The sequence below is a fragment of the Aythya marila genome (genome assembly GCF_965140915.1).
Source record: "Aythya marila genome assembly, chromosome: 2".
Taxonomy (NCBI): Eukaryota; Metazoa; Chordata; class Aves; order Anseriformes; family Anatidae; genus Aythya; species Aythya marila.
In genome coordinates this window covers 138,302,126-138,374,214 of record NC_139043.1, presented here as the reverse complement: position 1 = coordinate 138,374,214, position 72,089 = coordinate 138,302,126, and the positions used below count along the sequence as shown (strand labels likewise).

General features: G+C 36.1%; 1 long non-coding RNA gene across 1 annotated transcript; it reads right to left on the bottom strand.

Annotated features, from left to right (window-relative positions):
• Nucleotides 1-24,297: 24,297 nt before the first annotated feature.
• On the bottom strand, nt 24,298-71,241 carry LOC309874563. Its single transcript, XR_014316859.1, has 4 exons — nt 71,106-71,241; nt 27,183-27,305; nt 25,563-25,753; nt 24,298-25,463 (listed from the first exon to the last, which is right to left on the bottom strand). It is a non-coding gene; the product is annotated as an uncharacterized lncRNA (long non-coding RNA).
• Between the last annotated feature and the right edge of the window lie 848 nt (nt 71,242-72,089).

The following is a 72,089-nucleotide window of genomic DNA, read 5'->3' as shown; positions in this document are numbered from 1 at the left end:
GGGATGTGCATATCGCTGCAGGTATATTATTGAGTGTTCAATAGGGTTAGTGAGGAATCAGATGAAGAATAACCCAAATCATTAGGGTTCTTGAGACCTGGGAAATTTTATTTTAAAAACAGCATTGCCATTACATAATTCATTGATAGATTTATCTGGAATACTGTATATGAAAATGGCCACCCTGTTGTAAAAGAAAAAAAAAAAAAGAATAATTCATAACAGAGAGTGGACCACAAATGTCTGATGAAATCACAAAACATTTGTCTATAAAAATGTTTATCAATAGAACATTAAAAGTCTATTTTGCTTACCATAGCCAGTCATGGTAACAGATAAAATAATCTAAAAAATGATACAAAAATATGTTTGTAGCTTCTTTTATCCCAGGTCTTAAAAATGCAAGCTATTTATAAAACAAACAAACAAACAAACAACAACAACAGTGTAACAAATTAAAATGCATGAAAGGTAATACTTTTCCACAAAATTCTTTGTTTTTTATTTTTATTTTATTTTATTTTTTTTCTTCACACAGAATGTTCCTAGCAACAACCCAGGAAAAGGAAGAGGAAAGTCAAGAAAATAAAATAAGACATTTGTATTAGAAGGATGTAATGTATTTAAAACAGTTCTAAAATGGGTAATAAGTATTAGGTCTCAATGATTGTCTGTTTCTACTACTAAACTCCCACTTACTCACTTTTTAATTTATTTTTTAAATTTATTTTTTATTTATTTTTATTTTTTTATTAATGTGAATTGTCTGACAATGGTACTGTTGAAAATAAATCTGATATAACGTAGAAATGTCTATGTTTTATACCACTGATAAGTATTTGGTAAACAATTATTGCTACAGATGGTGAAAAGAAAAATAAGAGATTGCTTTGGCAATGATGCTGGGTCAAATATTTCTCAATACAGATCCATCTGCTAAACCCATCTTAATAATGGATATGCAGTTTATGGTTAGCGATAAAGAAAGTGGACAAAACTGACACAGTAGGTTAATTTGAATATTTGGTGCAATATTCATAATTTTACCACCTCTTTTGTATTTTACATGCCAGTTTTGTCTTGCCCTAACTGAAACTGCAAACACATTGGGATGTCTTCATATATCACCTAGCACAATAATTGATCCTGATTGCCAAAATATAAACAGAAGTATTTGGAGAACTGAAGCATATCTGAATAATAATATTGACTTTGTCTCATATTATTGTATGTTAAAAGCAAAACTGAACTTTATCTATTACTAATACCATGATCAGATAAGGAATTTCCCCAGGCCCCTTAGCTATATCTGCAGATCCCATTGAGAGGGCAAGAAGAAAAACACCCCTAAATTATTTCTCACTGTTTAATAAAACTCTGAGCCAAATCTACTCATGTATGTTTCCAGGGGATACAAGTCTGCCAAGTCTTTTTACTTAAGTAAATTGTTCTGAAATGCTTGGTCTGTAAATAATCAAAGTGATGCTATAGTCCTGTCAGTCACTCTCAGTGAAACAAATGGGGTATTTTAATTACTACACATAACATTTTTTGTAACAACAAATCCCATCTTCCCTGCTCCCCTTCTGAGTTCTTCTCAGACCAGTTCAAACAAAACAAACAAACAAACAAAAAGGGATTTCCTACAGTTCTTTATTTGAAAGAAATAAAGGATATCAATCCAATAAACCTGTTATGCTACATTCCAGATGTGTAGCATTTAATGCACGATGGGATTGTGTAATGCAATTAAGGGAATTTGGTTGAGAGACCAGAAAAACAAAAAATTCAAAGTTAATGGTTTGACAATGTCCTTCTTTCTCCAAGTCATGCAAAATTCTGCTTCCCTCCACCCTTTCCTACAGGAGACAACTAAATAAGTGGGTAATTACCATAGGATAGCTACAGCAGGAATGAAATGGTGATGAGTTTTAAAGCCTTGATCAAGAATAGAAAACTCTTCTAGAGTTTTGGGTGGTTTTGGGGTGTTTGTAACAGAAGGAGAGGGAAAGGGAGAGGAAAGAGGAGGGAGAGGGAGGAGGGTGAGAGTGAAAAGGGAGAGGGAGGGGGGAGAGGGAGGGTGAGGGTAAGAGAAGGGGGAAGGGAAGGGGAAGGGGAGGGGAGGAGAGGGGAGGGCAGGGCAGGTCAGGTCAGGTCAGGGCAGGGCAGGGCAGGGCAGGGCAGGGAAGGGAAGGGAAGGGAAGGAGCTGCATATAGACTTGAAATCATCTCTCAAATAAACCTGAGGCATCACTTAATATTTACATGCAAGAAGTCATTTTGGTGTTCATTGTGTTACCACAACAAAAGATCCTGAATTTAGTCTATGAAAATACTTCAGCTTGTTTCTCAGTTCAGTGTTTAACTTTTTAATCTCTTAAGTCTTTTGAACATCTTCTTAGAATAGGACAGATGATACTAGTATACAGAACACAGTCTCCTGAGGTTCTATATTTTAGCCATAAGAGAACTGACAAATGGAGTTAAATCTTTGCACAAAAATATATTTCTACCTAGTGGTTATAAAAATGACTAGTATGCCACTGGGGCAAAATTTCATTGAAATTGATCAGACCATTAACTTTTGAAGTCATTTGAGCTAACAGTGTAGGTAAGGTGGCTGGGATTTGGTGACTTTATTACTTCAATGATGTCATCAATTATTACTTTGAAGAAGAGAGGGAACATAGCTTTTGTAAACTCCCAGGAGTGGAAATAAAACCCATTTTTATTGTAGGAGACACTAATGGCTTTTCATGGGCCAATTAATCTTTTTTATGGAAGTAGAACACTAAAGTCAAAATAATGACAAGACTTAAACATAATGCCATTCCTTATGACTCTTCAAATGGATTGTTAATACTTGAAGATACAGTCTGAAATCAACAAAGTAAAATGTATCAAAAAAGGGGATGTGTCTGTGAAGAAAAAACATGATCACTATCAAGTTATTTCTTTTTTTTTTTTTTCTTCTGTTTATGACAGAAATTGGTTTGCTTATTCAAATGGATAACAAAATAAATATAAGTTTATGAGGCAGCAAAATAGCTGAGCAAATCTCATTCCAGGATGAAGACTCGTTCTTATATCTAGGAAGTAACGAGTAAGTTGTTTTCAGGATTTGTGATGTTTTACCTAGATGGCTGTCTTCAACTGCATGCCACATTTCTAGAAAGATACAGATCAGGTGGGAAAAAAGAAAAAAAAAAAAAAAAGTAAAGGACAAGAATAAAAGCAGGTTTTGAAAACATGAACTGCCAGGAAAAGTTGAATGACTAGGGTATGTTTCATCTAAGAATCAGAAGATTGAGGAAGGAAGGCATAAGAGTCTTCCAGCACACAAATTTAGGTGCAAAAATGTAATCACTTGCCTACTGTTTGGCACTACATTCATGACAATGAATTTGCTTTCAACTGATATGTCAAACAGACATACTCTTTATATATTTTTTATTATTTTCATATATATTCATTATTCATCATTCTGTTTTGTTTGTTTGTTTTAGAACAATGAAAGTCACATGATCTGAGAAATTTATCTGTAATTTCAAAATCTTAATTTTCTTAGCTGTATTGCAAGGGCAAGACCACAAAACTTTCAATGTTGTTAAGAAGATATCTAACTTCCTCAAACATACAAGACATTCAGAAGTTGTAAAGTGAACTGTTTGTACATATAAACTTCCAAGGTTTTTAGCTCTGTATAAGATAAAGTCATTTTTCATCTCACTTTAAAGAGTGCTGACTTTGTGCTTAAGTTCACTTACTGTGAATATTTTCTAAATATTTATCATTATACATAATTCATGTAGGTTTTTAATTCATGTAGGTTGTTGCCTTTTCAGAATCTTCTGTTTGATTTCTGTTTGATTCTGCAATTTTATTTATTTATTTATTTATTTCTGAATGGAAAATTAAGGGAGATTTTAAATTCTGCTGAAAAAGGATGTTTTCGGTCTACACTAAAAGAAGGAAGACAGAATACTTCGAAATGCAAGCTGGTCTATTACCGTTGAAAAAATTCTCAGTTGGTGAACGAAATTTCTTGTAATAAATTCAATATCACAATACTTTATTTTAGGAAACAATTTTAAAAAGAGATACAACTTTAAGTGTTTTTTAGTTTAAAATAATGATTTTTGTATATTATTTATAATTTTATTTATTGAGAATAAGTATGCACATGTAATTTAGGGGGATTATTTTTTATTTATGATAAAATTCTGAATATACAGAGATTTTTTGGGGGGGCTGTTTGATGTTACAAATGAAATATAATTTCTATTTTGGATCAAAGATAAATTCATTATATCATGATAAAATTAATCATTTATATTTTGAAATAATATATCTATTCTTTATTGTGTAGCTGATATCTCATTTTAGTATATTTTTGCATTTGAGAAAGGCTGTAAGAGAAATGAATTACTATCAGAGGAGTAATACTGAATTGTCAGAGGAAACTGAGCTTTGCAGCTGAAAGTTCCTCCTGTGACTGGGATGGGAATACAGGAAGAGAACAAGGTGCCATAAATCACTGCACTCAGGTGGTGAGCAAGGAAGCAGTAAAGAGACTTGGCTATGCAAAACTTAATTGTCGCTCTTCATTGTGGAATCTTATCTCTGACTCCACAGCAAGTTTGGATGGCTTTAATTTTTCAAAACTAGCAGCAGACTAAGACCCTGTTAAAGCAAGAGTTGAAAATTCTTGTGCAACTCAACAACACGTTTGTATTCTGCTAGTATAACTGCAAAATGCAATGGACTGTATGTGAAAACTGCAGTATATTTGGACAAAGTAGTGAGACTGTGTAATTAGCTCCCAAAGGAAAAGAAGACTGATTTATGCAGTAAGAGACCGTTGACAGAATATATGCATTATGAAACATATCTTCTGAAATATCACTGAGCAGGAAGAGGGGATACAATGATAAAAATGCAGGTTAAATCTTAGCTCCTTGAACTGATGCAGTTCCACCATATATAACATCACATTTAATACCAGTAAAGACCTGTCTCTGTTGTATGAGAAATCTTTCTGTCCCTGCATATCCCCTGTATTTCTGCACTGTAGAAAGCAGAGTGACAAAAAAGTTCTGTGTAAAGCACCAAAACACAATATCTATTTTCATTTGTGAAAATGAAAGCTAACAATTTTTATTTTGTCTTTATAATCTTATTTTTGCTTTGCCTTCACTTAGCAATTTTCAAGTTAATACCACTTGTCTGAGTCAATTTCAATAGTAAAATCAAGATTTTAAGAGGAAAGTTGGATAGCAAACAATGGAGATTTTAGTAAAAGTAGATTAATATTAGCACAGAGTTTAAACTGTTATGGAAAATGATTTAGAAAAACTTGCAAAATTTTGAGTGTTTGTTGGAAACTTCTTTGGCCTGCTCTATTTTGAGAAATCACTCTGGTAGTCTTGAAACTATACTTATTCTCCTGGGAATTTTGATTAGGACAGAAGCACTCTGTCTTTGTTTCTCTATCTCTTCTGCTTCTAATCCCAACTGGAATCAGAGAGGACATAGCCTGAAAAACATGATAAGTATTTTTAATTTCAGCTTGGTGAGGATGCTTGAGTTAGATCTGTTCTTACTTTATCTTTAATGATCTGCTCGCCTGTTCTGAACTTTCTGAGAAACAAACAGGAATCTCTTTTGTGGTAAGCTTGTGGCCACTGAAGTGAATAAAGGAAAATTCTTTAGAAAGCAATGGTCTGCTGCTATTTCTGACAGGTCCCTATAAGGATCCTTTTCTCCTTCACTTTTGACAGTGCTTGCATTGTCTGTCATATCAATACAGGCTGTTTGAATTGATCTGAACTGTTGCCAAGGAAAGTTGTTGCAAAATAATGTGAACTCTCCATGTGGACAAGCCTAAACAAGCTTCTTCCTAAAGTGTACTAAGTTGAACTGTACAAAGGATCTCTTGTCAGGAATAAGATTTTCCATATTATTTAATTCCATGCTATTTCCCTGCGGTCTGCCTGGATGGCTTGCCCTTGCTACTTTCACTTCCACAAGGCTGAATCATCCCTAGCTAAATCTGTCTGTCTCTCATAGTTGTTCTGTACAATCTTCGCAGATTTATGAAAAGATTTTTTTTTCTTATCCAAATACTTTTTCTTTACTGAAAGGGTTGTGAGGCATTGGAACAGGCTGCCCAGGGAAGTGGTGGAGTCACCATCCCTGGAAGTCTTCAAAAGACGTTTAGATGTAGAGCTTAGGGATATGGTTTAGTGGGGACTGCTAGCGTTAGGTCAGAGGTTGGACTCGATGATCTTGAGGTCTCTTCCAACCTAGAAATTCTGTGATTCTGTGAAATATAGAAATATTAATGATTTCTGCCCAGTATTATTAGATCGCCCTGAGGATTTTAAAGTGGCTTACTAAAATTACTGCTTGAGATATTCTTCAAACATACATGTTAAACTTTGCAGAGTTATACAGTTGAGCTTGTGGTTTTTTAGATGTCTTAGGTCTTCTTCCAATGGCTGTCATTTACCCACTGGGCTCTTTTAGCAACTGCATCTTTGGGGACCAATTGGCTGTAAAGCAGCCTGGCAGAAAAGGACCTGAGGCCCTCCTGATATACACAAGCTTGAACATGAGCCAGCAGTGTGCCCTGGCTGCAAAGAAAGCTAATGGTATACTGGGGTGTGTAAGGCAAGCTATTGCCAGCAGGCCAAAGGAGGTGCTCAGCATTGGTGATGCCGCATCTGGAGTGCTGTGTCCAGTGCTGGGCTCTCCGGTACAAGCGACGCATGAGGCCACTGGAGAGAGTCCAATAAAGGGCCACAAAGGTGATTAATGGACTCTTCATAGGAACATCTGTCCTATGGGAAAGGCTGAGAGATCTGGGACTTCTTTGACCTAAAGAAGAGAAGGGTCATGGGGGAATCTCATCAATGTCTATAAATACCTGAAGGGAACGTGCAAAGAGTATGAAGCTAGGCTCTTTGCAGTGGTGCCCAGTGCCAGGACAAGAGGCACTGTACACAAAGTGGCACTAACTGGCACACAGGAGGCTCACTTCTAACACCAGGAGCACTTCTGTGCTGTTTGGTTAATGGAGCCCTGGCACAGACTGCCCAGGGACTGTGGGCTTCTGAATGTCCTTGGAGACATTCAGAAACCACCTGGATGTGGTGCTGGGCACCCTGCTCTAGGTGTCCCTGCTTGGGCAAGGGTGGCACCAGAAGGCTCCCAGAGGCCCCTGCCAGCCTCAGCTATTCTGTGATTCTCATATATCTAAATGTCACTTGAAATGGAGTTGTGTGAGACTATAAATGTCATGATACATAATTTAAACTTGATTTGGAGGGGAATATAAACTTTCGTATTGAGTGCCTTGGGTATTGCAAACCTAGTTGTTTTTGAATGTAGGACTAGATATATTGTAAAATTTTATTTGAACTAATAATGTGATAAGAACCTTCTGTTCACAGTTTGTTACAGTTCCTGGATGAAGAATATGAGATAGATACCTGAAAAGATAATAAAATGAAATTTATAATAGTTGGCTCAGCTTTTAATGATTGACATGATTTGGGCTCAGCTTGGTTTTAGAAAGTTCAGGTTTGCTCTGGAACTTGCTCTATTGCCTGTCCATACTTCATAGCATATGAAAACGATAACACACCATATGGTAGAACTTTATTTTATAACTATTTTTGACCTTTTTTTCAACTCCCAGTGTTTGCTTCAGGACAATTCCACCACTCTTTACCAAGACAGCAAGTACTGCAAGTTGGAACTGCACATTGCATGATGGTTGTTTCACCTTAGCGTGCATAAACTATTTACAGTGTGTTTATATAGAGATTATGGAAGCTCTGTGATATAGACCATTCACACATTATGAGCAGATTCTGATGTGTTTCAACCCCAGCAGTTCCTCAGTAGAAACAATACTACTAAAATCAGTGGGGCTCCTTTTGGAGTAGTTAAGTATGACTTAACATGAGGAAAGGCATTGGGATCTGGCCCTGTGTTTTCCATAGTATAGCTAACCATTATCTTTACAGATTCCTTTGTTCACTTTTTAGAAGTGATAGTGATCTCAGTACAACCATAACTGCAGTATAATGTGCAAGTAATGCTTCTTCCTAGCAACATTTTTTTTTGTTCATGTCAGGATCTAGACATTGCCCCTCCCTGAACCAAGCACAGAACAAGCTGCTCCTATTTTTTTCAGTGGAAAAATTAAAATTTCCATCACTTCAGCAGAAATGAATGAAGCACTGGGAGAGCAAAATCTTAATTGCATTTGCAGTTATTTATATTGTACTTTGGCCAATTTTTTATTAGTAATAAATATATATTAATTAATATGTATATATTAATTAATTCTATCATTTCAATTTCCCTCGATATCAGTACCTTAAAAATTTACTTTCCTCCCTTTCAAATTCAATTCTGAACAAATCCATTAAGATTTTAAATATGACAGTACTATTTGATGTTGTGTCTTTCCTTCTGAGTGGTTATTTCGTTAATATTTTAGTCAAAAATTAATAACTACTGATACCTACAACTACAGTCTGTGATGTGCTCTCAGTCTTCAGGGGGATTTGAGGAGGTATAAAACCTGGAGAACTTCCAACTCTAAAGCACACTCATTTATCAATCTGTTGTCTCACGCAGACAGAGATTTTGCCTGTTATCCAATTTAAACATTCATTTAGAATGAATCTAATTTTTTATGCCTTGCTAACCTCAGTACAGAGCTTGTGGTTAACTCCAGTAAGACAGCTGAAGCCAAGAAAGGGTATTCAACAAGAGAGAGCCAAAAACTTAATTAGATACCATCGTAGAAATGACCATGGCAAATTTCAAACACAAAACAAATGTACTGCTTTTTGTTGCCATGACACCAAGTTTTGTAGTAATGTGTTAAGGATGTCAATATTGCCTTTTAATGGAGTTTGGGGAATTCAAACAAAATGAAAGGCTAAAGGCTATTTTGTGTTTTTAATTTACCAATAGGAATAATGATTTGGCAAACAACTGTACTGTAAAATGAAAAATAGTCATATTAGGACAAATACCACATTGCAATGTCAGACCAATGCTGTTTTGTCATTAAATTAAGATAAATGCTGTACTTCAATGCCAAACTAACATTCACCACTTTTTCACCATAAGTAGGAAAGGCAACTGACCTTTGAGGTAAAAGTGACACATTATTCTCACCAAAGAAAAATAAAACATTGTCATTGTCACACCAAAATTGTTGGAGGAATAGAGCTAGAATGGTTACAAAATCTAGATAAAACAATAATTGTTGTTCAGTATTAGAATTTCTGCACATAACAAAATGACATTACCAAATTTGTAATTATTTTTTAATGAAAAAGCATTTATATATATATTTTTTTCCAGTAACCCTTTTAAAATATTATAAATATTATTTATTATTTATTTTAAGAATCTATTCATCTGCTTTGACCTTCATTTAATTTGACAGACACTCACTCCATGATGTACCATAATACCCTGCATTCCTAATATGTAGCAAAAATTATATAAATTTTTTGAGTCAAATGTGATTTTTTTTTTTTTTTTTTAACTCACAGCAGATTTTTAACAATCCCAGTCTGTGTTCTTAGATTTGAAAGGGAGATTCAGTCAAGACACAGAAATACAGCTTAGGTCCTGAAATGACACTGTAAATAGAAGCAAAAATGGAGCATATACAGAGTACCACTAAAAAAATCCTAAACCCACTGTACCAGCACTTCCCCTTGTCCCTGGCACTCCACTGATTGTAATAGATTTGCACTTTCAGAAACACCAGCAGTGAATTTAAATATGGTAGACTTTCATCTGCATAAAAAGGAAGGAAAAACTGTTTACTGAAGTGTTGGTGATTTTGTTTTCTGTGAAGTGCCTGTATATGTCTCTGTGAGACAAATTACTGGAAATACATAAAATCCTATGAAAAAACCCTGCAAGAGCTTGTATCCATGAATAAACATGTGCACTGTGAGGCATCTAATCTATTGAACATACAGATTTTGAAGGTACTAATCCTAGCACGCAAAGCTCAGTAAATATGCGTCTCTGAAGGATTATATCTGCTGTACTGATTTCCTCTTCTCCTTGTTTCAGTACTGTTATACCTTCCTTTTGACAAATGCAAGCTGGACCCCTCTTTCGAACTCTCCTTATAGATGAATAAACTCAGCCTGTTAACAGATATCTAACAAAATCTTATAATGTTTATAAGAAATTGATACCAGTGCCATTTACTAAAACAATTTATACTATGTCTTCTCTGCATGGTCTAGTATTTCTAGTCTAAGGAAAAGGAATATAAAATGGAAACAGAAGTGTCCATACAACAAAGGATAGTGCCATAAAACACAAGTTCGAAGTATTGGTGGAGCAGCTCTGAATTTCACTTGCTCATTCCTTAAAAATCCATGGAAGAGGCCAGCAGAGTAACCAATTCATCTCTCAACTTGAGAGATACATAAAATGTGTAAATATCAAACAGGTGTCTCTGTTGTGAAGATTTCAGTTTTCCTTGTTTTTAATGTCAATAAAATTATAGAAATAGCCTGGGTACTGAAAATGAAACAAGTGAAACACTTTATTAGGATTTTATGTTTTGGACTTCAGGTAGTCAGATGCAAAAATATTTTTATGAATGCTTCTTTACAAGTTCTTTGAGTATGTATAAACACAAATGTCTTTACATTTGAAAAGTGAACAAACAATCATTTAAAACATGAAAAAATACCCATGAGTATGACATAGATTTGCAGAAACACAGTTCTTAGTATCTAAAGAGAGTAAAACAATATAAAAAATAATTTATGTAGACAATTTTGAATTCAGTTTTCTTATAAAAACAAACAAACAAACAAACAAAAAACAAACAAACAAAAAAACACTATGCTAAGGAAAAAGATTTTGACAGGTTTTGCTGTTTGACAACACTTGTACTTTCTAATTGTCATGAGTGCTAACATAATGAAACTTTTTATTATTTATTTAGTATTTTTAATATGCTCTCATAAACAAAGAAATAAATGACACTTGAATGCATATATCAAGCCTAGAGCAGCTTCACCTTAAGGGGATACTAAAGTTTCCATGGTTGTATGAATTGTGTATGTTCATGACATTTTTTAGACAGGGTTATACATTAAGTAATAGTGAACTCTAGCTTTTCAGAGTTAAGTGGAATTTAATCACCCAACCTCTGGATTTTTGGGGAGTTAAGCAATTAAATTCTCTGAACCTCTGAAAATTTGGGGTTAAAAGGGTCTGACAAACATAAAATAAGGAAATTCATAATGATTGTTGACCCCAAAAGACTTGCAATTTGGGTAAGCTATGGACAAGTGTCTCAAAGTTCAGATGTTTATCATATCCTCTGGAGCCTATGTAGTTGGGCTAAGAGTCTTGCAGGAGGATGATTACTTTTAAGATTTCTAGCACTTTTGCTTCTGGTCATTGCTCAATATAGTATTTTTTTCTTCATATTTTCCTCCTATTTGTTTCTGGAAAAGTGGTTTGAAGGGACTATATTTTACAGCAATTTTCATCTTTTCCATCTTAATCAGTAATTTCTCACGTAAAACTGCAGAAAATGGGAAACAGTAAGTAACTTAAGGTTATTATTTAAGCCAAGGAAAATGGGAATTAGTAGTACAGTGTGTTCTGACTTGTCAAAGAGCAGACTTCAAGGTATCATGCTTACAGGGGACTTTGGCTGAGCTCTTCAAGGACTGGCTTGGAATTAATCATGTTAAAAGTTTCAGTTATTGACCTGAACACAGGGAGGTAGAGGTCTCCTACTAGATCATGTCACAAAACTGGCATTTTTGGTACAAATGAGAATGAGAATCATTCAGGGAGAAAATGCGTCTGTCTGAAGTGATAGGTTGAGAGGAAATATAATTTATATCTATAAATCCAATGTGCTATTTAAACTAAAGAAGAATGCTGGCACAAGTAAAAATTAGTATAAATTTGGAATGGAAATTAGAAAAATGTTCTTAAACATCAGAACAGTGAAAGTCTTGTAACAATGCTCCCATATGAACAGTGGAGGCAAGAAATACAATTGCTTTCAAGACAGAGCTAGAATAAATATTTTAGGAGATTACAAATTGTGATTGCCTGTGATTACAGATAACAGGAGTCATTGATCCAGAAAATGGAGTTTCATCCAAGTTTTTAAAATATTCCTGTGAATTTGTAGAACATATGCATATGTTTTAAAATTTCAAAACTGTTACTAATGCTAAAGCTCATATATAGTGGACAGATGGAAGTGGAAAATCAAACAAATAATTTAAACACACTGACATTTTCTCCTGATGTTTGCCAAAAAAAAAATAATAAAAAAAAATAAACTGTTAATGGCATTTACTGTAATATTAGTAATTGTTCTGAAAAATCATTAATAATTAAATAAGATACAAACATAATCTGCCTCATCTTAAATGTCAGCCTTTCTTAATTGACAGTTGTTAAAATTTTTCAAATGTCCTGTGGGAGTTGATTTTCCTCCTCAGAGGTCCAACTCTCCAAAATACAGAGCACAACAGACCTAATCTAGTACAGCATTTAAACTCAATTTTCAAAACATGATTGAAATCAAGCTGTAGCTGACATCATAAAGTCTGTGTGCTTAGGTCTATGTTAATTAGGGCAACATTTTCATATGGGATGAGGAAGAGAACATTTTGATTTTTCTGTTTCCTTTTTTTGTGTTCTATATTTTATTTTATTTTATTTATTTATTTTTTTTTCAGGTAGCTTATGTTTTAGATGATCAATGCATTTTAAAGCATTTCAAAATGCAACTTCAGGTAGAATAACTATCCTTCCACTAATTTTTGTGTGTGTTATCTAAAGGTAAATTTCTCTCCTTGTTACCTGGATGCTCTATAAATAAAGAGAAAATAATGAAATGTTTTTATTTATAGTAATGTTACCTGATTAGAGAAAAGTATGAGGCAAAATTTTCAAACAGTATTGCATCTCTGTCTTTATTAATTAATACTATGCTCTATGGAAGAAATACACTAGCAAAAACAAACTTAAAAATTCCGATTTTTTAGTGATTTGAATCAGACATATCTACACAACAAACATTGATTTAGTGAAAATAGACTTTCTGTTTTTCTTGCATGCATTTGTTTTCCTTAAGCTATGAGATAAAAATAAACAATTGCCATCAGCACTAGCTCACTAGCACAGAGCTAGTGAGCTAAATTTGGTTAGAAGATTAGAAGGCTGGTAACGTTCTACAACAGGGTTTCAGTATTGGTGGATAGGGGAAGAGCAACTAACATCATCTCCCTGGACTTGTGCAAAGCATCTGACACTGTCCCCAGTGATATTATTGTCTCTAAATTGGAAAGACATGGATTTGATGGATGGACCACTTGGAGGGTAAGGAGTTTGATGGATTGTCACACTCAAAGTGTTACAGTCGACTGCTCAATGTCCAGGTGGAGATCAATAATGAGTGGTGTCTCTTGGGGGTCAGTACTGGGAATGGCATTGTTTAACATATTTTTTGGTGACATGGACAGATTGAGTACACCCTCAACAAGTTTGCTGATGACACTATCCTGTGTGGTGTGGTTAACACACTGGAAGGAGGGGATACCATCCAGAGGGACCTGAGCAGGTTTGAAAGGTGAGCCTATGTAAACTTCGTGAACTTATTGTCACGAGACCAAGTGCAAGGTCCTGCATCTGGGCTGGGGCAATCCCAAGCACAAATACAGGCTGGGCAGAGAGTGGAATGAGAGCAGCCCTGAGGAGAAGGCCGGGGGGTCTTGGTTGATGAGAAGCTCAATATGAGCGGGCAATGTGCACTTGCAGCCCAGAAAGCCAACCATATCCCGGACTGAATCAAAAGTAGCCTGGCCAGCAGGTTGAGGGAGGTGATTCTCCCCCTCTATGCTGGTCTTGTGAGACCCCACCTGAAGCCCTGCATTCAACTCAGGGGCTTCCAGCACAAGAAGGCATGGAGGTATTAGAACGACTCCAGAGGAGGGCCATGAAGATGATCAAGGGTCTGGAGCACCTCTTCTACAAAGATAGGCTGAGGGAGTTTGGCCCAAAACTGGAGAAGAGAAGGCTCTGGGGATATCTTATAGTGTCCTTTCAGTGTCTAAAGGAAAGGTGGGGAGGGACAGTTTGTCAGGGAATATAGTGATAGGACAAGGAATAATGATTTAAAACCAAAAGAGTGTAGGTTTAGATAAGGTATTTGAAATAAATTCTTTACTCAGAGTGTGGTGAAGCATTGGAAAAGGTTGCCCAGAGAAGCTGTGGATGCCCCACCCCTGGAAGAGATGAAGACCAGGCTGGATGGGGCTTTGAGCAACCTGGTCTAGTGGAAGGTATCCATCCCTGCCCATGGCAGGGGGCTTGGAATTAAATGATCTCTCAGGTCCCTTACAAACCAAACCAATCTATGACTTTATGATTCTATGAAAGCCTGAGCCAAGGGAAATTAATTTAGTAAAACGTTGTTGGTTTATGTTTGTTGCACTGTGTTTCACATAATCATTTTTCAGTAAGCCAGACTGGTGTGCAGAATGGAAAACAAGATGGACAGACAAGAAGCATTAAAGAAGCAAATATTTGAAACTACAAAAGACAAATTAGAATATTATTTGTAGAACAGCATTTTCTGACATGATTCAAGTTTTTGATTTAATAAGTTTTACATTACAGTGCAAATATTATGCAAGTTATTTAGTTGGCAACATAACAATACTTAGGTTTTGACTGCATCACCTTCCCCTGACCAAGAAATATATGGCAAGTTGTCTTTCAAATAGTGTTTAAAACCCCAAAACATTTTATTCTGAGGAAAAATTTTGGATTGATATTTTTTCTAGATTTTTAACTGACTCATAAACACAGCCATTCAAAACATATGATATTTGAAAATGGTAGTAAAGTCTGTTAGAGGCAAAAAATATATGACCTCTAATGCATAGTTTCTGATAGAAAGAAAATGCCATTTAATTCTAAACGACTTACATAAATAAATAAAAATTAATGAAGGTACATAGTTTATAGTCCTAAGAGTCCTATAGTCCTAATAATCAATCTTAACTAAAAAATTCAATTATAATCTAGATTCATCAAGACAAATATACTGTTTGGAGAAATACTATAGTTCCGGATTATTTCTTTTTTAGTGATTATCCTTTAGTAAATATAATTGTCATTATTCTCTATGCTATTTTTGAACACCTATAGGAGAAATACCATTATTTTTCATCTGAGTTGGGAGTGTGAGTGAATAAATAAGCTTGTAGATTTGAACATTAACTTAAAATTGTAATTGCCTCTATTTTTCAGGTACAAATAGCACTATCTTCCAAAACACTTACCTGGGTCTCCTTTCACTCTTTCCCCTTGTATACATATAGATAAGGATGACTTAGTATAGGTAAGAAGATTGAATGTTCTGAGGTTATATGAAAACTGAGCAAGTATTAGAATACTCATAAGAAAAAGCCATCTTTCTCTCATCAGAGTTTTAAGCATATTTCTGGATTGCCAGCATTCAGATGAGCCTTACATACACAAGCTCTTTGCCTGTATGAACCTCTGGGACACTTTTGGCATTTCACTTGTGAATAACCTGTACAAGAGATCATGGAATACAGTTTTTGGTAGATGACAGAACCCGAGTGAATTGAGTTCATATTTGAGGCTGTCAGAAAGCTGCCTTATCCATATGGGCTTTACATTCTGGAAGAGGAGAAAATAGAATCTTTTGGCAATATTTTATTGCATTTGTGCCAGACATATGATATTTACATTAAATCGATGTTTATATGTTTTTGCAGAGGAAGATTCATTCTTTTGTGTTAAAGCTCTCTCAGACACCAGTCTGGAAAGGTTTAAACACATGACTAAGTTTATGCATTTTTGCATAGTCACATTGAATCAATGCAATAACTTGTTGGGTGCCAAAATATTTCTTAAGTCCTTACAACATTGTGGCCAAAAGTACAGTATAGTTTTAGTAGTTCTATGCATCAAAATATATCAATTTTACAAGAAAAAACAAAAACAACACAAAAACAACAACAAAAACACAAACAAAAAATGTCTGCTAGGCAATTCTTATTTCTCAACAGGTTGCACAAAAGTAACCTCAAGAGGATTAAATACAATGTCATATTCAGGATTTTCCCTTATAGACTGTAAATGTGTCCTGAGATCCATATTTTGTTACATTAAAAGCAGAACTGAATTAAGGAAAAAATGCATAACATATGCCCAGTCTGTGGAATCAAAGATTATCTCTGTTCACCTATGGGATGAAATCTTCCTCAGACAGATTCAGGCATTTCACGATTAATCCATTTGCAGAATAATGGCAGTAAAAGGAAGTCTTAACATTTTAACTGTCCATGAGGGAACAAGCTAAATTCCAGTGTTGCAGTTTCTTTATTGTTTTATTTGATTAATCTGAAGTGAGAAAAACATTAAAAAATAAATAAAAAATAAAAAAGAGCTAAACCAGCAAACTGAATCATTTCCTCTTTTATGTCCACATCTGTTAAACTATTAGGAATGTTTGCAATGTGACATGTTAGTTGGGATTCACTAAGTTATTTGGAATCCTTTAATAGTGGAAAACTAAGGTTTTTAATTGGCTTGCACAATGAATTTTATAGTTCAGATCCACTCCATTAGCAGATTGCTGGATTTTTTTCTTGGCACCATGCAAAATGTGAATTAAGCTTATAAGTGGAGTGGATTTGAAGACAGGCTCTTGCTTTCCTCCCAGATGTTTATAATCTTAATTTTGTCTGTCTACCAGTGGTTTGTGTAAAAAAAAAAGGGGGGGGCGGGGCGAATTTAATCATAATAAGCACTGTTTCATGAAATAAGCTTTTTATTTTCTCTCTAATTCTGGCTAGAAAAAAATGTGTACACTCGATTCAAGAAATCTTCTGTCAAATACTGTCTAAAGTGATGCATTTTAACAAAATATTTCAGTTTTAACAAAATTACGTATTTAAATGCAAACATGTTTTCTCACGTCCTGCCACGAGCTCTGCTAGTGAAAAATATCAGTTTAAAAATATTGTCTTGAAATATCACAACCTTCCAAAAGTTTTTTCAGTTCTATGTGTGTTGTTCTTCCATTTGCCATTAGAATCGGATAAAGAAATAAATAGCTTACATTACAAAGAAGGTCCTTGTTGTGGTTTATCAGTCTTGGAACAGGGAGTACTAGAAATATTGTGAGATAGTCGATTCTCAAGATTGCCAGCTCAATTCTGCAGGCCCAAGAGGGATCTCATTGCTTAGATAAACCTTTTAAGGCTTGTCCAGAACCAGACTTGGGTCACTTAAGAGTTCAGGAGAAAACTTCTGTTACATGAGCAGTTATTGCTGTACTCCTGCAATCTTATCTTCTGTACAGAGATTTGGTTAAAGTGCTCAAAGGTTTCAATATAATTTCTAATGATAAAATTTGTACCATTACTCTACAAAGTCACTATCTGTCACTATCTTACAGCTAAAGTACCCAATTAAAAAAAAAAAAAAAAAAAAGGCAAAACAAAAATGTAATCCCCCCTCCCTCAAACAAACAAACTGGGAACCTAAAAGGCATAAAGGGGCTAAAAGTTTCTGTTATATGATAGACAGACAAAATCAGTCATTACAAAAGCCTCATTGTTAATTTGCTTTCATATGTGTCTGGGCAACACCTGATATAACCTCTTGTTTATGCAGATACTTCATTGCTATGTTGTATGTTTGAAGGCTGTATATCTGACCCTTTAAGGCAGAAAGTAGGCATTAGTGAAATACACTTTCATTATCTTTTGAGAAATGAGGAGGGGAGATTAGGAAATACCTCTGGTATGGCTTATATTTTGATCAGGTGCATTTGCAGACACATCTCTTATCCCTCCCCAAAATTACAGGAGGATTTACAAGTCTTACTGTGAAAGTGGTGTCAAAGACAGCTCTAAGACCTGACTCAAAAAAGACATTCTTCAGAGCTTCAATCCATCTGTTGAGAGCTTTCTTGGCAGGCAGCTCTCATCACAACAAGGTGTTCAAAGAGAGGGATTTACTCTGAACTGGCGAGTTGCAATGATGATCCACAGGCATCATATGAATTGTATTAAAGTGTCTCAGGATTTAAATGAAACTGCATTGTTCTCCCTTGTAATTGACAATTTTAGGGAATATGCTATTGTTGAAATATGTTGAGATAGATGTCGACAGAAGAGACTTCTTTGAACTGTACTGAATATAATAGTTTTTGAATGAACTTGAGCTTACTGAAGAACAGCTTATTTTAACCTACCTGTCTACTACGTCATCTTACCATGATGATTTGGTTTCATTACTTCAAGGGATTCTTAGTTAGACCAAGTATATAATATATTTTTTTGCTGCTCTTACTGTTACTGTTATATAATGGAGAAGTATGTGAAATACAGTAACTGAATTAGTCAGTGGATGTTCATCTTCAGATCTTGTGGTGTTGGTATTGTGGTTTTACCCAGCAAGCAGCTCAAAAGCACACAGCCTCTCACTCACTCCTCCACAGGGGGGTGAGAGAATCAAAAAAAGGTAAAACTAATGAGTTGAGATAACAATAGTTTAATAGGACAGGAAAAGAAGAGATAATAATAATAATAATAATAATAATAATAATAATAATAATAATAATAATAATAATAATAATAATAATAATAATAATAATAATAATAATAAAAGAATATACAAAGCAAGTGATGCACAATGCCATTGTTCATCACCCATGGATCATCCCATCATCACCCATAGATCATCCCATCCCTGAGCAAACACAACACCCAGATGAACCTCCCAGTTTTATTGTTCAGCATGATGCCGTATGGTATGGAATATCCCTTTGGCCAGTCTGGGTCAGCTGTCCTGGTTCTATCCTCTGCCAGCTTCTTGTGTACCCCCCAGCCTCCTCACTGATAGGACAGCATAAAACTGAAAAGTTCTTGTCTTACCCTAAGCACTGCTCAACAACAACTAAAACATTAGTGTGCAATCAGCATTATTTTTCTCTTAAATCCCAAACGTGGCACCATACCAGCCACTATGAAGAAAATTTACTCTTATCTCAGCTAAAGCCAGGACAGCTGGATATTGAAGGGTAAGGAAATGTCTGAGGGATTTATAATGGGAATTGTTGCAGTGTTTCAGCTAATTTCTCCAGGATGCAGGAATCCTGGTAGCATCAGCTCCTGATGCTTTTGAGAGAGGTATAAAGACAGCCAAATGAGCAAAATTGTGTCTGGGTAAAACTGCTTTCCTTCTCATTTCACCAGTTGATTTAGTACTAAACCTTCACAAGCTTTTATCCTGCAAGAATTATTGAGATACAAAAAGTAGAGAATACTCAAACGTCATGCTAGGTGAGTGCCAGCATGAATTACATGTATCATCAGTTTGTCATGATTGTCCAAGACCCACCAAGCTCCAGCCCTAGGTCTGATGTTACCACTTCGTATGTATAACTTGATTTTGCACCAAGCTCCCCAGCCAAAATGGAGGGCACAGCTGCCACAGAGGGGTTGGCTTGCCTGCAGAAAACATATCCAAACTATGATGAGGCCTGCAAAAATGTGTAGTTAACCAGAAGTGAAGTGACAGGTGTCTTGAATTCTTGCCAGTGTTACCCAGACATCTCAAGATTTGCCCACATAATTCAGGAGCATTGTATTTCACCATCTACATCTATTGCATATCTTCAGATTTTTTTTTATTTTTATTTTTACTTTTTTATTTTTATTTTTATTTTTATTTTTATTTTTATTTTTATTTTTATTTTTTAACATTACTCTCTGGAACACTGTTTTTTTACAAACTAAGTGCTGAAATTTACTGTCATATCTCATCCTCCTGACCTACTTTTCACAAGTCTAACATACAACAGGAAGCATTTTGTCATAATCATGGTGGTCTAATGGCATAAGGAAATAGAAAATTGTAGAAGGGTGGTACTAGCTGGAAAACAGATGTATTTTCAGGCCGGATTTTTCACCCATTCTCTGAAGTTAAACATGTATATTGAAGCTCTGCAGAGGTTGGGTATATTCATGGAAAATTTGAAAAACTCATCATCTGGACAATTTTCAGAGGATAACATTATCCAAAAATTTTTGGAAACACTTTTGACATTTTAACACAGAAAGCCAACTAAAATGGCTTACTGAATAACTATGGATTAGGGAATTAGATTTTAACTTAAAAATATTTTAAAAGGTTGAATATACATTTTTTAATTGTCCACACAAAATACCTTTATAACAGAACTTCTTGGTTACACTTATATGTTTTCTTTAATTTATTTAGGCTGGATTTATGTAAGCTTTAAATCAATGTAATAGACCAGAATTTATTTCTTACAGATGAAGATCATGGGGTTAGTCAAATTACTTAAAGGTACACTTTTATATAATTTACAGAATAAGATTTGCTATCTTGCCCCTCTCAAAATAGCTCTTTTGCTGACACGTCAGCAAAAACAAAGTGTTCAGCAAAGCAGAAATATTTTACAGTAAAATATCACGTCTGGTTCCAATGAACAAAAATCCCCCCCAAACCTACTGCACAGAGATAAGGCTGTGCCTCTTTATTTTAGATAAAGTGTTAATGGGATGTTCCTGAGAAGGATGAGTTGGTTAGAAAATCTGTAGGAAAAGGGTTTTTTTTTGGTATTAAATAAAGTTACAGTATTCAATCCTAAATACATTCAAGAATGTATTGGTTTAAAAATGTTTTACCAGGTGTAGTTGTTTAGGTCTGACTTCCTTTTCTGGAAGGATAAAAGATGTAAAATGCTTTGTTGCAAATTAAGTCCTTTGTTGTGTAACAGTGTCTGAAAGGCTTAGTTTTTGTACACATACGAAGCAAAAACATATTTCAAAGCCTTGAAATTTATAACAAAAGTTAATAAAAATAAATTTATAATTTATTTTGTTGATCTATAAAGGAAAGCTTACCTAATGGATTTCTACAGAGGATAGTTTCCATATTCCTGTTCTCTTTCCTGAAAATGCTGGAATTTGTTAACTTCTCATTAATTATTTTATAAACAGTATAGAAACAAATTGAAGATTTGCATTAATCTGTGGAGAATAATGGTTGATAAGTGTCAAGAGTCCAGTTCAGAACCTGCAGTCAGTCTGTTACAAAAAAGCACTGATATTTGTTCTCTACTGCCTCCCTTGAAGGTGCAGTCAATGTAAGTTTTTGTATAATTATATAATACGGTATGCACTATATTTATAGTGGTATGGAAATTCTATTTATTCTGCCTAACAAGGAAGTTTTATATATATATACACATATATATTTATATATATACATTTGAATTTTTGTTCTGGTTAGCCAGTTAGGTGTTTTTGTTTGTTTGTTTGTGTTTTTTTGTTTGTTTGTTTTTTTTTTCTTTGTAAACTGCAGCAGCACAAATTTTCAGTCTCCGTATATTCTTCTCTGCTCACAGGTATGTTGCAGTTAATAGCTTTTTATATCTTTGAGACAATGCTCAATTTTATGGTGTTTTGTTGTTCTGGCTACTTTTTCGGTAAATTACCTTCATTTGTTCCATTGTCATTGCTCTGTGTTTCATCCATACACTTTTCCTGAGCTCTCTGTCTTTAATCATCATTCTTTTTTAACAGTGTTAATCTTATTTGAGGGGCTTTATTTTACTTTTGCATTTGAAGCAGTTTGTTTACTTGCATAAGGGGAGAAGTAAGAATCCTGTTTTTCAACTTCATAAATAAAAAGAAACCTAGAAATCCAGTGGAGGTCTTAAGTCACTTAAACTAGGTAACTAGGTTATAAAGAATTTTCTCCCAGCCAGGGAATCTGTTTTCTTCTTTCTAAGTTTTCACCACACCTGCAAGCTGACAGCTTGTGACTATTACAAGACACAGCATCTATCTATCAATCACTGTTTGTTTTGTTAATTAAGAACAGATGGCAAGTGCTAAAAATAAATAAATAAATAAATAAATAAAATAAAATGTATGTGGCTGTTGATTAAGAATAAAAAATAAAAAATCCTTCTTGAACAAGTTATCCAGTGCATGTACGCACAAAAGATGTAAGGACTAGAACTTTCTGGAAAATATTCAGTTTTGTTTATTTTCAGTTAATGAAATTGTTTTCTGTCCCCAAAACATGCAAAAATGGTTTTGGTTGAAACTGAAAAGACTTCATTAGGTCAGCTGAAAGAAAGAAAAAAAAAAATAGCTTAAGCCTGAGTGGGTTCAGTAAATTGGACGAGCCCATTTAACGCTGAACAGAGTCCACCTGTGTCAGGTCAGACGTCTTGGTCAGATAACACCGGTCGCATACCACCTGTTCTCCATTTCTTTGAAGTGTACTATACAAGTCAGAATGTTATGGTGCATTTGGCTGATAATGTCTGATCTTTAAGATATTAAGGAATTTTCAGATATCCTTGGATTTGATTGATACAAATTATTCAAATTGCAGCTTTCTTCGTTCTGGTCAGAACACTTGATTGAAAGAGATAAATCTCTCAAATGTAGTATTACTTCTACAAAGAAAGATGAGTGTCCCTGATTACATCAACAAATTAACCAAATTAACCAAATTTATCAATAAATTAAATTAAATTAAAAACATCAACAAATTAACCAAATTAACCAACCAAAGTTGTGAAAAATGTATTTGCTAAATCTAGGCATGTAACCATAAATCAAATATTATCTTAATTTTTCAGATGACATCTGTCTTTATTATTATTTTTATTGTCATTATTATTATTTTATGCACTGCTCTGAGACTTAAATGCATTTAGAAGGCTCATGTGCACAAGAAATTCTTATTTTTAGATAGAATTAGAACTGAGTCATCTGCATTTCAAAAAGTCTGCTCTCAGAAGAGCTTCTCCAAGTTCCAAAGTTAACCTTTATCTTCTCTTACTTGAACCCAAACTTTAAAGTAGTTGCTAACCTATAAATATAATTGTATGAACTACATGAGCTTAGGTTTTAACAGCTATGATTCAAGACTGTATTTTCTGATTTTGTGCACTGTACTCTTTTATATCCTAGTTCATGAAGAAAAATAAAATACAAGAATTTATACTATAGAAAGCCAGAAGTTCATGAAGCATGAAAACTTTTCTAGGAATGCCATTGTCGTATTATTTTAAAAGCAAAAGTATGTTAAAATAAGCGGGAAAAGAAAAGATTATGATGATTAAGGAACACAAGGTAGAATTTTGCAACAAGAATTTCGTAAGAAGAACTGTTTGTTTGCTTGCTTATAATATATATATATACTATATCATATATATATATATATATACACCATATATAATAATATATATACTATAATATATATGGTATATTATTCCTAACTGAAATTTGAAAAAGTAAGCTAATATTTAAATTGCCCTAAAGGGATGAGAAAATATCTTAAATAGATTAACACAACTTAATGTTATGGTCCCATTTTATTTGTGACTGCTGAGACTGGGACACAGTAGTAACTTTCTTCTGCCTGTCAGGAAGTATGCATGAAGATATATTGAGAAAGATATAGAACTCAAACTCTGTTTTGAGTCTGGTTCATGTTCTTCAGTCACAGGAGGCAGTACAAATAAATAAATAAATAAAATAATTATCGAATTCTGAAAACTAAGTTTTGAAAACTCCAAATGTATCAAAACCCCAGCAATAACTGAGGTTTCACAAGAAAGAATTCCCGCTGAGAATGTTCATTTTTGTGTCACAAATGTAACACAGCAGTGATGTCCAAACTCCACTACTTCTTTAAATTGTGATAAACCAGGGAATATGGATATTATATTTTCTGGAAGCATCCCCCACCTGAAACTTCAGAAATCTAGAAAAATCTGGATCTTTTGTTTATATAAATCATTGTCCATACAGCAGTTCTTACAAGGCAAAAAGTTAAACAAACAAGCAAACAAAAATAGTTTTTCTTTCTCTATGGACTTGATTTGAAAGCAGATGAAACAATAATGGTTCTAGCTGCTGCCCGGCTATGGGAAATTAGCTACTCTACCTGTTAGCTTGAACCCCTGGGAGCCAAGTACCCGTTTTGTTTCTCCTGTGCACACATTCACACTGACTTGCACACATAGAAACATATATTTTATTTGCCTGTTTGTTAGTTGTTCCTTTTAATGAAATAAGTCTTTCAGATTTATTTATTTATTTATTTATTTTATTCTTCTTTCAGTGTGGGAAAAATGAAGAAAGAAAAAAGAAAAAACACAACTTGCAAAACAATTTTGAAGTGCTGTCTGCCATGGATATAAGCCAGAATAGGCAGCTGGGCTTTATTTTTGCTTTGAAGGGTCCAAGGATGCACACAAACTACTGCACTCCCTCTTTTTCATGTATCCACCAAGTCCCATGGAGTTCTGGGCTGCATCTGAACTGTCTTGCTGACCCTTCCACTCAGTCCCCAGATTAGTGCTCCTAGCAGCCCTGCGATTATACTGCTCAATACTGATTACTTTACAAAGAGTAAGGAGTGGGAGTATAGCTGAATTTCAAGTAAAAGACTTCCCTGCAAAACTTTGATTTGCAGATACCAGTGAACTTTGTGGGAAGAAGAACATCAGCTCTGACAGAAGGGGACAAGGCTGGAATTTTCCCGTGCATGGCCGCCTGCAAGCATGACCAGCTGGCTCCCCACTCTGAGCCACCATGGTTTGAAGCCTCTGTCTGAAGACACCACACAGACACGGATGAATGCCAGGAACAATGGAGTCAACAGCTTTTTGATTTTCACTCCAGTGTTATTGCGAGTTTCCTGGGTACTTATGAAATCTCAAACTTTTTCAGGATGAGAAAAGGGCTATGAAGCTGGTGAAAGGCCTGGAACACAAGTCCTGTGAGGAGTGGCTGAGGGCACTGGGGTTGTTTAGTCTGGAGAAGAGGAGGCTCAGGGGAGATGTTATTGCTCTCTACAACTACCTGAAAGGAAGGTGTGGTGAGCTGGGGGTCTGCCTCTTCTCACAGATAACTAGTGATAGGACAAGAGGGAATGTCCTCAAGTTGCATCGGGGGAGATTTAAGTTAGAAATTAGGAGACATTTATTCTCAGAAAGAGTAGCGAGGCATTGGAATAGGTTGCACAGGGTGGTGGTGGAGTTACCATCCCTGGGGGTGTTTAAGCAAAGGTTGGACTTGGTGCTTAGGGACATGGGACGTGGTTTAGTGGGTGACTTTAGTGGTAGGGTGATGGTTGGACCAGATGATCTTGGAGGTGTTTTCTAACCCTAATGATTCTGTGATTTCAGGCTGAAGTTCTTTATGCAGATTCATAAAGATTGCTTTAAGGAACTCCATACTTTGAGGGCTGGATTTGAAGACATGCATCTGTTGTTACAGAAGACTTGCTCCTGAGCTCTCTATCCAGTCACTTGGTCACTGTAGAGCATACAACAATGAATCACAGTTACAAAAAATATTTTGGTATAAATAATAAACAGAAAGAACTTTAAAATAAACTTCTTTCAATTTATTTACCATGTGATATGAGATGAACACTCTGTTATGTGGACAAAATTTGAAGCCTCTGAGTCAAAAAGTGTGTTAAGCTGTCCTCTGTCTACTGGGGGAAAACAATTCCGTTCTCTTTCAACATGAATCTCATGCTTCATACTGTGTTGGAATATGTGCTCAGCATTTCAGACTAAAGTCCTTCCAGTCTGTGACTACTGCAGGAATGAAAAAAGTTACTGTTATTCAAATGCTAACTAAATTTTGTTCAAGTGAAAAAACTACTTTTTTCCATTTTCTCTAAAACCGTGTGCTAAGGTGCTTATGCATAATACTTTTTCTCCTTACATGAGCTCCACAGGCTGAAATCACTCAGGCCCACCAGTGGGTGATAGTTTTTGCATATAATGTGATTTCACACCCTATTAATCCATGTGCAACATGTTTATCCTAGGAATTGCTCTTTTGTATATACTTGTCCACTTCTACTTTCCAAAAAACAACCAGAAAGACTTGTCTTCGACCTCTTATAGAGGCAATGTGGGTAGTTAGGGTCTGGCGGCCAGAAGATGTCGTGCTGTACGGAAAGATAGAGCCCCTCCCTTAATGGGCAGTAGTACGTGGTCTGTGACGTAAGCAAGAGGAAGTGACGTTGTGGGCCTAGGCTATATAACACCATGTGACTCGACAATAAATGCCATTTGCCATCCACCACATTGGTGTCTGTGAGCTGCTGGACCGAGCGGCCTGGGGTTGGTCACCGTGCCGTTCCTGAACCAGGTCGCCACTGCCCCCTGAAGGCAACAAGGCAAAAAGAGTGGAGAAATGGGTTGTTAACCTCAGGCTACCACATGACATCCTAGCAGGCTTACTGTGTAATAAAATGTAAGGTTTAGGAAGAAATGTGTGATATCTTATCCCCAAGATGAAGCTCAATCTTTATAAGGCATGGCCACATAGGCATAAGTTGCTAAGCCAGAAAGTGGTGGCTGTCCAGGATGTCCAGTGAAGTTCCCACTGACTGGAAAAGGAGAAACATAACCCCCATTAAAAAAAAAAAAAAAAAAAAAAAAAGTTCAGGAAACTACAGGCCAGCCAGTGTCACCTCTGTGCCTGGCAAGATCATGGAACAGAACCTTTCAGAAACTGTACTAAGGTACATGGCGGACATAGAGGCAATTGGTGACAGCCAACATAGCTTCACTTATCATGCCTAAGATCACACAAATCATACCTAAGAATTTTAGTGGCCTTTTAAAACTGGGTTACAGCATTAGTGGATAAGGGAAGAACAACTGATGTCATCTACCTGGATTACTGCAAAGCCTTTGACTCTGTCTGGCATGACATACTTGTCTCCAAATTGGAGAGCCATGGATTTGATGGATGGACCATGTGGTGGTTAATGAATTGGCTGGATGGTCATCTACAAAAAGTTGCAGTCAATGGCTCAATGTCCAGATGTAGACCAGTGATGAGTGGTGTGGCACCCCTCAAGGGTCTGTTCTGGGGCATACAACATAACTGTAGGATTGCTTGAAGAGGACGAAGTGAGACAACAAATCTTAATTTCTCTCTAAGGTTGAAAGGGATGTTTCTAGTAACAAATTATTTTTATCAAAGTTGCTGAAGAGCAGCCATACTTACAATTAATTACTGCAAGGTGTCACCAAGACTGCGGGTCTATCATGTGAATGGGTTCTTGAAACCATAACCTCCCATGATGCAGTGCTAGGTGGTCTCAGCTCAGCTCTTCCTGATGTCACTGCCCTGTGGAAAATATAGTGGGAGATGTTAGCCACAGTCCCTTCTAGCAGCTTAGAAACAGCTGCCAAATTCGCCGAATTCACAGCCATGTTCTTCTCACTGAGTTGCAGGAGCATGCAAGCTCTTTATCAGGCTAACAAGTACACCCCACAGTGATAATATGTAACATATTCAGTACTTTCAAAGTTTTGTGTGGTTTGCAATATGTATGGTTTGTTATGAGATCAGGTCTTTGATCATTTGCTATTGCCCATGCATTGAGGCATTCCATTTATAATTATGCCACCATTAAAACTCTTCAGCCTGGAAAGGTTTACCACCATAAGAGTATATTTTGCTGACAGTCAGCTGTCCAGTACTTAATAGCAACGGTGAACCCTCTGTGCCAGGATGTTCTATGGTTCACATTATATTAACATTTATGAAGTACTGCTAGATTTATTCAGCTGTGAAGTAAATGCTATTCCCAAAGTAAGGAACTTCACATACACAAGGCAATTTATCTGTATGGGGGAGAATTAGAGCCTTGGAACCAGAGAAATTTTCAATATATAGCCTCTTTATTAGCATTATGTATGAAAAACGGATTTCTGGATTTTTACCAGAATTTCGAGAAGCCATCTGCTCAATGGCTGTATTTTAATACTTCTACAAAGGAGGCTGAATGTGATGGCAAAATAACTGCTCTTCCTCTAATGTGAACATCAAGAGGCTGAGTTTTTGTTTCAGAAGAAAACTGAAATGACAGGAGCCAATTTGAAGATACAAGCCATTTTCAAGGTGGATTAGAGCTTGCCCAGTGAGCAGTAAAAACGATTTTCAGAAGGTGCATCAGAAAAATAGAGGTTGTTCAAATGGATGGAACAGTCCCTCCATCCATCAGACTATCCATGGTCAGGCTTGGCAGGGAGCAGAATAATCAGCAGATGAAGCATGACTGCAGGATCCTTCCTTGTTTCCACCACAAAATGAGATAGTTGTCTAAAAATGACACTTTTGTAAACTGAAAATAATTTTTTTATTATTGTTTTCCTTTATAGGTCCTTGAAAGTGCTCCTAATTAATTAATTAATTAATTAATTATTTTAGTGAGACAAACTAAGCTAAATCTGTTTACATTCTTTGTCCACTGGTCCATCAGTCATTTCAATTACTTTTTGTTCTCATCTTAGGCCTTCCTGTTTCTTCATTTTGTGTGTGTTTGCAGGTGTACGTGTATGTGTGTGTGCATGTGTGTGTGCATGTGGTGTGTTCACATTTGTGCCAAGAAGACTAGGTCTGACAGCATGTCTTCCTGGGGCTAAAAGGGCTTGAGCATGGGCTTGAAAAGAAGGCTGTATACCTCAGAATAAGGGCTTTATAGACTTCACAAGATATGCCTACACAAAGAAAAGTCTGAAGCATCATATTCCTGCAGCTTTCAGCATTTAATTCCACTGTGCTATTTTCATTCATCTGTTCCAGCTACCTTTGCCTGAAATTCAACTCTTTTTACTATATATATCACAGAGACTTTATTTCTACTGCTTAAACTCAATGTTGTCCAGGATATTAAAAATAAATATTATTTTAGAAATTGTAAAGATTTCCAAGATCTCATTGCAAACCACAGTCATTTGTGAATATGCATGGTTTGGGTGATTGATTATACTTGCCTATAATAAGTCAAAAATCACTGAATTTTTAAGTAACAAGTATCCATGATGTATTGATTTTAAGAATACATATATACATTTTAGCAAAATTAAAAATACAAATATTTTAAAAATAAATAAACAATACTTTTGTACAAGATAAAAGGTCACCTGGAAAGCTATTCTCTATGTGAACTTTTTATAGCAAGATATTGGCTGCTTTTTATTGTTTAAGTCAGAGCAAGCATTGGCAATGATACTAAGTGATATAAAATGATATGGTAAATGTGATGCTAAAGTAAGTTATTGGGAAGAATGAACACCAGTATTTGCTCAGTTTTTAAATCCTTTAACATCAAACCAAAAAGGAAATTTGGCTATCCAATGCCAAAATGACGAGCTTGTTCAAAATTCATAAAATCATTTGGTTGATCTTACTATGGGAAAAACATGCAGATGAGTAAAATGACCTGCCTAAAGTGCCTTTCAAAGATCTGTCATGAAAATAGTGAAAACTCCAACATTAAAAACAAACTAAGGATTATGAAAATCCTGAAGGCTGCAATCATGTGTGCATGAGTCATGGTGGCCTTGACTGTGTGGAGCACAATTTGTACAAAGGGCTTTGTCCAAACTCACATTCTGCTGTGCAAGTTGCAGCTATTCAGTTGTAGCCCAGAGGACTGTAACAGTACTTTCTGAGCTGGAAATACTAGTGTCCTTTTCTCATAGGTAGAGATTTGGGGAGATATAGAGATTTGAGCAGCCATAAGTGGAAAAATAGAGAGCTTCCAAGGTTTGGACTGATGTCAAAGCAGCCTTTTGCAGAAAATACACAGAAATTTGTAAACATGGCTTATCAGTTAATTATGTGTTCAGGGGTCTAACCTGGAACATTCATTTTCTGAAGCCTTGATCTTAGAGTTCTATTCAGTCATGTTTAAAGCCATCAGTTCAATATATATTTGACTCCTTTGCAGACTAATATGCCTCACTGTGAGAAGGCTTTTTTAAACCTTTTATTCTTAGCTCCATCTTCTGATTCCCTAAACAGTTCTTTTTTTCATTGTTCATGCCCTTAACTGTCAACTATCTGTGGAGTGTTACCATGCCTCACCCCTCCTTGCTCTTTCTCCAAGATAAATACATTTAGGCTCTATTATTAATTTATATATGTGTCATGTTTAATATTCTTCTTTCAACAACCTCTAATTGCCATAATGTTCTAGAAGACTTACTGCTGCCCAACTGCCTACAGAAGACCCGTCTCATCTTTGGTACCTTTCCCAGGTACAAGCCAAAGTATGCTAGTTCTTTCATTCAGCTTCTGTACTGCATAGTACTTTATAGGATTATGTCTGTTTTGTTATATATATATATAGAGAGAGAGAGAGAGAGATAAAGCTTATATGCTACATTAATATCCCTAGATTTCTTCCTTCTTCTGTACTACATATAATTCAGTTCCATTCCTTCTCTCTCCCCCCCCCATCCCCCTCAAGATTTATGACATTACAGTTATTCAAAAAAAAAATTGCTTCCCTTAGCACTTCACTTTCCAGCTGGTACTAACACCTCTTCTAATTCTGTGCTGTCTCAGAATTTCATCCATACTTGCTATACTATAACTTCCACATGGAGACATTCAGTAAGGCCAACTGCCAATCTAACTAGCTGTCTCTTCCAATATGATATTTCTTTTTTATTATAATCCTTTATTTGCTCTCTTTGCCAGTTCTGAATCTACATTTATACCTTTAATAATGTAAAATGGCTTGGATAAATATGTCAAGCTAACTTTTCTGACCTAGAATATCAAATTGTTTATTAAAATTCTGTTCTAACATATAACATTCATATGATTCTGTGATCTTTCAATACATGAATAACAAATTATCAAGACTTTTTTTCTTCATAACTGACTATTTGTAGCCCATTCTCTTTTTCCTCTCATTAGTTTTCACATTATTTTACTCCCTTTCAATTTATTAGCTTATAAGAATTTTTCTCTTTTCATTTTTGAAAGCAATACACTTATTTTTCTCAGTATACTTGCGGCCTACTTTGTTTCCAATATCACATACAAATAGAATTCTTGGTACTTCAATGGTTTGTTTATTGTCTGCCTTTCAGTACTACAGAAAACAAATCTGCCATAAGTGCATCTTATAAAATTATATGACTTTTATATATATTTATATTCAATAATACTTTATTAAAAGAAGATACACTAGAAGAATGAGTGGGAAGGGAAGGAGGTAGTGGCTATGCCCAGTGATGAGACAAGTTATCCAATTTTCTGCATCCAACCCATGTGAAGATGCTATTTGTATCTTCAGAGCACTATAGCCAATGTTAATGATCTTTGAGATACAACAGAGTGACACCCTGTAGCAGCTATACTGCTTCTGTTTTTAGAGCAGCCATTTTCTCTATTAGTTTCAGAGTCTTTGAAACACAATTAATTACATGGTCAGTATGCCCAAAATGTGGTGGTTTTCATTACTGGTGTTTCCAAAGGTTCAGAACAACCTGAAGACAAAAAAGTGAGGAAAGAGAGACAAGCACTCAAAAAAGTATAGTATGACACAAGAGTGTATTCAGACATATTTATTTTTGCAGTGTCTGAATCAACTTCCCATTTTCAGGGAAGTTTCATTTTCCCATCATCAGGATAGATAATTAATATAACCTGATAAGGTTTTAATGTACTTAGCAGAACTAGCCATTTTGAAAAGACGAGACTTCATTATCTTCACTTATGGATGTGTTTAATAAGCAAACAAACAAACCAACCAAAAACAAAACTACAAAAAAGCAGAGTACAACAAAACATACAAACAACTTCCCTAAAAAAAAATCAAGAAAAAAAGCAACCCCTGAAACATAGAAAAGGATACGAAAGCAAGGAGAATGGAACATATTGAAGAAAGTGCTTCTTTAACAGAATTGTCTAAACCAGGTCTGGGGTAAGAATTGACTGGGACTTTACCTAGTTCCTACCACTTAGAGCTGCCACAGAAAACTGTATTACACTGACTGCAGGGACAGTGAGTAAATGCCTGTAAGCAAATGGTGTCAACACAGTCAGCTAAAATCAATTCATCACTTCCAAGACAGTCAGTGTGAGGAACATGTGCTTTCATGAGAAAAGACAAAGATGGGAAACAATGTCATTTTAGCACTTGCAACTCTCTGTATACCTTTAAATACACAGAGTTCTGCCTACTGAATGCCTGTAGGAATTAGTTTAAATTTGCAGTGTTGACTATTTCATGTTTCCATTCTTCTAGACTAGAAGTACATTTGTGTGCTAAAATCAAAACAATACAATTTTACATGGGATAAAGAAGGTGTGACATGAATAACATCATAGTCATAAAAATAGTAGTTGCATACTGCATTAAAAACAGTCTGGAAGACAAACCCTGTTTATCAGCAAGTTTCAAGGTTTGAAATTTTGGTTCTATTTTGGGACAGATCCTAAACCTACTGAAAACATAAACAAAACAAAAGGATGAAGAAGTATTAGCTTTTGGCTTAAAACTAGAAATGGTTTAATTTGAGAGGAGTCTTTGTCTTCCCTATCTGTGTTCATATTTGTTTCTCTCTCTTGCAATCTGGGATGGCTATTTTATCGCCTGAGTCAGACTAAGAATTTGAACATACATTTCTGTTATCTGGTCATATGAACCAATGAAATGTGAGGACGAATCTTGATCGTTCTTCTCTTTGCTTGTTGGACAACTCAGAAGGTTTTGGATCTGAAAAAATGCTCTTGATACAGATATATTTCTGGAAGACATATGCTTCAACAAAATTTAATTTATTTCAGAATATTTGTTCAGTTTTAATCATTGTCTCTTCCTCCTCTTCTATTACTATGGCTATGTGCAATTTTTAAAGAGATCTAAAATAGTAGTTGTTCAAATGTCACCACAATGCAGTGAGTGTTAATTACCTAACTCCTGCAGTTTTAAAAATATTGTATATTTAATTCATTTTTATTTATTTATGATTTTTTTTTTTTAGTGAGGTCTGCATCTGATTGTTTCCTGTTATTTGCCTACATGCTTACATTATGCATATAACATACTAATTATACTATTATTGCATTAATATGCACATAAATGATTAACTGATTCCTGGAGGCAAAGCTATGCTTATCTTAACAAAGGCTTGTTTTTAAACTGTGCTTATATTTTCACCTACCCCCTCATGATTACAATTCTTTCTTTTTATGTATTATAATTATTTCCATAACCATTAACTATTTGTGGGATATTGTCTCAAGGGAAGAATTTCTTTATCACAAAGATGAGAGAAATCTGGATTTTCTGAGTCAAGGGCTGCTGACATCACAGGAGGAAAAGGGGAGCAAAATAGAAAAGAATAACCAAATGAACATTCTTGTCCCAAGATCAATGCTCATCTTTAATGTTCTTTACCTTGACCCAGGACCTTCTGAATCTAGAAGAAAAACTAGAGGAAACAAATGCCATTTCAGAGAGGTGGGAACAGAAAGCAAGGGGTCCCTCCTAACCTCTCCATGCACTCAAATGCTCTGGAGGGGCTAGGCTGAGGCTTTATTAGGACTGTCTTGTTGTCAGAAGTCTAATAACCTCACTTAAAGTAAAAAAGCTGACATTGGTAACATGGAGGTATGGAAATGACTCTGTCAGAGGTAGGTTTTTGCTTGGGAAGAAGTGCAGAGACATATCACGCTTGAATTTAACTGCTGTTTCACTGTTAACAAAATTCAATGCTTGAAAACATTAGGCATTTCAAAATGGAAATTCTGAATGTCCAAGGGAGAGTAAAGAATAACATATGAAAAATGGAGATAAAGACTTTAACTTGGCCCATGAAATAGGAGCACGAAAAGAATAGACTAGACTGTCATCACAGGGTGCCCGTTCAAGACTGACTTTGGCATTTTGTTAGTTCAGTGGCTTTCTTCAATGCAAGAAAGAGCTGTATTCAGCTCTTCTTGTCCAGAAAGAGGTTTATCTTGGCCTTGGAATTTCATGAAATTAACTTTGAAAGAAAAACTGAGGTTTGGGTGAGACATGTCTAAAAACCCAAAGGGCTCAGGCCTTTGTAAGGTTTCTTTATAAAAAGGTTTGCAATGCTTTCCCTACTTGCAGTTATAACCATGCAACATGAGAAAACTCTTCAACTATACCTATGCTTATGAAAGCTCTCCAACACTTCTGTGTGTGATGTACGTTGTGACCTCTGAACTCACAGCTTTGCGTAAAAATAGCTTAGAGAGAACTACTGAGAAATACTAATGAATCCTCATATATGTGAGGTTGTGACCAGTATCTTTTGAAGTCCTAGCGGGAGTTATTTTTCAGATGGGAGTAGCTGAAAGACTTTGTCCCCATGGAGCTGCAAAAAATAACTTTTCTTGCCTTTATTGATATTAGTGGTATTGCAAGAGTTGTCAACATTAAGGTTAAGATTTTGTTTCCTTTATAAATCTTGTTTGTAGGGGTTTTCACATCTGGGTTATTTCAAATTACATCAAGCTTCAAGAAATTTGGTGTCTAAACTGTCAGCATGAGTGTGATTTTTTTTTAAGAAAAAAAATGTTTAAGCCCTTTAAAATATTAGAGCAATGGAGTGGGAAAGTATAATGTGCTCCCATGAGATCGATGGGAGTTTTGCCTATGACTTCAATGGAAACAGGAAGCAGGCCATAATTTGTAATCAGTTTCAGAATTCCCCAGCCCCATCCCTTGCTATAGTCTTTAGCTAATATTTAAAAGCAAATTCTGGGGTGTGTGGATGCATGTGTCTTTTCCTTCTGCCAACTTTTTAATAATATTTTTGTGGTGTTTTTACCTCAACTCACCTCTGGCTACAGTGTCAGTGTACCTCTACTGAAATAACACCTTTGCCAGAGCAATGGTAAACAAGCTACAGGTGCCCTTGAGGTGCCTCCAGTGCCCTTGATATGAGAGACTGGTATCTTGTTTCGAATCCCCTGAAACACCCAGCCACAGAGCTGGAGTAACCAGAGATGGAAAGCTGAGTATTGGGTCACGTGTTACTCTCCCCTGGCTGTCTAGAATTGTTCCCTGCAGTTTACAATCTAGTTTTAAATGACCTGAGTATTAAGGGGCATCCCCCTCTTTCCTCAGGAGTATATAACATTTTAACAGACCTTGCTTTAGGAAACATATCCAGATAGCCACTAGATACTCCCTGAACTCAGTTTAAAGGTAACCTCTTTGACCGCATAAAACAAACACATCGTCTTTGGCTCCTACATTCTTTCAGTTCATGCAGATGATGATGTCTGCTTCTTCTCACCTTCTTCAGGCATTACTTTACCAAGATACACATATAGGGATCTTTTTAATGTTTTCTTATAGTGTCTTTATTTATTATATAGTCTTATAAATAGTCTTATATAGTCTTATATAGTCTTTATTTTATTTTGAATGTAAAGATATTTTATTTTGATTCAATTGTATTTTTTTGGGGGTGGCAAAAATAGATAATATAGGTAGTTTCTGTGTTTGTCATAGATCACAGTAAAATAGAAGTATCAACAACCACTCCTTTAATTGGTAAGATTTTACAGTTTATAAGTAGTTTTCATCTGTTGTTTATTTGTTCTTGCACAAAGACTGACTACAGGATTTACTATCCAAAAATATGCCTGACAGCTGAAATAACATTCAGCTTTCCCCATGTTCAGGAATGTTTCATTATATCATGTCAGGTTGCATCATGTAGTACAAGTTACCTGAAATAATACAGCTAAAGAAAAAAAAATATATAAATCAGGAATTTGAGCTTTCATCTTCAGTGTAAGATAGCACTACTGATTATGAGATAAAATGACTTACCAGAAACACATGTTTTATGCTAAATTTGTTGCTCATAACAGTTGTTTTTTTTAATAATAAATTACATATCTGTGATGTACATACCAGCTCATCCATTGCCAGATTTTGCCACATTCTAAAGTATATCTTAGCATGAATGAAGATTGGTAAAATATTATAGAATGGTATAGAGAACAATCCAGATTGATATACTCCATTGGGACAGTTTGACTGTTTTATTTATTATTTGAGTTTCCAGGAATTGATCCAATTATGTTTCTTCCACAAACTCAGTGAAACCATGAGTAAATGATCCATTTTGTGATATAGCATTTTATGTTCATAAAAAATAGTATTTTGATAGTAGTGCAGACTGATTTAGTCCCACTGAGTGAAATCTCAGGGGAAAATTAAAGCTATAAAGTCCCACTGGTTAACTTCAGATTAGCCAGTATTGCTGAAGAAGCTAGAAAAGGAGAGAAAAAAAATAAAAAGACTGAGCTAAGTGAAATCCTGGCCTCACTGTGATCAATGAAATTTCTTCCCTGATATCAATGAGGTAAAATTTTCGATATTTCCATACAAAATCTGTACTTAGGTACTACTGTGAAAGACCAAAATATATCTATCAGGTCAACATTTTTGTTAAAGACAATGGAAAATCTTAAATGGATTTTAAAGAAACAGCTTCCAACAATTCCCTAAAGAACAGTAGAAAAAGGAAATATTTTCTCAGTCCATGTAATATGAAATATTTCAGACTTTTCTACAGTGCTTTCAGCTCCTATTGGATTAGCAGGTCAGAGATTGCCCTATGAACATCTTTATTGACACAGCTCTGGTCCAAACTTATTTGTCCTTCCAGCCCTCAGCATTCCATATGTGTCACCAGTAAAGGGAGTAAATGATTATAAAATTAAAATGGGAGCTATGCATTTGTCAGCTTTGCATCCTTTAATGAGGAGGTCTGATCTGGCACATTGGGAATTCTTGTCTTTTGTTGTTGTTATTGTGAAAGCTGAAGTGACCCACATAAAAAGCAGCCAAATTCTCTGTCTTTTAGTTTTAAACAAAGTTTTAACAGGACTGTCAACCACTGCATGCAGTATGTCAGTTAACACCGTGGAGTAAAATTGACAAAGAGCACTTTATGTACCTTCAGAGCAAGTATATCTTTACCAACACTTTTGAGCTATTTTAAGTTTGTAAGCTGCAAGTATATCCTGCTCTCTAGATTTGATAACAGTAGAACCAAGACTGGAGATGAGTAGCACCTGGTAATTAATAATCTGGCCAGTCTGCAGTCTATAATGTGCAGAATGATTGAAGTTTGAAGTGTCCTGACTTTATTAATCCCTCCTCCAAAAGCTGTGAAATACTTGCTTCACAACCTAAGGCAAGCTTACTTCCTCCTCCTGACATCCCATGTTACTGGCATGTGAAGGTCTCTTAGAAGCATGTGAGAAATCAGAAAGGGGTTAATCCTGAGATGATATGCAGAAAGAGTAGTAGAATTCTTCATGACACTTGTCAAAAATGAAAATTCTCCTATAATTTTTTGAAAGTGAGTGATTTTCATAATGCTTTAATTGTTACTTTCAACATCACTTTATTCTTATCATGTCCCAGAACAGCAAGACCTCTGCATATGATGTGGTTAGCTATTAAGAACCCGTGACTGAAATGAAAGTGAAATGAGATCAGGTATATTTTAAGAATTCTCTAGCTTTTCTTATAGTGTTTTCATTTAATAACATCTGCTACTCATAAATCATGAAAGAAACCTTTAATAGCTACTTGGTTGAAAGCAAGAGTCTTTCACCTCTTGCAGGTAGACAAATACTTTTCTGTTAAAATAATTAAAGCAGAATGTTAATTTCTCCCTGCCCATTCACTAATGCAATCTGACCTCAGTGGTTCCAGCACTAGGGTCTTTAACGTGGCATGCCCTGACAGCAGCGATGCTGACCTTCAGCAGCGCCACATCCATGCTGCACGTCATGTACCAGGCCCAATCTGCACTCGTGTTTGTCTGCACTGCTCCACCAGCAGTGCCATGCCACTCCTGCAGCCTTGGGTGCCATGCTGTGAGTTATCCTGTCGCCACTGCACTCCATGTGCCATACTGTCGCCACTGCACTCCATGTGCCGTACCGTTGTGCTCTTTTTTTTCAGTAGTGATATGAAGGAGGCTGTGCCCACTACATTTTCTCTATGTGTGCATGGTTTGCTTATGGCACAAAAGTGTGTTAGTGTGGAAGATGATCTCTTTTCACTGACTATCATGGTGATTTGAACAGTGCATTACACATATATATGTGCTTATAGATGTAATATATATGTGTGTATATATATGTACACATATAGCTAAACACTAAAAGAGTTGTGAATTTCAGCTGCTGTGTATAACCTAATAGAGACTCCAATAATCTAACTAATAGATTCACGTAGAGACTGCAAAACCTGTATCTCCTGTCTTAAAAACACTGTTAGACTTTGGGACATCATCAGAAAAAAGTGTGTGAGGGGTCACAAAACAGTGAAGTGCTGTCTGTGAGGACCAATTTATGGTAAAGTGTGATTGATGAAAGAAAAAGATGTGTGGCTGTGGGTAAACACAAACAGACAAAATGATACAGAATAAGACTTGACTTTCCATACTAGCTTTTTGACTAAATTTACTGAAGTCTATTTTTGATAAATTTATTGAGTGCCATACTCCAGGCACATCACCCAGATTTGATATGCAAAATCAGGAGTGTTATTTAAAAGCTTTTTGTCAGATATAGTGGTAATAGAGGAACCAGGTCAGGTGCTGTGTGTAGGCAGGAGGCAAGGTGGCAGCTCAGGTGCTGGTGTTTTCCAGCCACCAGCCCACAGTTTGCATCACTGCAAACAGCACTGATGTGTGGGATTACCCCATCGTGACTGCTAAACTGTCAGGGTGCAGTGGGGACATCCTAGAAGCCAGGGATTGCAGGAGCTCCATGGACTGGTCAGCTAGACAGGGCCTGTAAGCTAGAGTCCATCCCACCACCCCATCCAGGACCAGACCTGGGCACCATGTACCTCCCTGGGGATGGAGGTAGGAGTGGGCAGAGGCTAGTTTGGGATTTCAATCCATAGGTCAGGGTCAAGGGTGACATCTATTTCAGTATTTCCAATATGGTTTTCCTTATTGTTTATTACCTGTCTGTGTAGTTTCAGTCCTTTAAGTGAAATTTCATTCAATGAAATGAAAAATTCTCTAGGACAGTTGATATTTCCGTCCTATAAGAGGTGTCCTTGTTATGGCCCCAGTAGTCTTGGAACTAACGCAAATTAACAAGATCAGTTTCCGGAAAAGAGAAGCATACAATTCCCATTGTAAGGATGCAAAAATGATAAATTATTCTAAAATAATTAGAATTCCTAAATATGATGATCAACTTTATAGTTTTTATTAGAAATCTGGTGGACCAAATTCTATTTTAAAAATCTGATTTCTCATTGAAGAGGAACACCTCTTTTATGACTTACACTACAAAGGGTTTAGTTACAGAGAAACTGGTAAATTTTATTTAAATTCTCTTTCTGGTAAAGTTCCAGTCTTTAAAAGGTGTTTCCAAATATTCTACTAATTTTGCAAAGATGTAGTTAGAGCTTCTTTGTTATAATATTTGTGTACATTTATTTGTGAAATGCTGCCAAGGGATATTGCAATGCTGAAGGTATTGGATGCAGATATTGGCTCTGGAAATGTGTTGGAGAGAGAATAGATAGGGTCAGTTTCATTGGCTGTGGGGCCACATGGCAATGAGTGCTAATCAATATGAGCAATAATCTTGCAAACTATTGAACAGCTGGGGTTCCAAGGACACAGTGCAGCATCCTGTCTTTTATGGCAGCACTTCCTATCCGAGCAGCCAAGTTAGTGGTATTGTAGAAGCACTACAAAATCTTGACAATTTCCCTTCAAAAAGTTGTTTTTCCTATGCTCCTGCACTAGAATACTCTCTATTAGTAAAATAAAAATGGTTACTGTGTTGACCTAAGCACAGGCATATGATTAACTATACTATGAAACTGTTGGTAATTGGCAACCGCTATACTTCTGGCCTTGTCCTGGGCCCAGTAACACCCTCCCCCAGAAATCTTGACATCGACCCCTGACACAGGTCAGAGACTATTCCAAGGGAAAAACTGGATGTAACCAGCCAGTTTTTGCCCAGAAGGGCAAAAGAATTTAGCTGTAGAAATGCAAGCTCTGGCATCTGACATGGCCTCAGGGTCTTAGTTAATTTTCTTTACATTATAATTTATAATCATTTTATCCAAAGTAGCCTTAAAGGGGAAAGTCTCCCCCCTATATATTTCCTTAGCTAGAGCTCTCATTGGTGTCCATATCGAAGGGCATTGTCACATTGCAATGCCTCCCAAGCATGCCAGTATCCACAACTGATAACACACTTGGACACTTCACTTATCTCACAGGTTTTAGCAATATTAACAACAAGGTATTTTTTGCCTTCCTCCTAGACACATCTCGTCTGCACCTTAGCCCCACTGGCCATACTCCTGTGCCATCTGAACTGGTAGGGTATACAAATACCAATACATATTGGTATTTGTAATGTTTGAGAATAATGGACAGACTGAACTTTCAAGGTTGAACCATTTTTTGTTACTGCCAATTTGATGGAAGGTTGCAATACCTTGCCATGTGTTGGCCATCGGTAAGATCACATATCCTCCTTCTGATGCTAAAGAGCAATTCAAACTTTCAGGATTATGCTGGTTTTTTTTTTTTTTTTTTTTTTTTTACAACTTAAAAGTGACTTTCTTTTATGTACATGGTAGAGCTAATCATCAGTTGGAGAGAATGTGCTGTGCTAAGTTATACTTGCAAACACTATGTCTGCAAGACAAGCAGAATAATTTTAAAACAATCTCCATAACTATAATTTGTTTGTTTTACAGAGGAAAACATTACTTTGTATTTGGTTGGGATCATTTATAGTTTTTATATAAAACTATATAACTATAACTATAACTATAGCTATAGTTATTGTTAAATTTTAACAGTAATGTTTTTCACTGTGACAAGCAGAGATAATTAGAACTATCTTAAATATTCAGCTTGAAATATCTTCTTGTTTTCCTTCTATGGGAAAAAAAAAGTCAATTTTATAAAAGAAGTAGATAAACAGCCCTACTTCTTTAGAGGGACATAGAGAGAAATAACGCTGTAAATAAATTAGTTAGATAATCTTTTAGGGCTTAATGGGAATATGGAAGCAACTATTAGTCTTACAAGCCAAATAATGTAAAACACATGACTTCCCTAATTAAAAACATAGAGTAATAGAGCTGTGACTAAAAAAATACAAGAAAGAAAAGTCTGTAATAGATTCTGTGGAACTCTATTTCCACATGAAGACTCTGTGGAAATCCACATAAAAATACCGTTATAAAACATAAAATACATAACAGTGTTAGAAGAGTACTGTAAAAGTTTTCTTTATTGTTTATAAAAGTCATATTTTAAAACAAACAAACAAGCAAACAAACAAAAGTCCTTCTCTGGACTCTCTCGAGCACTCAATGTCTTCCTTGTAGTGAGGGGCCCAATACTGAACACAGTACTTGAGGTGCGGCCTCACCAGATACAAGTATGGGAGGACAATCACTTCCCTAGCCCTGCTGGCCACACTGTTTCTTATACAAGCCAGGATGCTGTTGGCCTTCTTGGCCACCTGAGCATACTGCTGGCTCATATTCAGCTGACTATCAGCCAGTACTCCCTTCTCTGCCAGGCAGCTTTCCAACCACTCATCTCCCAGCCTTAGTTCTGCTTGGGGGTTTTTGTGCCCCAGGTGCAGGACCCGGCATTTAGCCTTGTTGAACTTCATACAGTTGGCCTCAGCCCATCGGTCCAGCCTATCCAGATCCTCCTGCAGATGATCCTGCAGATCCTCCTATCCTCGAGCAGATTGACACACGCATCTAACTTGGTGTTGTCTGCAAACTTACTGAGGGTGCACTCAAACCCCTCATCCAGATAATTGATAAAGATATTATTATTATTATTTTAAATTTTGCTTTTAAGTAAAAATATTTATTTTGTTTTGAAGACCAAGCATGCCTTCCATGTGGTCTTTAAGCCTGTAAAGAACCTCTCTATTAAAACAAACAAACAAACAAACAAACAAAACAAACAAACAAAAAAAACCACATATAAGGTAATCTATTATCTGTTGGGGGTGGAATTACACTTTCATTTCACTAAATTTTCAAACTGCATAAGAACAGTAGAATGACCATAATAGTTTTGATGAAAACGCCCTCTAGCCCAGTACTGTGCCTCTAGCAATGGCCATAAGTGGACATCAAGGAAAAAGACGATACATGAAAGTATCAATACTTCCCTTTAAAATTCTGCCAGCTTCTTGCTACTTCCAGTTCAGGGAAATTTATTTATTTATTTATTTATTTATCTGTAGTTTGTCTCTACATGGGCTTTCTACTTCATTGGGGAACAATGGGGGCAATTCATTATTTAAACCCTTTTTTTTTTTTTTTTTTTCCTGTACTCTTTACATTCAGTATTCTGACACTCTTAGAGAAAAGATGGGTTTAAAAATGACTATGCATGGATGTGTGGTACTTTCTTCAAAATATCCTCTTGTGTTTTAACAGAAGGTTACATCATGTAGAAATTGCAGATTTTACTAGTTCCTTTTGCTTTCATTGAAAAAAAAATGAAGATGAAGAATAGTATCTTTCTTAATTTAGAGGAACAAACAGCATCAACCAAGCCAATCCAAACTTGATTTACATATTTGATAAACATATTTCCTTTCATCAGCTGGAAATGGTCAGAAAAGACTGACATAAGGTTGGTTGCTGACCTTGTACACCACTCAGGAAAATTGCACTGGCTATTTAAGAAGTGAGCTCTTATAAAAGCAAAAATAAGAATTATACAATGCACTGAAGTTTCTTCTCTGTTCTGTTAACGGAAATACTCATCATGAGAGGGTAGGTAGATACAGGATATGAACAGCATGGGTCGGTCAGTGTTTGAAAATGGCGGAAATTTTCAGTATTCCTCTATAAAGGAAAATAGAGAGGTCAAATCTGTTAAATTTTCACGTAAACATATTTCCAAAAGCACACATGTATTTGATACTTGTCTTTATGAAGATTTTGCATGAGTTTCTCAAGACAGCATCTGTCTGTCATGCCTGTTAAGTTCCATGTAGCATTACATAGAACAGACCTATTAGTATCTCTGAGTGGGGTGGACCATAAACAAATCAAACTTGAGACTCAAATTGTTCTTTCTGAATGGAAGCGGATGAGATAACGTGCAACACAGATAAAAGCAATACTATTTCTAAGTTTTCCTTACATATATGTCTTTGTGTATTTCACTGCATAGCAGTACACTTGTGATCTCACAATGCATATGACATATCAAATCATCCCTTAGCATTTCTATATTTGGAGTATGGTTAAGAATATAGCCCTTTCACAGTCATGATGAGAAAAAATACCCCCTGAGAGATTAAAAATTTACACAGTTACTATGTTTTGTGAGATATATTATAGCTACATGTATTAAAATGCCGAAATGCTGATAGTCTTGTTTACTTACGTGTGCTTTTTTTTTTTTTTTTTTTTTTGGGGGGGGGGGGGTGGGGGGTTGAAATACTGCAATACTGAGAGGAGGTGTAAAGATGTATTACAGACTGCATGAGTATAAATAAGTAACAGCATGTCTAGGGTGAATTTACATACCAGATTCATAGCATCTGTTCGGGGCTCAGCTTGCAAAGAGCAAATATTAAAGCTAAGCAATAGGAAGTACCCAAGAGGAGCTCCCAACCTCCGTTACAGCCTAGAGACTCCCACTCATGATCCAGAGCACACAGTCCCCTCCTGAGTACAAGCCCTTGACGAAACAAGGGAGGAGCTTTTGGGAAGAAGCTGGAGGGACAGGGACCTGAAGCACAGGTCTAAGTTGGGTGGCTAAGAACTGGCTTCTCAGAATCTATACTTGCAAAGTTGATATTGCCAAATATTACCTGTGAAGAAGAGTGGCCACTTGGTTACCCCTGTGAGCTGCATTTGCCCTGTGGGCTGCAAGTGACACCCTAAAGGTATCAACACCAATTCTTAAATAGACTTGAGAGACTAGAAATCACTAAACAATACAACCAAAGACAGGAATGTGCAATTATTTCAAATTGTTTGGACAGCAATTAAATGGATGCTTCTTTATTCATATTGTTATGTTAGCTTAAACATTTATAAACTCTTTTGCTCAGCAAGTATTACTTAGAATTGTAATTTTCACTAGAGCTTCATGAGATTATGAATTAAAATTAGGTTATATAATAAGCTTAACTTTAGGATATATTAAGTTTAAAAAACAAATTTCAAAAAACATTATTCTTTGGACTACATCTGAAGAAGTGTCATGAAACAGACCTCATATGGATGTAGACTACAGGGAGATATGAGATTAAAATACAATTTTAGATTTGTTGATTTTCATCTTTATTTGCACATTTTCTTCAAGTGGAGCTGGATACAACTGGGTATGATTCAGAGCAAAATCAGTCAAGAAAAAGAAAGAAGAGAAACCACTGACAGCAGAATTTTTCCTTTAAGATTGTGAAAACTGTACCTCAAGTCTGCTAACTTTCATTAACAAGTATTCTGGCCCAGCACCTCTAAATAAATACATGAGTCTCTCTACCTGTGTCTCCACTGTTTTACTGCCAAAATTCTTTATGATGATAAAAGAAAGGGGAGGCAGGCATTTTATCTTCTTTCTTCCCAATTCAGTATTATTAAGACAGTAAAACTGTGCCCAACATTAAGCAGAAAAACTTCACACTTTGTTGAATTCTCCAGTAACGAAGATCTGGAGCGTTCATAACACTGACCAGATCTTCACTCCTTTTTCTTCTTCCTTTCATTCCGTCCTCCACTTTCAGGAATACAACAATTCAACAATAATTTCAACAAGTGTTCTCCACTTGTTGACCTATCAGGTACTGAAGCTGTTCTAAATAGTTGAGTAAGTCTGCTGTGGTCTGTTTTTGCCAGTCATATATAATCAGAGCATTTAAAAAATATTTTAACTCTTAGTGGATGTTCAAAGTTTCAGTAGGAGTCTTGGCACATTTCTACACAAAAACTGTACTCAGTTATTTCCTTGACTGCTGCAGAAACATTCCGGATTTACACTCAGAAGCAAGATGAGATTCTGGCTTGGTATGTCAACTCATCACGGAAAGGAAACATCTGGATTCAAAGCTGTACTATAAGATCTTTTTCACAAAGCCCAAGAAAACAAGGAAGCACTAGTAGCAGACACCCTCCTCTCTGCCAAGATTCTGCAAAAAATGATGGAGTATTTGTTTCTTGTTGAAAAAGATTATGCAGCAGCTACAGTGCAAAAAACATATTTTGCTATCTAAATATGCATTTTCACATTAAAAAAAAAAAAAAAAAAAAAAAAGATCATGTGAGAACTGGCATGCTTTATCTTGTAGAGAAACAGATTGCTGCCTTGGCTGACTGCAAACTTAACATTACAAATTACATTAAAAGCAAATTCGTTATCACTTAATTTGTGTACATAAATATGAGTGCACCCATACTTTGCTGTAGGCATTTTTGACATCTTCTACACTAGAAACAAGTATGGATATGGCTGCATAACTTCATTTTCAGTACTTAAATTGCAATCACAAAGATTATTTTTTTTCCCTTTAAGACAAGACAGGAGACCTCCTGCAGCTCTCTTTTTTGACAAAAACCAGAACACACAAAAATCTGTCTGGTTAAACTTCTTAGTCATTCGTAAAATTAAGAGTTGATTGAAAATTTTTACTCTTTTTTTTTTTTTTTTTTTTTTTTTTTTAAAGAACATTGAGTTCTTGAATATATGATTTCACAGTGTTCCTTGCAGATCAACAGAATCAAGTTAACTACAATTCAGAAAAAAATCTGTCAAAATAAAGGAAGTATCTTTGCAGAAAAAATGCTTACAACAAATATTTCCTGAGCACCAACAAAATACATTGTACCTTGTGTGAAATTTCTAACCTTGATCAGCTGATGTGTCAAATACCTGCATCACACCCTCTGTAACAAAATTAGGGATCATCAAATGTTTTCTATCAAAATTATTTTAGCAGAAAACTGAATTTTTTAAGAAAATTTTTCCTACTGAGAGTATTTCTTTTCAGTCTCTTTTCATAACACCCATCTTTTTTTTGCCAAAACTCCTAAACCAAAACCTTTTCTGCCAACCCCAATACTTCTTTCTTCAGCCAATAACTTTGAGTTTTGACAAAAATCTGACATTGTTCCAGATATATAATTGTTTTTATATTATGAGACTGAGACTATATTACATAAATTCCATTTCATGTTTTTATCATGTCTCATTTTATATGCCTTCTTTCTAAAGTCAACAACTCCAAGCTCTTCACTCTCTCTTCACACAAATTTTTCATGTCCCTCAGTCTTTCTCAGAACTGTGAACTTTTGCAGTATTTGCAGTACCTTTTTGTTGGTGATGTGACTTGTTCAGTACACCTCATCAGCAAGGTAAAACAGCCAACTTCTGAAAGTTGGAGTAACTTTTTATCATTCTCCAATGTTGCCTTTTTAACATTTTGTCAGCTCAGCTCTGTGTTTAGTTTCTTCTCCACATTGACAAAGGTGCTGCCTGAATATCTACGTTCATCTCCTGAGTTGACATAATTAAGTCAGTCATCTGTACTTAGTTCAAGTATTTTTCTTCAGTGTGCATTATGTTGCATTCGTCAACACTAAATTGTCATACCCATCAACATGTGCTCATTTAGAAAACATGATTAAGACTCAAGCAGAGTCAAGATTTGTGCTTGGTCTTGTTTCATATTACACCCATCCCAACACCCATCCCAACATTTTAACATATCACTACATGCAGTCAATGCTGAAACTACAATAATTTAGATGCATTCTCTACCTTTTTATTTCTCACCTGTCTCTCCAATTTGTAGGCTCTTTATTTAAGGATTATGCCCACAAAAATAAATAAATAAATAAATAAATAAATAAATAAATAAATAAATAAAAACTTTCATAAAGAAACACTAATTCATCATAAAATTCCTTTTTCAGATATGTGAGATATGTGGAAAGAAACAATAGAAAAAGCACCAAGAAAGGTGCCAGAAAATTTTCTATTTTTAAGAATAGAGATTTTTGAAGACCGGCTGAACAGAAGTAGGGAAAACAAATCAGAAGCCCTAAGTAATGAATAGTCATTGCTTGCTACATAGTGCTAACTACCTGAAGCATTGAACTTATGTTTATTTATGAATTATTTCTCCTGCACTACCAAAAACTATTTAGAGCTAGGAATGATATCGGAAGAAACAATAAAATTGGTTTCTGGATTAAAAAGTGGTACAAATAAGTGATTTTTGAGACCAGGAGGGACAATAAAGGTCTTAATTCTTTTACTGAGCCCAACAGTTTCTTCAGTAGTGTTCAGCTTTAATCAATTTTTTGAAGTGATGGAGAATACTTAGCACTTCAACAGATACAATGATAGAGAGAAACCTTATTTCCAGATATCTCATTATCAAAGTGTAAGATATCTTGTTATATTGTTGGTGTTTTATGTATCTTGATACAGCTAAACAGGCATCTACTTACTAAAATTTGAATTGATGTCTATACATGTACAAAAGGTAATTCGAAGCTCTTCAAAGACATATTAGTAATGGAAAACAAACAAACCACAGTTATCTTCTCTGTGTCACATCTTTTATAGCATTCAGTTCTATTTTCAGTTTCCATTAGTTTTCTTTTAATGTTGAGATGAAAAGTTTAACCTTTCAGTTGCAGATTTCTATGTGAACAAATTATGATGATCTATTTTTGACATATAGACTTGAAATATAAATCTTTGTTTGTGCTCTCCCTTTCTGTTCCATAGCTAATATTTTATCCAACACATCTCTGATGTTTATGACACAAAAATTATGCCAAAGTCTCATTTTCTCCTTTGCAGTCTCTTAAGTAGGACACTCATCTGGTCCAGTTATTATTAAGAAGTTGGGCCATGTCTATGCTTGTCTGCTAATTGATGTTATCTGTCAAACAAAAGTAATAAAGCAGAGGGTGATGTGGAAAACTTTGGTTTCCTGATTCATCCAGATTATTTAATTTTGAGTTAATAATAAGTTTACCAGAGGATTTATTATTATTATTATTATTAAAGATAAGCTAAAATAATACATGTCTAAATCCATATTTAAACATTTTTAATGTGACTTGACTATCAGAGATACTGCCAACATATATTTCACTTCAATGAAAATTACAGACATCTGGGCTAAATGCTTCAGCCTTGTGATCAGGATACATCTGTATTGCACATTGCATCTTGGCTACCACAAGCAATCCAAATTCTGCAGAACTGGGCAGATTAGCCTGCATAGAGCACCCCAGAAACACAGCTATCATGTTTCTGATAATCTGTAACATACTGCAACGTGTCATGCAATGTTTATGTTCCCTGGTATGGCAGTGTACAGCTTCTAGGCTCCTGTCTGTGAACTCTCTTGGGAGTTCACAATGAATATATTAGATATATTGGCTGTCCATACAACATATGGAATGAGGCGAATGCCAGAAATCTGACCAGACAGTAACCTAGGCAAGCCAACAGGAAATGTTCTATGTAATCCCTTGCCAAGATTTAAGCAATTTACCTTTGCCACAGGGAGAGATTTTGTGTTATATATGATTGATGGTCAATTGAACTGATAAACCCTGTATTTAAGGAATGAGTTAGGGTCAAAGCAACTTCTGTCAGAAGAGGAAGGGTTGAGTTTGTAACTGACTATTTCTATATAGCCCCATGTTACAACATTCACCTGCCATCAGGAGACTTGACCACAGGTTCATCTGCTCCCTAAAATGATTTGAAGCCACATCGCTGCTTCATGGAAAAGAATCTTTTCCCTAAAGCTAGCAGCTACACTAGTGTCATGTTTTTGGCTTGGGACAGAGTTAATTTTCATTGTAGTGTCTCACACAATGCAGTTTTTTGATGAAAAAAAGGTGCTGACAACACACTAATGTTTTAGTTTTTGCAGAGCAGTACTCACACAGAACTAAGGACTTTCCAATTCCTCATGCTGCCCTGTCAGTGAGAAGGCTGGGGTACACCAGGAGCTGGAGGGGACACAGCCTGGACAACTAGCCCAGACTGACCAAAGGGACGTCCCATGCCATATGGCATCATGCTCAGCAATAAAAGCTAGGGTAAAGAAGAAGAAGGGGGAGGACATTCAGAGTGATGGCTTTTGTCTTCCCAAGAAACCGTTATGCGTGATGAGCCCTGCTTTCCTGGAAGTGCCTGAACACCTGCCTGCTGATGGGAAGTTCAGAATGAATTCCTGGTTTTGTTTTATTGCACACCCAGCTTTTGCTTTACTGAGTAAACTGCCTTTGTCTCAGCCCATAAGTTCCTGTATTTTTACCTTTTCAATTCTCTCTGCCATTCCACCTGGGGAGGGTAAATGAGCAGCTGTGTGGTGTTGAGATGTCTGCAGGTTTAAAGCACAACAGATGGGAAGGGGTTGTTCCTGTCCCGCTGGGATCTAGCACCAACACAGGCACACTGGTCCCATATGGATTAGCAGCTGAGAGAAGTAGAAAGTAGACAGCCAGATAGGAATTACAAGAATCTTTTACCACATACCCTCCCAAACTTTAACTTGTTATTGCTCAGGAAATTTGTGAGCAGAAAAAGAATATTAAGCTATTTCTCCTTCAAGGCTTAATTAAGTCCTCAACGGGGTAGGGATAGAAAAGCCACATATATCTTTAGGGCTTCATAGTTTGAAGAAGGACTTTTTTAATCCATATTTCCTCTTTCTCAGCAAAGTCAGAGTGCAGAGCGTATGAGGCATCACATGCCTGTGTGACTGTTGGTATGGAATAAGTAAGTCCTGGTTCTTTGGGAGTAAATTAATTTGTTTGTCTATCTGTTGAATAATGGTTTGTTTGATTGCTGTTTGTCAGATCTGTGGTTTGGCTGTAATTTTTTGTTTGCAAAATCTATTTGGGGCTGTCTGTTGTGAGTAGGAAAAAGGGCTTGCAGCTGAGGGGTGAAAAAGCCTTTCTGTTTTTGATCACTGACAACAGTGTTAACAGTTTGTTAGCTGTCAAACTTATGTGGCAGGGTAGGATTGACCTAGGCAGTAGTTTCAGAAGCCGAAGAGGCAGAAAACTAGCAGCAGGTAAAGGATAACTTCCAGTGGAAGAGTGTTGCCCTAGACATCTTCTACATGAGGGAAGATGCAAAGGAGACAAAACTAAAAAGACAGCAAATCAAGAATTTAAATGGAGCCTAAAATCTTAGAGATAGTAGGAAAACAAACAAACAAATAAATAACCTTTTTATTTCAGTGTTGAAAACACTGTCATGATATGTGTGAGGTGACATGAGAGCTGAGAATTTGACTCAGAGAGGTTATGGAGGATGAAAACATGTGGTTTGCATGTGCAGCAATATATTTCGGAACACATTAGGCAGGCATTGATGCTGGACCTACACAGATGTGATCCAGTTAAAGGCACAGAAATGCACTTTTCAGTTAGTAAGACCACAAAACTGCTATTCTGTACTGACAAGAGATCAGGATTAAGTGCCTGGAGATTGCAGCATGCACTGTCTCCACTTGCCTATTTGGATGTGGGTTGCCAACCTGAGTTCAGCTTCTGTTTCCAAAATCAGCCACAATTTCTGGAGATGATCTTACTAAAAGGTCTTGCTGAACCAGCCTGCACCTTTCCTTGTAAGACATACATACCATTGTAGACATCTGCTTGGGCAACTGATGTAGCAGCAACAGAAAGAGTAGAAAGGTTTCCTGCATATCATGATTATGTAGATAAATATATATGCATTTACTGTGCTTGCTAAACTGGCAGCTAGAACCTCAATCATATATATGACAGGTATCACTTACTGTATACTATTCCTGTTATCTTCCATTAGAAATGGAGTGGTTGGCTCCCTTTTTGCTGTGACATTGCAGTTGTGGTCTGGAAAGAGAGATCACTTCTTCAAGTGTAGCCCTTTATTTTTGCAGTCAAGTTAGGAAAATTGGGAAAGGGGAATGACCTGCGAGAAGAGCAGGGAACAAATTTCAGTAATGGAAAGGAAGAGTTTCTGAAGAAGTGGTGTACTGCATTAAGGGGAAATCACACTTGACCAACTTGATAAATTTCTATGATGAAATGACTGGAGTAGTAGATGAGATCAGAGCAATAGGTGTTTGCTTTTTTTTTTTTTTTTTTCTGTAGGGTCTTTGACATTGTCACCTGTTAGACACTCATAGACAAAATATTGATGTATGGATGGGATGAGAAGACATTCAGGTGGATTGAAAACTGACTGAACAGCCAGGTCCGGAGTGTGGTGATCAGGGAAACAAAATCTAGCTGGAGGCCAGTAGCTAGTGGTATATCCCAGGGGTCAATACTGGGCTTAGTCTTGTTCTTAGAAGGTGATGTGGATGATGTGGCAGAATGTACCCTCAACAAGTTTGCAGGTGACACAAAACTGAGGCAGTGGCTGATAAGCTAGAGGGTTGTGCTGCCAGTCAGAAGAACCTCAACAGCCTGGAGAGTTGGGTGGAAACTCTAAGGAGGTTGAGAGGAACCTCATGAAGTTCAACAAGGAGAATTGCAAAGTCCTACACCTGTGGAGGAACAACCCCAGGCACCAGTACATGCTAGGGGAAAACCAACTGGAAAGCAGCTTTGCAGAAAAGGATATGGGGGTCTTGGTGAACATCAGGTTGAACATTAGTCAGCAGTGCGCCCTTGATAATGGTTTCCTGGGTTGCATTGGGAGAACATTGCCAGCAAGTTGAGGGAGGTGATCCTTTTCCTTAACTTAGCCCTGGTGAGGCTACACCTGGAGTACTGTGTCCACTTCTGGACTTCTTGTTGCAAGTGAAACACTTACATAGCAAAGAGAGTCCAACAAAGGGCCATCAAGGGGCTAGAACGACTCTCATATGAGGATAGGCTGAGAGAATTGGGACTGTTCTAAAGAGAAAGTTCTGGAAGGATATTATCAAAGTATGTAAATATGTGGAAGGAGGGTGCAGTGAAGATGGAGGCAGCCTGCCCAGTGACAGGACAAGCAATGGTCACGAACAGGAACGCAGCAGGCTCCACCAGGAAGCACTTCTTTACTGTAGAGGTGACAGAGCACTGGTGCAGGTTGCCCAGAGAGGTGGTGGTCTCCCATCTTGGTGATACTTAAAAGCCATCTGGACCTGGTCCTGGCTGACCTGCCCTAAGTGTCCCTTCTTGATCAGAGAAGTACAAGATGATCAGATAGTACAAGATGATTTTAAGAGTTTGCTTCCAACCTCAACGGTGTTGTGATTCGTTGAATTTGTGGGGCCCACTGAATCACTGAAAATCATATGTTCAGTGCAAATGTAGAGAAAAGAACCCATGAGAATGCACTGTAGTGGTTTTTATTTCTATTCCATCCTACGGTGAATCTTGTTTTTCAGAAAAGGTAATTGTTGCTCATTGTAGCCAATTTTCTTTCATTTTAGTGAATTCTTCAAACCTTGCTTTTTTTTTTTTTTTTTTTTCTTTTTTTTTTTTTTTTCTAAAAGCCCTTTTCACATTTTTGGCATGGAACCATTAAGAAATAAAAAAAGATACTTCAAGCATTTAACTATTTTGACTTGCCATCACAGTGAATATCATTCAGCAGCAAGAAACACATGCATTTAGGTTGGGAAGGGCTTAAGATTTGTCACTGTGCTGTTCCTCTTTTAGTGCCTTTGAGAAGAGTGAGAGCTGGTGCTAGAAGGATGTTCTGTAAATGTGGAAGAACCCATGATGGAGAGAGGACTCCAAGATGGGGGAGATTTCTCATGGAGATTTATGTTGAACTTGTCCTGTAAGTAGCATTTCAACTGATGTGTCAACCAATGGAAAAGGGTCATCAAGAAATTCAAAACTCTTTTCTTAATTTTCACTTCAAAATTGGGGTAATAATCCACTGTTATCAAAACACTTTTCTGTTTTCATGCTCATTACTTCTTCAATTATTTTTCACTGATTCTGAGATTATTGCTCACCATAATATTAAATGTCTTGCCCAACTGAAGGGTGAAGATGAAAGAACCTGGTGTTAGATTGGTCTGTACAGTGTTCACAGATAAGAGTGCAAGAAGAGTAGGACCTTCTAAGCCATAAATCACATGTATTTGACAATCTATTGACAATTGTAAAAAAATCTCACTCCTGAGCTCATGCCTGGGTCCTAGTCATTCAGACTTAGATCCTCCAGGTGCACATCCCATGGGATGGATCATAATCATCCATTATGTGTAAACACCAGTTCTTTCTCGAGTGGACTTTTATGATGAACAAACTAGATGCTCTGTGTTTTGGCTCTGGGAAAAAAATCACTTCAGAAACCCATCTCTACAGACAGCATGAAAGATACAGCATCAGGTTTGCTTTCTTATGTGCTCCTTCAGCCTTGTCCTTACAAGATTTGTTTTTCAAATATCCACATGCTTTTATGCAGCAGCTCAGTTTCATTCCATAGAAACAATACCTCAGCTGTGAGTTGCAGCAGTAAGATACAATGATATAACTTTTTTTTTTTTTTTCACAGATTTTTTATCGTTGTTACTTTTCCCTCCAGTCCCTTTTGTCCTACAGGTTCTTGTAGTATAATTCCTACAGTCTTTTAATTCCCCAAATAAGTTAGCTTCCTTATTCTAACACCAAATGTTCTGGGATTTTAAGTACAGAAATAGAGCTTGAAGTCTGTGAAGGGGGAAAAAAAAAGCACAAAGACTTTAAAATAAATAATTTTGGAAAGCAGATGTTGCAGAGAGTGCAAAATAAAAACCGTACAAGTTTTAGAGTACATTTTGTTCCCAGAATTGCTGAACCGGACTGGATCCCAGTATACACTGTTTGCAGACGGCTTTTGTTCTGCCCTGGGAGCTAATGGAAATGAAACAGGCTTTTTGCTGAGGAAGGTGTATGAGACATGGACTGGGGAAACTGTGCTCATGAAGTAGATGTCTTAAATATTGAAGAGATATGTGGGTGTTTGAGTAAGAAATAGGTGCCAGCAAAGACCGTCCTCCACATTGTGCTAGGTCTCTCATTACCTACCTACATTGTCTTCTGGCTCTTCTCCTGTTCAGAGTTCATGCCCAAGTAATTGTGTGCAGCTGTAGCTGTCATTTGGCTCTGGCCCAGGACAACAGAACATTATAGTGACTCTGGGCCAGACCATGTTTGCTTGTTTGAGTCTTCTTCCCATACTTCTAATTTCATATATTACCCACCCACTTGGCTAAAGACCAGTCTCATGTGCCCAGCTGGCTAGCTTTGACTACTGATGCCAAAACTGCTTCAACAGAAAATAAAAATGGACATTGTAGATCCCCAGCTAAATAAGCATCTTTGCTCTAGGCTGTCATGGACTCCCAGCTTATACATCCTGTCTACATCAGCTCTGGTAACAGTAGATTCTGTCTGTGGGATCCTGTGCCTGGCTGATTCCCCAGTGAGAAAGAAGGAGGGAAAAGCCTGTAAATGTTGGATCTAGCAGGCTCTCTGCTGACTCCTCTAGTCTAGTCCATGGAGAACAAGGACTTCAAAAAATCCATGATAAATCATGGACACTACCAGACACAGATGACTCTACAGTTACTTTCGGCATCCACTCTTCATGATGGCTATGAGTCAACCATGCAACTACAGGGGTATAGAAATATTTTTCCAGCAGCATATGCCCTCCCTATACAACACAGAATGTTCCGAAATGCTGAATGTATGGGAAGAAGAAATTCACCTCCATGGAGAAGCCTATAATCCCAAGAAACATCTGGTATACTTTCTACCTATCTCAAGCTGAAGTGCAGCTGTATAATCTTTTTGAGCAGGAGAATTCATTATTCTTCTTGTTCATGCGTGTCTATCTATTTATCTATAATATGGTCTACTGTGCAATTTCAGCTATATATGCCAGTGAGGTTTTCTTTTCTGTATGTGTAAGTAAACAAGAATAGGGTTGTTATTCACAACTTCCTGGGATGAAACAAGTGTAGGAAGACATCAAAGCGTCCACATGTGGGAGACATGGGATTCTAGATCAAGAAAGCTTATTTGGAGAGGGGGAAGCATATGGTAGCATATGGCCAGTCCCCAGTTTGTGACAGAATAGTAGGGACAGAATTGCCAGTAACACTAGACTATTTTATTGGCAAAATGCCTAGAAGCTGGCTGTATGCTTAAAAAATGATAAGAAAATAAAAACAGGTCTCTACGGCCTTCAAAAATGATCCAGTTTGTCCTCAAATGCTCCCTCTTTTCCTCAAAGAGGGCAACAAACAGGAAACCCAAACTCACAGACATCTGCATCTGTCTAGATCTCAGAGAGGCAGTTGACAAGTTCTTCACAGTACTTGCAGGATGCCTTCCCACTGTCTATTCTGTCATTATTATCCCCATTCCACATTAATATTTCTCTAGAGCCCTTACCTTAATCAAGCAAAGCTGTTTATTTTAGTTGCACCAATACCAATACAAAGAACAAAACTAGGGCCTCTCCCACTGCCCTGAGCACACAGGGTTTGAATGGTTAACATTTCCCCTCCTCTACAAGTGAAAAAACAGGATTGCCTCATCTGGGGTTCCTGTGCAGCAGTCCCTGGCCGATGCTACTTTCCAAGCCTGTGGGAAAGGTTAAGCTGGCTCAGGCCAAAACTGGAGAGTGCTAACAGTTAAACAGCAGGGCAGGGCTCAAGGCCATTCCATGGTCCTGCACAGACAAAGGAAGCCTAATGTACAGCCACAATGCAGCATACAGAACCTCTGCACATGCTGGAAATAGGAGACCTGTACAAGAGTCTCCCTCTAGAGCCTTAGCAGCTGTTTTAGATCTACCCACCTTCATTCTGGCTTGAGATAAACACCATGAGATCTGGGATAATGCAAATAAGGCACACATGGCCTTGATCTGGCTGAAATCCTGTCCGTGTCTCACTGATGATAACCATGGTGTTGTAGCTAATATTGAATTATGTGGCAATGGCCAATGTAGAGACACAATGCATGGCAGGTCCACAGCTAGGTCCGTGACTACAGATGGAAACCAAAGATAATGGGAAATACAGGGCCTTGTGCCTGCATATAAAGGATGCAAAGCTGCTTCCAAGGACAATGATTCTGTGGTTAAGCAGGCAGAAACAGAGCAAGAAGGGGCTGTGAGAAGGCTTGCAGCCTATCTGTAGGAGGTTCACTAGCTGTGGGAGATCTGGCATGATCAGACAGTCCTGACTTAGCATAAAGTTAGCTGGCACAATGTTAGCTCATCAACATTTTTTTGAGTACTATAAACTTACTTCACTGGCTCAAGTGTAAGTTTATCAGCACTCTGCATCGTGTAGTGGGAGTGTTCTTATTCCAGCGGAGTCTGGATTTAATCTACAGCCAAACCATAGACATAGCCAGAGAGAGCTGTAACTGAACAAGAAAATGGATAAGTGCACTAGAGGTAAAAATTTCGAAATAAAAGGGGTCATTACAGCATTGGGGGGCAAACTGGCAAATGTAAGCACTGAACAGAGAAATTAAAAGTATCCAAAATACCAACTGATTACAGAGGTATGATGTTATACACAGCATATACAATTCCTATGGATTTCAAGTGCAGAGCATGCTGTGACAAATGTTTTGCAAATGGCTCAATGGAAATTGAAATATACAGCCTTCACAGTAGGAAAGACAAGCAGAAAACACAGTGAATCGGCTTGTAACATGCTCCCTGCGATCCTTAATGTTCTTATATCACACCAGTAATTTCAGACAGTCCAGAAAAACTTCAGTGTTGCTAGTTTTACTGGAAGACTCTCCTTCACTCTCTCTTTCTTACTACCAGGCCCATGCAACTAAACAGTGGACCTACTCTGATGACCTCTGAATCATCTCGAAGATATTTTGGGAACAAAAGTTCATGAAGCAATGCCCAGCTTTTTGGTTTATAGATCCACTCTCTTTTAGGTAAGTAATATTTTATTGTTATTAGGATATTTTAGGCCACACTTACGTCAAAACAGGTAAAGACAAATAGAAAAGAAATTCTTAATATTCACACCATCTCAGATAGACAGAAAAGTTACTAGTGTTTATAAAAGATGTGGACAAAGAAATTAAAAGAAAACTAACTTATTCTGTTCACACTATATCATGATGATCTTTCGCTGCCTTATTAAGCTGACTCACTGTTCTAAGAAGGTGCAACTTCCAGGCCTTGGATATCTGTTACTCATCACTCAGAGAGATCTTGTCAGGAGCTCCCAGAAGAGAATTTACTTGTATGAGATCTTCTCTACAGAAACTTCCATCAGCTCCCAAATTCAGGCATACCTTGCAGGGTTTATCTTCAGCAAGATTCAGATCTCAGCCTGCATTGTCATTTTTTTCTGGTTGGAGTATATTAACGCTTGCAGCCAAACTTCCATTTGAATTCCTAGAGGGACTCAAATTTTTCATCCTCTTCCTTTCTTACTTATGAGATAGTTTGTCTGTGTTTGTCTGTTAAACAGAGGATTATTGCATATTCTTTGGCTACTAGACTGAAGGTCATCTGGAAAATATATCAGTTCATACTTCCTTCAGGATAGAGCACCTCCACTTCCCTGTTGAAGATGCATTGACATCACTTTCCAATGTGAAATGTCTTACTCTGGATCTCCTATATCAATTTATATGTTTTAGAAAGAATAAATATCATAAAAATCTAATTTGTGTAAATTTATGTTGGCAATTACTGTATTGACTGGGACTAGAAATCATGGTGATTGCCACTGGCACTCAAGTAAGATGAATACAAATGAAGAGGTAGTGATAAAGTACATAATATTACACTTTTTCAATAAAGAAAGAACAAATAGAAAATTATAACCACCGCAGTCCTTTTATATTGACTACTCTTCATCTCTTAGACAATTTCTCTCTGAGTTGCTTTGCTGTCACAAGGTGAGATCATCAGAAAAAAATGAACTTATCAAATTTATTTGGGAAATATTCTTGACTGCAAAGGATTTGTTATCTGTAGTCTCAAACTTGATCATGTTGCAGATGATGCAGTTCTATGCTGAAGGTTACCAGCTTCTAAGCATTGAAACAGTTCTGTTTTTGTTTAGCAGATGTTTTAAGACAACTACAGGAAGGGCGTCTAGTATTCATCTAACTTTTGAGAGACCATGTGTTTAGAAATGCCACTTGCTAGAACAGTGACACATGAATTAGTAGAATTAGTTAAGAATGAGTATGTGTATGGCATAATACTGCATATTACAATTACAATACAGAAAATACAACATAAAATTTGCACATGGTAGAAAGTTGATGAGAATGCAACATGTACAGGAAGAGAAATGTAACCTCAAGGGCTGGAATAATGGAAATGGGTAAAAATCTGTAATACAATGTGCAGGGATCAATAGCAACTGAGTAAATGTTGAAAATTGAAAGTTGCAGTGAGGTGGCAATTTCTGGATTTAGCCAGAAAATTCAGGCTAGATTAGTTAAGGTTTGGTCATAGAGTAGACTGTGTATTACTGATGTCACTGATATCACATCCATTTGATAGATGGTAACTAATTTAAATTTTTAGATTATTTAATTCAACACGTTTTTTATTGTAGTTGTAGCTTTTTTGTTGTTGTTGTTGTTGTTTGCTTGTTTATTTTTGCGGGACATAATGTTATCTAAATGATAGTGTTTGGGATACACTTACAGAGACATGTTAGATATTAGTATTATAATTGTCATGATTTAAAGAGATAAATAAGTAAGGAAAACTTTGGAGAGAGACATTATGTCTACTGCCAGACCAACTGACAGATTTGGCAAAAGTCTTCAGATAGACTGCTTTTCCTCAGACATAGGAAAAACTTATATTCCTGAAAACCTGTGAATTCTTTCTGCTATAGAAGAGCAAATATTTGAATGACTGATAAATAAGATAATTCCTACACTATGTGTAGGATACCAGATAGATTACTGAGTATGTGGAAAAAAAAAAAAAAAGAAGACACAATCAAATTAATAATAATAAAAAAAATAAATAAATAAAAACACTTGTTGAAATGTATGTTTTCCTGTGCTTTCTTTAAGGGGGCTTATATGTGCTAAGTATAGACCTGCAAACAATCATTTTGCATGGTTTAGTTTCATGTTGTTACATGTGAAAATATCCATGTTAAGCTTCATTTTTGTATAATGCAACTTATGAAGAATGCTTTTTAATAATTATTTCAAGACAAAAGTGTTTCAGATTAGGAAAGAGAATCAAGAGTTATTAACTTCTTTAGAGAAGTTTGATTCAGATTTCGCCACATGAAAATAAAATAGTAATGAGGAGAACTAGGCACTTGAAAAATAATATTTACTTTTTCCTGTCATAGAAACAGCTATAAAAATCACCTGCTGTTGCAGGACTCTGTGAGCTAATAGATTAAACTTTTCAGAATTATTTTCGATTGTGATGTCAGTCCTCTAGAGTACACTGATGTTTTCCTGATGAATTTGCCTCACAAACAGTACCAAATTTAATTGAGCTATTGACATGTTTATTGACACAAGAGTCAAATGACTTTGTCGACATAAATTGGCTGGCCCAAACATATCTAACCTGTCTGCCTTCCTAAGTATAAAACCAGACCCAATTTATCTTATGTCTAACCTTTATGGTGTCAAATAAAAGTGACAAGCACCATGACCCCTAAAATAATATGTGGACGGCAGCTATATGGTTTCAGTCTTTTAGTCCTTTTTCAGTTTCTAGCTACAGAAGCCAATGAAATGGAGGCCAGGGTGCTTCAGCAGGACAGCAGCAGGAGTGACGTGCTTGCTGAGCTGCATTGGCTTGTTAACTGTTAATCACTGTTAACACTTGGAAGAATGACAATATCTGCTTGCCACCAAACAACTTAAAATCCAGAATGTATTTACTGGGAAGATTGATGCACCCCTGAACACTACTCATGACCAAAACAGAAGCTAAACTGCACTCCTAATTCCTCCTCTAGTCAACATCACAACTGTCCCAAAACAACAAACAAATCTAGAAACCTTACTATGGTATGATAACTATTTATTGTTTGGGTCTTGAAACACATGTAAATGTTCAGTGGAACCATGTGGAACACTCAATGATGCCTCTAGGTAAAGTCAATGGCATCTTAATCAACTTTGGTGTAAGAAAACATGGAAAACAAATCCAGCAGTGCCCAGGGTTGAATGAATGCCTCCACACTTTCCTGTGACTTATCAAGTGCCTACATCTCAGATTGGATATTCTTTTTGTCTACATTCCACACAGAAGATCTTGGAAAATGCTCCTTATAAAGACACCCAGGGATAGGCTTTGAAATATCACTGTACTGTACTGTTACCAAGCTAGGTAGGTGACTTGAAAATCCACCTATAATATTATTTTAAAACAATCATCTTTACTGAGTTGTGAGAAATGTCTATCTTTGTGTCTATCTTTTAATGACCTACTGATTATTAGTTGATGTCAAACCATGACTATACTTCTGAGATTAAAAAAAAAAAAAAAAAAAAAAAGTGTTACCTAAATGTGTACTTTACCACAGAATAATTAAGAATTTTTATTTTGTATTGTAAGGAATATTTCAGCAATTAGCAATTCATGTCAATAGACTTAAATTTCAAAATGACTTGCCAATTTATTAATTTAAGGCTCACATTGATTTCACTTGAATTAATTACTGTAAACTGAGACCAGATAGTGGAAGGACAGGCCCTTTAGTTTCAGAATTCAGGTGGTATATCTCTGTTAGGGTAATGATAGATATATGTACACATACATGTACTTTTGTATATAAATAATTACAATGTGTACATGAAATCATGGTTCACTGCATTTAATTTCTCTCTATTTGAATTTGTCTGAAATCAATAACTATATTCTCAGGCACCATAAAAACTCTGTGTATCCTTTCAGCAGAAAGTGCTATATGTTTAAATATCTATCTATCTATCTATCTATCTATCTATCTATCTATCTATCCACCTATCTATATTTCCTGGAATACTGTTAAGTTAGTATGTTTTCCCAATGTTGTTCAAAATAATGGAATATAAATTCTTTCTAAATACTTCATAGTACCAACTTTTCCACCAGGAAATTTGTTCTTTGTTTTGCAATTTGCTACTAAAAGAAATGAAAACACAAAGCCAAACATTATACAAAGATTTCTAAATAGTTTCAATTTCTAAGATTTAAATCACCACAAAGCCATTTGATCTATCTATATTTCAAACAATTATAATTAAAGAGATTTATATTTACATCTGGCACTATGACAGAGTTGTAACTAGCCTCTTTTGGATCCTATTGCCTACATGTAGACCCTATCACATCTGACAGTGCATTGGTAAAACAGAGAAATGGAGAAAGCTATTAGCAAAGCATGCTCCAGAGATGGACAGTAATAAATGGTACTTAGTATCAGAGTTAAGAAAATACTTGTTTTATGTACTTGACAGATTTCCTGGGATTGTGTGGAAAGGAACGCTCTACATCTGTTGCAGAAAGAAAGCATTAAATAATATTTTCTGTTAAGATAGGTCTATTCTGTATATATATCCCATACTGTATATTAGAACAGAGTTTGAAGCAGGATTGAGATTTTTTTGTACTATCACAATACAAGTAATGGAAGATAATAATTTTGTATTCAAATATTCCTGCAGGTTTATCTGAGTTATTGGAGATCTAAATCCATAAAATCGCACTTCTAGTATTGCATGTAGTAGCTGCAGTTGGGAAAATCAGGAAGAGGACCTCCTCAAATTGTGTAGTGCAGCTTTGTGCTTCCTGGCCTATATTTGGGCAAGGGAGGGGAGGCTGTGGTCAGGCAGGCTATGTTCTCAGTAAAAGGTGATCTCTCATTTCTCCCTCTCTAATTCCAGATGATTGAATAGGAAAACTTGTTACAATGAGTTTGAATTTCTATCTAAGGTTCCCTATAGGAAACAGTCTGGGGGGTGCGAAGACTCAGCCTTACAGAGATGACAGAAGCTAGAGCACTTGAAGCACATAGCACAATTGGTTCACTCTGAAATCTAGGTGGAAACAGCTAAGTAAAATCTGTCATGAAAATAACTCAATGGTCTGGGAAAGTTATGTCTTTGTTCATTCTTCTGAAGAAGATATCTAGGTAGAAAAAAAAAAAAAAATCTCAATTTTTCTAGGAAAGATAGCTATAAGTCCAAAGGCAAGTTAGATTTTATTATTTAGCATTGGTCCAAAGCTCCAGAAAAGCAACCTTGGAAGGCTGACACTCTTTATGATAGAGTGAAGGGACCAGTGAAGAAAAGTAGGATTTCTGGAATACCCTGAAATCAGATTGCCATGACTTTTCTTTTTAAAGGAACTTTTTCTTTAAGTTCCTTTAAGGCACTGCAGGAAGAAGCATGAGAATGACTTTGCTGGTAAATTCCTTTCCTGAATGGAAGAGCTAGGAAGGCTGAATAAAGAAATCTCAAAGAGTCTCTGACGTGAGACAACTAGAACAAGCCGTAAGGTTGGAAACTTGAAGTTGCTGTGTGTCACTGATCAGTTTAAATTCCAACACTGATTGAAGTAAAAAAAATATTAACTTCCTTGTCTTTTAATATATACTGAACTGTAATTGATACTGCAATAAACAGTCTAAGAAAAAAGATCTCTTCAGCTCATACCAAAATTTCTTCCAAATGAAGCATCCAAAGGTGTACAAAAGCAGAGTGGAGAAAACTCTGCAACATTTCAGGAAAAATAAATAAATGATAATAATAATTTGTTCTAACAAACATTTTATTCTGAAGCACTTGATGGTTTTTGGCTGCCATAGGCAGAGGAAGATAGCTGTAACACTGCATTATAAAAAAATCTAAAGATATTGCACTCCACATAAGTTTTAACATTAATATATATTTATATATATATAAAGGAAATCTTAAGGGTAAGATGAATGGGCTGTCAGTTGAAAGAAAAGGAAAACTAAATTTGAAGTTGGACACAGTTGTGCAAGACAGTGTTATGCCAAAAATTGTAATATTAGCACTGAAAGGAGAGCCACAAGCAGCAGAGAGTAAGGTGGTAAACTTCATGCTTATGGTAGTGAACTTATCCTCACTGAGGGAGTCTGTGAACTAAATTTATAGGGGAACAACCTACTGGACAGGATTCAATCTGTAATTGGACCAGAGGAAAAAATATCCATTTTAGGACTAAAAAGAAGTCATGGTAAGGTGTTGCTGACTTGGTTCTCTGCCTGTTCCATCCTGGGTCCATCTGATCTCCTAACCTTCAGAGGTTGGGGAAAATTACAGCATGGGGTGGACAATGGTGCTTTCTGCTCAAATGCTCTTTACCTGTGGTTGAGGCTAAAAGAAGAAGTAGACAGAACTTCTATGCCTGCAATGGGGGTAGAGAATATGGGAACAACGTTTTACCAGAATGTCTTCTGTTCTGTAAATGTGAGATCTGATTCAAGATGGTTTATTCCTCAGTGTAAGCTACCTCCTTAGAGCAGAACATAAAACCATGCATATAAAGAGGGGTAACGTGCACTTTGATAAGTATCACCCTGTAGAGTTTTTTTGTGCATCTTTGTTGACATACAATTGAAACCAAATAAATATGTAAACAGCAGACACTACCCATAATTACCTTTCCTAGCTTACAAGTTTCTGGAGACCTTAACTAGTGAAAGCCTTCTCATCATAGTAAGTCCACTCTGGATTTTAATTTGCTTGTGGCACTAAGAATGCAATATGACTTCTCTCTGTGCATGTTGATACAGTACTTCTAGTCCTTAAAACCTCCTACTCTGAAATTGTGTAGTTCTAACCTGGAACAGCTGCACTGGAAAATTGCTGTACTCAATGCCACAAACTTTCTAAGTCCTTCTATCTAGATGAGAGCAGCAGCTTCCCTGAGAACGGTAGAAATTGAAACTGTGCTTTTCTATGCATAGATAGATAGATAGATAGATAGATAGAAAGATAGAAAAAAAGGGGGAAGAAGAAAAAAAGGAAACAGTTTATTTTACTTCAAACTTATCGTGACCTATCTGCGTTTCAAAATCAAAAGCCTTTAAGAAAAGTATAGTGGCTTGCTGAGGTGAAGAGAGAACTTGTGTTTAGATATTACCTCTGGCTGAAGTTGCTGTTGTGCTTTATGTCTAACATTAGCTGTACATTAGGTTTACTATAGTGAAAATCTCCATGATAAAGGGTTATCACACATATACTGTGGCTATGTAACTTAGAAGAGAAATACTCATGTTTAGCCCATGTAGACCTCAAAGAGTTTTTAATCACTGTTTGCTTAGCAAATTTGCAGGAGATATCTTAGCTAAGAGTTATAGCCTCCCTCTAATTCCCAAAGTAGTTGTAGGAAAACAGCAACTCTCTCAAAGTGTTTGTCACTCAAAGCTCTTATAGAACTCTCTCTTTGAGGAAGCATTTTTCACTAGTACCTTTCACACCTTAAAAAATGTCACACATCAATTTCTTTATTTATTTTGTTGTAAAATAGTTGCTTTTATTAATCTAGAATGTATTTAGCACTAATTATGTTATTTAAAATATACATTCTATATACATGCATGATAACAACCTTCTTAGAAAAAACTGTTATACTCTGTCCCATTCAGTAGAAGAACCTATTGATAATCCAGTGGGAAAAGTTCAGTTTTTAATTTGCTTAATGTAAATGATGCTATAAGTATGTGAAATGATATACTAAAATGTCATTGCCACTGGCTCTGTTAGTAATGGAAAGTCAGAAATACCTTCTTTGACTATATATACACTATAACTATTTCAACAAATACAGAAAATAAATTGCTAGTTATATGGAGCAAATATTTCTGTCCTCTGGGTATTAAGTATTAGTTCTGTGACTCCCACACCAAGAATGACTTTCATTTACCCCAATAAAGGGTAGGAATTTACTTCCAATAAAGGAAGAAAGCAAGAAAAAAATAAACTGTAGCCTTCTAATGGAACTACACTGAGAAAGACAGTGCATGATAGTGATTCTCAAACGAAGAAACCACACACCTAGAACTGGGTGCTAGCAGGTTATTTAGGATGTGCTATCTATATCTTGCTATAGGACCTAGGATGGGAGTTGCAAAGGGTCTGTAGATTCCATTCCATTCCATTTCTAGTATCCATTCTAGATTCAATCTTCACTAAAGTCTCCTTTTTAAATGTATGTGAAATCTTTCTCCTGCTTCTAGATTGAAGTTGCCAATAAGGAGTTGCACATCACAGAAAGCACAAGCAATAACCTATGTCTTCTAGGAGATGCCAAGCCAAAACAGTAGTATCTATGTCTATATACAGATGTGTTATACTATTCTGTACATGTATATTAGCCTATTAAAATATTTATTTATACACATACACATATAAAAACACATATAATGTAGTGGTAATTTGTCTTCTCTCAGTTTGAAAGTAATTAGTGAAGATAATTTTGATGGTTGTTTATAATCACACACAGAATCACACAGAATTTCTAGGTTGGAAGAGATCTCAGGATCATCAAGTCCAACCTTGATGATCTTATTATAAGAATATTACAAAAATAAAAGTGGTATTTATTTCCCTTCCTTTCAAATCAAGAAGTCTGTGTTGATTGGGTTGCTCATTTCTACACTCCTAATAGAGAAATCAAAAAACAAAACACCTACATTTACATATAAATAGTCAAAGATATTCCCCAAGTGACAAAATCATTCATTATATAAAATGTAACTCATTTTAATATCAGTGAGATTTAAATTAAAATTACCACTGAACTTTTTTTTTTTTTTTTTTTTTTTTTTTTTTGGTCAAGTAGGTTCTCAGGACTAGTCTGTAAATTTATAGCTATATCAAAGAAGTGTTTTTTTGTTTGTTTGTTTGTTTTTGTCTGTGACATCTGAAAAAATGTTTCATGTGAATGTTACATCTGTTAGAAAAGTATTTGAAAACTTTGCATTTTAGAATTTCATATATTTAACTTTTTTAAATTAGAAAATATTTAACTTTTAACTTTTTAAATGTAAAATTATATGGACATGAAATACTCTTTTTTTTTTTTCCTATAAATTCTATTCTTCTAGCAGATAAATACTTTTATATTTAACTATTGAGGTATGCTAACATGTTAAAAAAGATTGTCAGTGTTTAACATAACCTCATTATCAAAAGTATATAAATACAAAGATTTAATGTGAAATACAAGTGGTACATTTATGTATTGATGCTTTGCAAGGCTTACAGCTAATGAGATGGAGACTTTTTAAAGACTCTCTATAATTTCTCTTATTGGGACAGCTGCATTCTGCACACACAGTGTCCCAGGTGAATCCATTTTTGTATTAGTACATATCTGTTATCTGACATAATACAAATGCAGTAATGTTGAGGATTCAAGTCACCATTTAAATATATATATAGAACTGAAAACAAAACATTTTATTAATAACTACTTATCTTGTTTTCAGTTTTATTTTTTCGTTTCTTAGTTTGTTTTTTTGTTTAACTTTTATTATTTTTTAAACCTTTAAAACAGATTTTTCATGCAGAAACACGCTACAGAATCTTTAGTGATAATTATCTCCTTTTCCAGCTTTTCAGATTTTCTGCATAGCGTGACTTGGTCACTAATGTAGAGTAAATGCACAGAACTAAGTGTCAGGAGAGCACTTACCAACAGTGTAGTACTCTCAGTAGTACACTTTGTACTCTTTCTGCATTTATTGCAGTTGCTGTACAATTTTTAAAGTTTCAAACCTCATTAAACTGTCTGTTCTCATTATGGTAAACCAGTGTTTTCTTAGCATAGTTTGACATATTTCAAAGCATTGTGTTTCTAATGTACGTACCCTCTAGTTGTTGATACAACTCTGATCCCCAAACTTGCATATTAAACTAAGAGATTAAAAAGAGATGAACAGGGATTTAAGCCTCCTGAGAAGTGCCTTTCCTTTCTGCTAGAAAATTGTCATCTTGTTTTTCTAAATTACTTCTAGAACCTTGAAATCGCTTATGTCTGACTTTATAGCTAAGATGCAGTCCTTATACTTCTCTTTCTTACTAGGAAAGGAAAAAACTCTGGGTTTTGCTATAGTACTGAGATGGTAAGTGATTGGTGAGAAAGTAGTAAATGTTTTCAGAAGTAAAATGGACGGGAAAGCATTTACAATTGCTCGTTAGTAATATTGCATATAATTAAAATAGAGAATGTATGGAACATAAGATAAATGGCAAATGTAGTAAGCTTTTTTTTTTTTTTTTTTCCTTTTCAGACTTATACTGTCTAGTACTGAGATATAGGTTGGATTGCTTAATTTCTGATTGAAAAATGATGAATAAATTATCTTTGGTAATTATATTTCTTCAGTGTAAGAAATAATAAGCATGGGTCATAGGTCCTGATCCACTAAACTAATAGCAGATTAGCTATTTTGGTACTTGGAATGCTTTGCATAATAAACATTGCTATGGACTGATGCATAATCATAACCTTCAGCCAAGCACTTCCTTACTAGTTTGTCTTGAGTCTGACGTTTTTGTCTGTACAAATTTACAATGGCACTAGCACTGTTGCTTACTCCGGCATTTCAGTAAGTTTCTAAGCTGCCAGAGAACTTAGAAAATATAATGATACATATATTAAATTATAAGTATTTTAAAGTAGCTGATCCTATTTCTGCTTATGCTCTCAATGACTATTTTTGTTGCATTTCTCACATGATATAAAAGTCATTGTAATTAAAGGATTTTTGCATATTTATGCAAGCTGTAAGGCTGAAGAAGTCACAGTTGAATCCTGTACAAATATTGACAAAAGCTGTATTTCTAAAATCTACAGAAGACTAATAATTCTCACCAATAGTTCTCTTGTAGTTCAACCACTTCAAGGCAGTCTGAAGGAATGGGTTCATTCAAAAAATTAGGGCATTTTTTCTTGATTTCAAACATCCCACACCCACTCTCTCTCCTCGTGGCCTTTGTAGGCACAGAGCAAAGCAGAGCTAAAGCCTGAGATCTTCCTTTCTTTAAGGAGATAAAGTAATGCATTTGTTACACATAGCAGTAATATTGGGTCTGAGTTTTGAGTACACTAAAATACTAATGCCCTTTACATATAGGTTGATATTATATATAGGTCCATGCTATGTGTCAAAGGGAGAACGGCATTTCTCCAAGGACAGATAATATTATTTATAACAGAGGTCTTGCAGTTTTCAGTGATAGTATCAATTGTTTACAGCTGCCTGAAACAAGAAGTTGAGTTGGTCTGATAAGAGCTTGAGGCTTGGGTCCAAGCCAGATACTCTTACCAAGGCTGCAGTGGTGAGTGTTACAAGCCTCTGTAGCCAGAGAGTTGCTGAAAAATTAGAGTAAGTATTTGGAGGTAAAAGCTTGATTCTATGGCAAAAACATCATTAATATTAATGATTCCAAGATTTCACCCCTACTGTGAAGTTTGTATAACATTTGTACAGGGCATTGTTAAAAGAACTGCCTGCACTAGTGCCAGAAATATGACATTGCTTAGATTTCATGAAATGCTTAATTTTATTTTCATTTATGAAGATTATGGTGAAATAAAATTCTGTTATAATGATCATGTTGATTTTTCAGACATTTTTCTGCTATGAACATACTGTTCTGTGGACAGAACATTAACTGAAATACTTTTGATAATGAAACAAGCAGTAGTATAAAAATAACTAATCTCAAAGTGGGAAACTTTCCTGTTATAGAATTTCATAATTAAAAGCTCAAGCAATGGTATTTCTAAGATGGCAACTACATATAGCAGGGTAGAAATGCTGATGAGCTGGCAGCCAACATGTTGATTACAGTGGGAGCCTGAATATAAATCTGTATCCCCTTTTAAACTGTGTTTAGGCAAGGAGAGAAAATTAGAGAAATGATGTGGGGGGAAAAAAAAAAAAAAGATTTAAAAAAAAAAAAAAACAAAAGGAAAAGGATTAAAAAAAAAAAAAAAAGACAGTTTTACTAGTGAGCTACCCATGATACCTGCTGATATTCAGAACTTTATGCTGTTCTGAACATCCTTGCTTCATGGAACGTGGGATTGCACTTTATGGAGGGAGGGATAGTCACTGGGCAACATCTCTGCCATCTGACCCCTATGCCAGCAGTTGCTCTGAATGTTTACAGAGGAAATGGTTACCCCGACTATGAGCAGTATGGATTATACATAACATTAAAATATTCATTTTAATTGCCTACTTTTGTTTTAAATATGTCTTTCTTTTCACTCAAGTGATGCAGTTTTTCCACTTTTTTTTTTTTTTTTTTTTTTTTTTTTTTTTCCTCCTGTAGCTATTTTTTGGGCTGTAGCCAGCTGTGTGCCCAGTTCTTGCGAAGGGAGGAGCAGATAGTATCTTCCCTTTCTTTCTCCCTCTCCGGAGGCGCGGTGCCGCGGCTGGGCCAGCAGAGGGAGGTCACGGCTCGCCGGGCGCAGCGACGCCGCCGGCCCAGAAGCTGCAGTACAGCAGGGAGCGAAGAACAGCCTCCAGCAGCGTCTCGGCAGCTAATCGGCGGTAGAAGCCGCCCACCCGACTGGAGAGATTCTAAGCAGAATATGAAGCTTTGCTTGTTGTACTTCTAATATCTCTAAAGATTTTCTCAGTGAAAATAAGAAAACAAACAAACAACAACAACAAAAACTTTGTGGGGACAAGATACATCCAGAATATATATATATATTTTCCTACATTTCAGAGAAACCCATTTCAGATAAAACAACAAGATAATGGTGATCCTAATGACACCGGTGTCGTGATCAGGCTTACTTCTGACAATTTGATCTTAGTTGCATTGCTGTGACTGGGATTTCTTTAATTTTGAAACATGTTCAAAAGGCCTGTACTGATAAGTGCAGGAGAACTCATTCTGTCCCAACTATTTATTTATTTATTTATTTGCTGTACCCCCTCCTACATGTGTGAATATTCTCAAGTGGAGATAATTTTGACCTGCTTGTTCAAGACAAAAGCATAAGTGTGCATCCACTGCATAACTGAAATCTTACACAAATGTGAAAGAGTGAAACTTGCTTAATTTTGTATTTATTTAAATGTGTTTTTTTATTATTATTATTATTTTACTTTATTATTTTTTTAATTAACAGCAGGATCTGTATAGTGTGTAAAGACATAGTCTTAGATGATTCTTGTCCCTTTCTTTTGTTACTACCACAGCAAAATCACTGTTGTTAAATCAGACCAGTCCCTAAATGTGGAGCAGTAGCATGGAGATAAGTGATAAACAATAGACTGCAGTGTTTGTTTGTTTGTTTGTTTGTTTGTTTTTAGTGGATTTCTCTTTTTATATACATTCAGTTAATGATTTTCCCATCATAATCAATTTAGCTCAAATCTTCTTTTTTTATTGTTTAGGCAAGTACTAAAGTAGACCTGTATGTTACAGAGAGCATACAAATTCTTTTTTTTTCTAGGCCCACCTACCTATAGGCTTCATATTATTACTTCAGCTCCCATCTTCCTTTTCTCATCATTCAAGTCCACAATGATTCTGCTTTCCATATGAAAGTTATTAATAGGTTTTGATAACTTTTTGTCAAAGAAGAGTGGGAGCGAGTCACCTTTGATTGGAATTACTTTATGTGATTCATCTGCTTTGTGCAAAACTGATAGCACACATGCACCATATTACCACTAGTGGGAGATTTAGCAGTTGATCTCTTCCAACTTCCCACTAGCTTCCTGACCTCCAGTTTCACCTTTCTGACACTATACTCACATGCACACAAACACAGTTCTTCGCAGCTTACCTGGGGATTTCTTTTTCAGGGACTATCTTTAAAGTGGTACAAGTCATTTGAGCTGCAGAATATCTACATAAAACCAGATTGGCTGGTCATAACTGCTGGTCATAACAAGCCTTTTGTAAAACTCTAGCCTGATTTTATTTTATTTTTTTTTTATTTGTTTATTTCTCCTTTCTAATGGAGTGCTCATCACAATGCCATTAGAGTACTCTTTAGACTGAGGAATCAAAATAATCCTATCTCCTGTTTTTTGTAAGTGTAAGAAGTGTTTCTAGAAGGCTTTAGATAAAAGGGTAGATTTAAAAACATAACAGCAAAAGCACATGCATGCATTTACCTTGCTTAAATATTTGGCAAAGAAATGTGTCTTCCATCTGGCATGATAAGCTTGGAAGGTTCTTCACACCCAAAGTCTGTGACAGAACTAAAACAAGCGAACAAAAAAGATCTTCCTCTGAAAAGATGGCCTTTATTCCATTGAGCTCTCTTGTGCTGGAGGACATTTATCTGCCACGAGATTTAGATCAGTTAGATATTTGGGCAAAGTTCTTGAAACACACTGGTCACATGGACCAAGACCTTGAGCTTGGCATGAAGTTCTGGCAGTGTGCAAAGGAAAATTTTGTTGATTGCTTGCCTGTGTTGCTAAGGCATACTGCAGCATTTTGTATAGACTGAGCTTCAAACTTCCTGCTCAAGTACCTTGTATCACTGTGGTTTGGCTGAGAAATGACTAAGAGCAGATGACTAGATGTCTGGATACCATATGGTCATCTTTCTGTAAATTATGGGGATTACAGTCTGAATTAAGTCTTTTACATGTCAATAAAGGAGAACGTACTGTACATTTGAACTCTTCCCATCAGTACTGACCTGTCTTCCTACTGAGTTCAGCTGATCATTTTTTTTGTCTAATCTCTGATGGAACAGTGATGCCAGCTGATGTCTTTTTATGATCCTGCCAGCTCAATCAGATCAATCATGTAGTAATTGAAAGCAGATTATAAAAAACACTAGAGGAAGAATTACTTCTCTTTAAGAGTCTGCAAAAGAATAAACCTAGCAGTAGAGATGTAATTTTCTGTCTTTTCTTACAGGATGCATTCTTCTCTAAAACAACTTACATTATGTTAGTTCCATGTACTGAAGTTAGAGACTTCTGCCACTTGTCAAGCAAGACATCAGAATTGCATGGTCATCTGTGTAGTGCAAAAGAGAAATCCAGGAGGATAAGAAGAAATGTATAAATTCTTTTCAGTGATTGATGGTACTAATGGTGACTTTTCTCATCGGTATAACCTTACCAACCAGCCTCATTTCA